The 71,818-nt window shown below is 41.2% G+C and overlaps 1 protein-coding gene, 2 long non-coding RNA genes and 1 other non-coding gene across 5 annotated transcripts; 1 reads left to right on the top strand and 3 right to left on the bottom strand.

Annotated features, from left to right (window-relative positions):
* The first annotated feature begins 3,571 nt into the window (after positions 1-3,571).
* On the top strand, positions 3,572-25,766 carry AGGF1 (angiogenic factor with G-patch and FHA domains 1). The gene is made up of 14 exons (XM_061362059.1): positions 3,572-3,808; positions 4,712-4,808; positions 5,243-5,448; positions 6,273-6,419; positions 6,877-7,065; positions 14,768-15,122; positions 16,735-16,846; positions 18,078-18,129; positions 19,843-19,944; positions 20,303-20,468; positions 21,300-21,382; positions 22,522-22,649; positions 23,535-23,634; positions 24,657-25,766. Exons 1-14 carry the CDS (start codon positions 3,638-3,640, stop codon positions 24,855-24,857), a joined length of 2,109 nt encoding a protein of 702 aa, XP_061218043.1. The 5' UTR covers positions 3,572-3,637; the 3' UTR covers positions 24,858-25,766.
* Positions 23,148-27,949, bottom strand: LOC133216958 (uncharacterized). Of its 2 annotated transcripts, none has more exons than XR_009726761.1 (3): positions 27,704-27,949; positions 24,621-24,754; positions 23,148-23,640 (listed from the first exon to the last, which is right to left on the bottom strand). It is a non-coding gene; the product is annotated as an uncharacterized LOC133216958 (long non-coding RNA). The 2 variants fall into 2 exon arrangements; XR_009726762.1 differs by lacking the exon at positions 27,704-27,949 and adding an exon at positions 27,004-27,099.
* Positions 26,890-27,018, bottom strand: LOC133216960 (small nucleolar RNA SNORA47). Its single transcript, XR_009726764.1, has one exon. It is a non-coding gene; the product is annotated as a small nucleolar RNA SNORA47 (small nucleolar RNA).
* Positions 27,950-41,724: 13,775 nt separating the features above from the next.
* On the bottom strand, positions 41,725-47,366 carry LOC133216959 (uncharacterized). The gene is made up of 2 exons (XR_009726763.1): positions 46,790-47,366; positions 41,725-42,670 (listed from the first exon to the last, which is right to left on the bottom strand). It is a non-coding gene; the product is annotated as an uncharacterized LOC133216959 (long non-coding RNA).
* Between the last annotated feature and the right edge of the window lie 24,452 nt (positions 47,367-71,818).

Genomic DNA, 71,818 nt, shown 5'->3' on the forward strand with positions numbered 1-71,818 from the left:
TTGCAAGTCCCCATCCCCAATATGCGAAAACAACACTGTTTCTCTCACATATGACACAAGCTAACAAATCCAGCATGATGATCCTACAGTGGCATCCTTCTTCAAGAAGGCTGTATCATCCCAGAGAGTGTGTTAGCTGCAATAATTTTGGCATCATTAGGGGCAGATGTTCCTGAAGCCCTGGTATTAAGCTTTGCTGTCTTCAGATAACAGCCCATATTTACTACTCTGACTCTTGCCCACATTAATCTATTTTTGCCTTTGCAACTAAGCAAAGTTGTCAGTTTATTTGCAATCACTAAGCAAAGATGCCAGACGTTTGGCAGCTTTATGCCACTGGAAAAAAAAATATAATTGAATAGCCTTTATAAAACATGGAACCAGAGTTAGCATCTAAGCCAAGGAGTTTAGGTTGGTGCTGCCCCTATAACATTCTACGGTCAGGTAGATAGTGACTCACAGCAGCAGCTCTGTAATTGCATGTGATTTTTGCGACAACCTGCTCAGGGGGTAATGAGAAAATGCAGGCAATGCTATCACTTGTACAGCAAGAAAGGGCCATCCATATTTATTTCTCTGCAGCTAACATAAATAACAAGTTCAGAGAAGAGCATTTCAACTTTGGAGCAACTTGGGCTCCTGTGTTAAGGTGTTTGTTCACTCTGTAGTACTAGAGATACAGATATCTCCCAGGGACAGCGATTCCTAAGGAGAGGGGTGCAAAGAAGCTGACTCAAAAGTAGGTGATTCACTCTCTCTCTAAGGTACCAACTACTGTAAAGGCAATACGCAAGCCTTGCTCTGTTACTGTGCTGGTGGCACTTAGATCAGATCATCTCAAGGAACAGCAACAAGCCATTTTCGGTGGCTGTCTGCAGTACAGTTAATTCAACAAGCTAAGATTTGATTATTTTTTTATTTTTATTTTTTTTTTTTGCATGTACAGGCAGGCTTCCACGGTTATTCCACGAAAATTTTAGTTCTGTTTGTGCGCCTCTGTATCGATAACTCACTTATGTGCTCAAGCCCAAACTGCATGGAGAGAGGAAGAAAATTATGTTAGAAATCCATCATTTTGCCCAGTTAGGCAGTTTTCAGGACTGTGTTTCAGGACATTAAAAAAAAAACCCAACCAATCCTTAAATGCCATCTAGTGGTAAAAGCTAGTTTGCTTTTCCATTTCTGCTTTACAGAGAAAAGGAGCACTGTACAAAGCCATGGTTAGAACTATTTGGATTTTTTTAGATTCCTTCACATTGTTATCCTTGAATGTTGTAAGGTCAAAAGCACTAGGAATGGTCGAAATATGTTCAGGAGACTTCAGCTGAAGTTCTGTGTTCTGAGACATTAGACCTGTGGCTGAACCATTCACTAAATAAGACGTCTGTCTGGAAGCTGGTTAGCTGTGGTGACAGCTGCCACCCCCTTCTTCAGACTTAATGCAACTGCATGTGGATATTAATCCCACTCTGCATACCCCATTCTTCCATCTGGACTGCTGCTTCCTGACAGCAAGGCTGTGGAACAACAGCCTGTGGTGACAACCAAGGCACCCCAGCACATTTGTCCAGCTTGCAGGGATGTACATCTCCATTTTCTTCTGCTGCAGACCTTTAGGAATATGCACTGTTTGAAGTGCTGGCATAATCCTTCATCATCTTTTCACTGCTTCAACCTCATAATCTGTTATTTTTAGACTGAAATGTATGACTTTCAGATCAAAGGCCTGAGATTAGGCAAATCTAATAATATCTTATTAGATAGCGCGATTCCCTGAAATTAATATAAAACAGTGGATGAAGTCTCTGCTCTTTCAGAAAGTATATTCATCCAGCTCAGGTCCCTCTTTACTTACACATGTTAAGTGAAACCACTATGATATAAACAAAAGCACTACCTGAAACACCTTTTGACAGAGACAATATACTAATTTTCAGATCATAAGACATAACCTTTCCAATGACAAACTATAGAAGAGAAAAACTGAGGTCTAAAACTATATTTTTTGTTTTAGCATTTCTTAAGACCTACAGTCCACACTAAGAGCTTTACCCCATTTTACACAATGCTGTAAAGAAGACAAGCTACATACATATTTTACCCATTTCCTTTCAGTTAGGATATGAATAAATACAGATTTGTCTCTTGCCTGCTTAGGTAGGCCACCCTGTGGAGTTCAGGCATTTGGTTCTGGCAGTGTCTGGTCAGTGTGGTACTTAATGAGCTGTGCATGACCTGCTTGCATTTGAGGTAGAAAGTAGTGTTCCTGCTAAAATAATACTGTGGCATACTGTGATTTTCCAGCTCACAGGTGTTTGAACTTATTATTTATTGGAAAACGGGTCATTACTTCAGCAGCTGTTGGAAGCAACTGAACAAAGGCAGTACTACCTCAACTTGTAACTCATACACCAAAAGGGTTGTATTATCTGCTGAGTGAGGTCTTTCAGAAGAGCCTTGACAGGTAGCAGTGGCAAAAATAATTACTAATTTGATGCTGATGCAAAAGTTTGACAGGTAATAAGCCAGCACCTTATATTCAGCAGCCACAGAAGTATAGCTATGACTTCGTTGCTTGCATCATGACGCACTGCAAACTTTAAAGCCCTCATCCCATTGAAAAGTCTTTCAGCTTAGTAAGAACTATCAGTCAAAGGTCAAAACCAATAAAAGTTCTATGAAATATACATATGCGCAAGACATATATGAAAATATATGAAATTTATTATACGTATATATGAAATGCATACATTACTTCAAACCATCAGATGAACACTTCCTCTAAAGGTGGTGCATTACTGAGGACATACCTGCTAGCAGGAGTATGTATGTATGCGACATATTTACTACTGACAGGTCTAAGAACTGTTAGGGTCTGACCTTCCTGGAGCAAGGCACAGAAGTAACTTAAAACTGAGCACAAATTTATACATGGTAGCCCTGGATGCTGCACAGGCAGCTACAGCTGCAGCACTCTCCAAACACTGCCGTTTGTATAGATAGGAAGTAGCGTGCCACAGTATACACTGAGAAATACCAAGAAAAAAAAAATCCCGAGCAAAACCGTGCTGCACGTCTGTAGAGCAACATACGCGCTCCTCACTCCACCGCGTGTTCCAGAGGAAACCTCACAGTATGCCAGCAGCAACACGCGCTCGAGAGCACGGCCAAGCGGCGGCGCTGGCTTAGGCCGTTCACAGACGTCTTAACACAGCAGTGCCAGCCCCAGAGAAGCCCGCGTAAGCCCCGAGCTCCGGCAGGTCAAGGCCAAGCTCAGCTCCTGCAGGACAAGCTCCCCTCAGGTGCTTCCCTCCTGCTTGGGCTGCTCCGGGCCAAACCCCCCCCTACCGCGTTGCCGTGCACCCACAATCGTCACTTCCGACTTGTCACGGCCCCTTCCGGGTCGCGCCGCCTTCCCGCCGTCGGATAGGTCCTGCCGCACGGCGGGGGAGGTTCCCGTTCGGCGGCGCCGCCCGGGGGTAGCTCTCGCGCGCGGGGGCCGCAAGCTCCGCCACCGCTGTCCTCGCGCCCAGCCGGGCATCATGGCCGGGACCTGCGCGGGAGACCGCGGCCGCCGCTTCGTCGCAGGCGCCCGGTGGCGGCCGGCGGGCGGGCGCTGAGGAGCGGGCGGTCGGGCATGGCCTCCCCGCCCGGCGGCGAGCAGCGGGCTCTGCGGGAGCGGGTGGCGGCGCTAGAGGCGGACCTGGGCGCCTGCCGCGGGCAGCTGGAGCGGGCGCAGCGGCGGCTGCGCCGCACCGAGCGCCTCTACCGTGAGGCGCGGGAGGGCAACGAGGCGCTGAGGAGACAGGTACGACCCGGCTCCCGCGGCCCGTTCGTCTCTTCGGGCCGGGCGGCAGCCGGTACCAGCCCTGCCAGGCATACGCGCTGCCGTCTTCCCCCGACCTGGTGTCCTTGGCTCCCTCCGCCTTGGCCGAGCTCATGGGGCAGGCTCTCCTAGCCTGCGGGAGGGACCTCAGCGACCAGCAAGTGTGCTGCTGCATCTTCTGGCTCCAGTTTGCTGTCCCGAGTCAACGCTCAAGGTTTGGCTCGACAGGTGGTGGTGTGGGAGTGGTAACGTCTTCTCAGCCACAAAGTTGGTTTCGCAGTCAGAAGGAAAACTGCATTTAGCAGCAGAAGAGAAGCGTAATAAACAAGGTGAGGTAAAGGAAGAATGGAAAAACTGTCCTATGGATGCTTATGAGGGTGGTGAGACACTGGCACAGGTTGCCCAGAGAAGCTGTGGCTGCCCCATCCCTGGCAGTGTTCAAGGCCAGTTTGGACAGGGCTTTGAGCAACTTGTTCTAGTGGAAGGTGTCCTTGCTTGTGGCAGGGGGGCTGGAACTGGATGATTTTTAGGGTCTCTTTCAACCCAAACTGTTCTGTTTTCATAAAATGCAAGTTTGTCACCACTGAAGAGTGTTGCTTGAAATCCAACTTTTCAGGGTGGTCATCTTAAGAATAACTTTAAGTTTTTATTTTTCCTTCTAAGTGCTTGACATTATTATACCCTTTGTGAGCAGAAGTTATGTTTTTCATTATGCCAACCATTCAAGTAGAATATTGTGTGCTGCCACTCAAAGACCAGTTGAAACACTTGTAGTGCAATTGTGTTGTGTTTGAATTATAGAATGTGGAATAGCCTGATACTCTTTTCTGATGTGGATCCCTAAAATCCAATGTTGCGTTCTGTAAGATGCTGTTCTTCTTTCAGGTTGAAGAGCTCACTAAGGAAATCCTCAGTAGGAAGAAGAAGGATACATATAGCGTAGAAGTACAGACAGAGGACTATGCTGCATGGTCACAAGCAGGTAGAAAGGGGGTGATTGCTTTAGCAGACATTATCTTATATAAAATATATTTCAACTCTGCATAAAGCTCAGTAACCTGACATTATCTCGTGGACCATTTCCTACTTATTCAAGCCTTTCCTTTTAGAACAGGATAAAACATAGCACGGACTGTAGCAGAACTCATGTCATAGTAGTCTGTTACATAGTAATCTCATGTATTACACACATACATGCTCTACCAGATTTCAGAATACGTTAAAACAAGATATAGTTTCTTCAGTAAGAATAGAATAAATTCAAAGCAGAGGCACTACCTAATAATTGATTTTTATTAGGCTACTTACAACCGTAAATTTCCAGTTTAAGATTTACGATCCTTAAATTGCATTGTGTAAGATACTGCTATGCTAATTTATGCTACTTCAACTTCCTTTCCCTTCCCACCTCAACAGATTATTACTGCTATGAAGATTACTACAATCACACCGATACTCAGGATTGTGCAGCTGAACTGCCAGTGCAGCACAATCGTGAGACTGAAGGCACTGAGCATAATTCCACAGAAGAATTGCAGACAGATGTTAATGTTTCGTTAAGGACAGATAGCACCAAAGTTGCTGAAGGTGGAGAAGAGGAAAATTTCATCCAGAATTCACAGGTTATAGAAATGTTTCAGGTTTTGCCAGTTTTGAAGTTATCACCCTATTGGTATTACATTTCAAAGATGTGCTTTGGTCTTGCTGTCACTGGGGAGGGAAGAGGGGAGCTGGGGGTTGGTTTTACGGGGATTTTTTTGCGGTTTGGGGGGGTGGTGTTTATTTGGTTTTGTTTGGTTGGCTGGGGGTTTTGTTTGTGTGTGATGGTTTGGTGCTGATAATAGCAGGCAAACATCCTTGTGCTATGTAGCTAGTTCTTTCTGTAGTATGTTCCAAGTGTAACATAATCCTAGATTTGTTTAAAAAGAAAACAAACAGAAAAAAAACATGTCCTAGGTAGGGTGGAAGCATGGGTTTAAATCAGTGGAGTATTTTCAAGATGGCCATGCTAACTATCTGAAAATGTACTTTTTCTTTTCTTCCATTGATGTAAGGAGACAACAGAGACAGAAAGGAAGTTGTTGGGGGGGGGTAATATGTCTGTTTTGTTGTGGGGTTGGGTTTTTTTGTTCTGTTATCCAGCAGCTTAGCTGATTTTGTGCCTTAGCATCTAGCAACTGAAACAGAACAAAGCAGAAATATTTTTTAGGAATGTACTGAAAGATACTTGCTGTGTATATTTTTCATCACAACTACTTCTGGATAAAGGTTGGGGAAGACACAGTAGGAGTTTATCAGTAAACTACAGCTGGATTTTTTTTCTTCTTCTTTAATAGCTATTGAAACAATCCAAGTCCATCAAACACTAATTTGTTTTATTTAAAATAGGGTATTGTAAAGTGCTCCTTTTTGGAAGAAAATATAATTTGTTACTTTCTGGTATCAGGAAGCAGAAGATACTTCATTGCCAGAGGGTTCTTTGGCAGAGAGCTTGAGAGCTGCTGCAGAAGCTGCTGTTTCACAAACTGGATTTATTTATGATGCAAATACAGGACTGTATTATGACCATAGTACTGGATTCTACTATAATTCGGTAAGGATCATTTTCAAAACCCTCAGTGTTTTTTCTCTGTTTCAAAAGTTTTAGTAGTAAGAGTAGATGTGAGCAAAGAACTAAGATAGAAACTGACTTTGATTTGAAAAACATGTTACTGAAGATGAATAGTAATGGAAATTAGTTGTTGACAATTTCAGTCAGTTTATTTTCACCAAATTGAATCTGGCTTGCCCATGATGGTGATATCCCTGTCTTTTTCTTGACCTACGAGCTTTTCATCTTGTGGTCTTCCCAGTCCTGGTGAGGAGGAGAATTGAAGAGCCTGGCTGGACAGGCCACCAGGTAGTCAGCCCTTGTCAAGCCATCACATTTGAGTTTTGTTTCGATTTGTTTTTTTTTTAAACTTAGTATATGGTTCCTAATTAACTAGGTATTTCTTTGATGAGTGTATTTATTGAAGTAGTGATAACACAGTTCTTTGCTCCTTATAAAGGAAAATCAACTGTATTATGATCCAGCAACTGGAATTTATTACTACTGTGATGTGGAAAGTGGCCGATACCAGTTTCATTCACGAGTGGATCTACAGTCTTATCAGACCTCTGGTACTCAGCACACCAGGGATAAAAAAGGGAAAAAGAAGAGAAAAGAGCCAGAGCGGATTACTGCAAATGACCATAAGGTAATGTTAGAACTGACAGACAGAAAGCACGAAACCTAAGGTTTTTTTCATGGTGCAATTTATCATGTGGGGTTTAGTTTTATGCTGAAGATGTATGCTTATTTCTGAAGGATTCAGACATCCTTAAACTGTGTACAGCAGGTTGCTAATGTGTGATTAGTGTTCAAATAATTTTCCCATTCAGTAATTAAGGATGGAACTCTAAACTTGGATCCCCTCACTTTTTCAGTGTTAGTTTCTTACAGTACAACTGTATAGATCTCTAAAATTGAATGTCAGCAACCACACCAGAATGAATTCAGGGTATTGTGGGGGCTGGATTTACATCAGAAAGTCAGTATTACCTCAATGTCTTGGTTTGGGGGCTTTGGCTTGTGGTTTTTTTTGATGGTGTTTTTTTGTTCTGGTTGGTTGGTTGGTTGTTGTGTTTTTGTTTTAAATTCATATGGTGAACCAAAAACTGACTGAAGGTTTGGAAACACATACACACACCACCCCTTCTTTGTGATTGTATTCCAAAGCTCACGCCACTGACATTTTACTGTGTCTCTAACATCATTTAAGATTGAGGAAACATCTGTGAAGTTCAAATTCTTTGCATGTTATGTTCTCCTATTGTTGTGTTATTTGTTCAGTACATTTTTCTTGTCCACAGTGCATGAATAAGCTGTACATCTTAATAAATGATCACTATAAGGGACTGAAGCCATATTATTTAATGCATAATTCCATTCTGTGGGCCTCAGTCAAGCAGATAGGTTGAAATCTGAAGTAATCGTATTAGTACACAGGTACTCTTTCTTACATAACAGTTATGTAGCACCAGTACCAAGTCTGAAAATTTCGTATCAGGACTTGAGATCTTATGAAAGGTTTGAAAATGGAAGCTGTTTACATTAAGAACCAGTGAAGGTCAGTTAAGTGGATAGTGGTAGTGGATTGACTGCAGATTTTATAAATAAATAAACAGATGCCCCATCCCTGACAATGTTTAAGGCCATGTTGAACGGGGCTTGGAACCATGTGGTCTAGTGGAAGGTGTCCCTGCCCATAGCAGGGAGTTGGAACTAGAGGATCTTTAAGGTACCTCCCAACCTCAGTCATTCTATGATTCTGTGATTATAGCTGATGTGGGAGTTTCTTCTCTAAGAAAACTTCATGTAAACCACTCTGTTCTGAAATAATGAGGTGTATACATAGCAACAGTAATTGTAATGATCATTTAAGACTTCAGAGAGGGAAGCTAACATAGTTGAAGCTAGGAGTTTTACCGGCATCGAGCTTCTGTGCAGGTTGTGTGCAACTACTGGATTAGCATTCTGTCACTCTCAAAAGGCATTGTTAATACAGAACTTCATTCATCATGCATCAGGAAAGCGTCATCAAAATAAGTAGAAATAAGGGTTTAATTGCATTATTGTATAATGCAGTTAATAAATCTCCTAAATTTAGTCTTGTGATCAACTGTTACATACTTACCAAAATACACAAGCATATTTATAAATGTTCTGTGGCACATCTGCTCTGATCTGACAAATAATGTTGACTACTTTTTGGGATCCAATCAGAGTCTGCTTCTGTAATTTGATTTTTCTAGAAATAGATGCTTGTCTTTAGCTTAATTTATGTTGATAAAATGTATAGATGGTTTGTTAGCAACTCTTGTGTGAAGTTTTCATGGTCACAAGGTAGGAAGTAAGCATCCACTTTCTGATGTGTTCTACTGATAGTAAATGAAATACTGTGATTTATTTTGAATTGATTTCTTTGACCAACAAGGTAACAGGAAAAACGTTTAAGTCATATTAATTAGTGTACAGATCTTTGTGAACAGTAAGTGAAGGTTAGTGTCATAGTAAGAATCGAAGACCTTTTCTACTTTTTTAAAACAAAAAATGGGAGCATACAAAATAAAACAAGAAAAGATTACTCTTCATTTTAAATTTCAGAAAGAAAATAATGTCTGTTGTAAATGTCATTTACATAACTTAGATTTAGACAAAACAAAGAACCTGTCATGTTTTACATAGCTCGGTTCATTCTTATGTGGTTCTTAATCATATAAGAAATTTGTTCTTAAAAAAAAAGGTTACATTAGTATAAAATATTGATCTTTTATTCTAATAGATCTTAAGTTTTTTCTGTTATAAAACTGAAAAAAAATAATTTATAGGGTGCACAGTCCAATTCAGAGATGCCTGGTATTTCTTGGCAATATTACTGTTGTTCAGTTTAGTGAGGTATTGGAAAAGTCACTAATTAGTTCATGCTAGTTACTGTGTTATTTACGTCCTGAAACAAAACCCAGGATGTCCAGTTTTAAGTAGGACATTGTGGTTGAAGAGTTGTCTATTGAAATATTTTCCTGAACACTTAACCCAGCCTTCTCCTTTTTCCTTCCATAATTTCTGGAAAGTATAGTTCACTTGACTTTCTACAGCCAGTACAAGGTGGAGAACAGTTTGATTTATTGCCTGGTCTGTGGACCAGTAACACTGGTAAATAGAGCAATACCAGAGACTAATTCTGGGAATGTGTCATGCACCCTTGAATTTCATTATGCCTAAATGAAGATAAGGTGGTTTATAAGAATATGCGTGTGAAACAAGGGAAGACAGTGAGCAGTAGTTCTAGAATCTCAAGTACACAAAACACTTGCAAAACTTGTTTTCTTTCTTTTCCAGTTAAAGAGTTAAATATAAGCAAGTTTTGATAGATATGCAGTATTACTTCGAAGTTGCCAAATAAAAGAAATACAAAATTTAGCAGCTACATGTGTATATTATCACAGCAGATATTTCTGTGTGGATGGTACTGGTAGCCATATAGTTTTTACAGAAACTGTATGTGAATTTTGAAAGATTTATTCTGTTTAAACCAAAACTAATACATTTTTTCAATCTAAAAAATGGTAACAAGGGCCAATCTGTTAACTCTGTTTCTCGTCATAGGATGATTTTCTAGTTGTGGTTTAGTTTGTAGCTATAGTGAAAAATTTGATGTAATCAGCTACATCACATACAGTACCTATTTATGAGTAGCAAGTTGGGATGCTTAGAAATACAGAAATGACAAGTGTAGTCTCCATCAATATTGCAGCATTCTTGAAAAATCAACATAAATCTGAAGATCTAAAGAATAAAACTAATATGTTAAAATATTATTGTATTTTTAACAAGCTGCACTACGAAAAAGAAAATACTAATGAGTATCTTCTAAAATGAATGTATTTCTAATTGTAAAAAACAAAAAGCAGAAAGTAACTCATGTGATTAGTATCTCCCGAGTAATGTTCCTGATTTATAAAAGTATTTTGTGTAAAGAGATTCTTTTCAGTCACCAAAGTTCTGTATTCTGTTTTCTTTTGACTTGTGAAACTAAGCATGCTGCCCACATGCTTGCTTTTAATAGATGATGAGAGATTTTATTTGCTGGCTTGAACTATCAAGTAGCCTCTCTGCAGCTCACACAAAAGGATTGGTGGAATACCTTGGAACGTTAAAGCATACAGTTCAGTTCTTATACCTGTTTGTAGTGGCAGACCAAAAAAAAGTGGGGCAAGAAATACCATGTGATCTGCTGTACAAGAAAAACCTTTACATAAGTAAATTTGTAAAAAGTTAAAGAAAAAACTACAACCATGAGGTTGCATAAATGATATTGTGATCCCTGGCCCAATATCAAGATCCAGTGCTGCTATACAGGCTGGATAATAGACTGTGTGCAGTAGCGATCATGTAGTTCTGCTTGTTGTACTGGGGACGTTAGAAATACGTAGCAAAATTTAGATGCAGGGTCTGCCATATGCCATTTTTCCCCAGAAACTGTTTTTGCAGTTTATTCTTAAAACAACTAATAAATTGTATTTCAACACGATGCTCAAAATTAACTTCTGCCATGCTCTGCTCCATTATAGATACGTCCTATCTCCTTGTGTAGGAGAGACAAGTCTTTTGTAGTAGTATTTCCCTTAGAACTCTTCAAGCAGTGATTTCTTTTTTTCTTTTTTTTTATCATGTGTAGTTTACTTGTGCTGATATTCGTCCCATCTTTAGGTACGTCAGTTGACAGAAACCATGGCTAATCTGAAGATTTCTTCTTTTGGATTGGCAGCTTCTGGTGAAGGTAGAGTTGAGACAACAGATGCATTAGTCTGTGGGTGTTTACCTTTAATCTTGATACTTGCATTAAAGGAAAACTAATATCTAAGATACCTATTTTCCTAAAGGAACTTAAGTTTTTGGAAGCTATTTGATCAAAATCAGTTCATCTACAAAGTAACTTTGAAATATATTTGAAACACTGTATAAGTAAAACATCTGAAGAAAACTTTGATTACAATTCTAGGATATTTGGCAAGAGACATAGTTAGCATTACTGTATTAATGTACAGTGTCCTAACTAAACAAACTGTGCATTCTTTAAGTAAGGCAAATTTATGTTTCCTGTCTTTTCAGAGCTGTCCTCCTGTGTTTAGAATGGCTTCTTTCTGATACAGAAAGAGCTTTGCCCTTTTTCTGGCTTTTAATCAGACTTTTTTTGCATTGGAAATTCAAGTATTGTGTAGGGTGGAAAAAAGTAACTGAAGTACTTGTGAAACAGTGCTACCAATTAAAAGATGTTGAACAAGACTGGACCCAACACCGATCCCTGGGGAACACCACTCGTTACTGGTCTCCAGCTCAACATTGAGCCATTGACCATGACTCTTTGCATGCGGCCATCCAGCCAGTTCTTTATCCGCCGAGTGGTCCACCTATCAAATTGATAATGTGGTCAGAACATTTGCCAGTGAAGACTGAGGCAAAGAAGTCATTGAGAACTTCAGCCTTCTCCAAATCCAGAGTAGCCAGTTCTCCTGATAGCTTCCAGAGAGCGCCCATGTCGTCCCTAGTCTTTTTATTTGCAGTGTACCTATAGAATCCCTTCCTGTTATCTTTGACATCCGTAGCCAAGTTTAATTCTGACTGGGCCTTAGCTTTCCTAACCCGGTCCCTAGCTTCCCGGACAACATCCTTGTATTCTTCCCAGGCCGCCTCTCCTTGCTTCCAACTTTTATAAGCCTCTTTTTGCCCTCAAATTTTTCTCAGCAGCTCCCTTTCCAACCAAGGAGGTCTCCTGGCCCTCCTGCTGCACTTCCTTCTAGTTGGGATGCAACACTCCTGAGCTTGTAGCAGGTGATCCTTGAATATCAACCAAGAGTCTTGGGCCCCCCTGCCCTCTAGGCCTATATCCCATGGAACCTCACTAAGCAGGTTCCTGAAGAGGCCAAAGTCTGCTCTCTTGAAGTCCAGGGCAGTGAGCTTGCTGCACACTCTTCCCACTGAATTTGACCATCTCGTGATCACTACAGCCAAGGCTGCCCTGGAGCATCACATTTCCAACCAGTCCTTCCCTTTTGGTGCCCATGAGGTCAAGCATGGCACCTCTCCTTGTTGGCTCTGCTATTACTTGCAGAAGGAAGTTGTCTTCAATACAATTGAGGAACCTCCTGGACTGCTTGTGCCAGGCTGTACCGTCCCTTCAACAGATGTCAGGGTGGTTGATGTCCCCCATGAGGACAAGCGCCTTCAAGCATGAGGGTGTTCCTGTCTGTCTATGGAGTGCTTCATCCACAGAGTCCTCTTGATCAGGCTGTCATAGCATCATGACATAAAATCGTAACATGGTTAAAATCCATATTCTTTAGGAATGCAATTTTTAAATCCTCAGTTTTGTACAGGGATTTCTAAATGTGAAGATTACATTTTTATCAGTATTTAACAGAGCTACTTAGTTTATTTGCTTTCTTACCAGTTGAGTGTAACAATAGCGGAAAAAATAAACTGCTGAGAACTGCTTTAATGGTCATATTGGCAGAATGTATGTACAGAATGCTTCGTCTGTCTATCAGTTTTTTTTAAATTCCTGTTTTCAACCTGGAAGAGAGAGTGTACTCTTTAGTAAGCAGGTTTTGAAACAGCAACTTTTTATTTTGTAATGTAGAATATCTGAAGTGATACCAAAAATTAGTATCACTGGATTCACTGTGGGGAAAGACATAAATGGATGGGGTATTATACTTGGGCATCAGTGCATCACAATCATCTCTTGCTCTGCCTCAGTGTTATTTGAGTAGACCATTTAGTTTCTCTGTTTTCAGAGTACATGAGTAAAACTTTGATAGATCACAGTATTATGGGAAAAAATGTATTTAGATTTATAGAGCACTTTGGTGTATTGGATATTGGTCTAATATATATATAACAAACATATAGACAAGGATAAATACACTGGAAAAGGTCATTCATAAAAGTGAAAGTCAGATTTGCCAAAAAGATTACTTTTGGCAAGATTACTCTGTATTTCATTTAAAATAAACATTATTGCCAGTGACCTTGTGATCCTTTTCCTTCCTTGTTTTGATACTTCAGAGGACTCCAGGAGGACACCTAGTACATTGTGGAGAAACCCTAACCACATCAACAGTCCTCATTTTTCTACTGAAAATGAAGTCTTTTAAAATGTGCTGGGTTTTCCTGACAATCTGCTGTCTTACTGAAAGTATTTCAAAAGTACACTGTAAAGTCCTATCCATCGTCTTGACTGGTGTGCTCAAAGGGATTCTTGTGTTTGTCTTACACCCATGCCACTGAAGATTAACATTCACATTAATGCATGTATCTTGAAATGTCAAATGTTCTGTATGAGAACTCACTGAAAAAAGTTAAAGTTTGTTGGTTTTTTTTGACTGATGTGCTGCAGCATTTGGCACAGTTCAGGGCAACTGAATGCGTTTGTTTTGAATTTAAGATGGTAAATAACTGAAAATATGAGTGGTTTTTAATTTATCCTTTCAAGCCAAGCCATTCGTGTTCATTTTTCTTTTCCCTTTTCTTCTTTTTTTTTTTTTTCCCCTGAGATGATCATCAGGGTTAATAGAGATCTAAATTTTCAAGGTAAAAATTAATCTTGCGAAATTAATACGACATTTTGATGTTTTAGATTTCTCACTTTAAAAAACGTTGTTCTTTTTTCTGCTGATGAAATGAAGTGGTAAGGATCTTAATCTGTCTTTTATTCAGTGAAGAAATTTGTTGCAGTACAAAATGGATTCTCAGTAGAACTGTTTCATGTAGCATAAATTAAACTTCTCTCTAGTATCTTGATGAAAGGCTTTTTTAAAGTTGAAATTCTGAAAGGAGGAAGAACAGGTGATTAGGCAAGCATGGGTGGGCATTCCAGATATTTTGGGCCACTGTGGGGAAAATGTGAGAAGAAGACAAAACCAGGAGGAAGATATGATGAAGATCAGTTAAAGAACTTTTAAACAAGTCGCAACAGTTGAGTGAGAGAGGGACAGAAGTAAGTGTCATAAAGTCGAAATGGAAAAATATTCAAGATGCTGTTGTACCAGTTTGAAAGTGAGGACGAGGATCTTGAGTTTTGTGTTGAGAAAAGAGGAGGCAGTAAGTGAAGTTTAGAAGAAGAGTGCAGTCTCCCAGATAGAAGACGGTCTCTCTTGGTCATGCCTAACAGGACATGAAAATGTTTCTACCGAAATGCTCTGTTGACTGCATATGCAAAGCTTCCTGGAAATCTAACTGTTTCTTAATAGTTGTAAAAATAATTCTTCCTAGTGAAGAATTTACTTCCAGGCTGATAGCAGACTTCAGAATAACTCGATCTGTAAAGAATGTAACACTCTGTAACTCCCCTCCAGGATTTGGACACAGAAGAGCAGAAATCATCTAGCAGTCTGAATTGCTTTTCCACTACTGAGCAGCTAAGTTCTACTGAAGAAGAAGAGTCTCCAGGCATAAGAAAGAAGACTAAAATGGACACAGAACCACAAAACAGTCTAACAGCCAAAGAATCGATTTCTACAGACAATATAAATTCACATTCTTGCAAAAGTACACCAGATGCTGCAGCACATACAGATGAAAGTAGAACAGCAGAAACAGAGAGTGAGCCAGAAGAAGGTGAAATTACAGATTCTGAGTGTGAAACATACAGCAGTGAGGATGAAGTAACAAGTGAAGAAACTGCTTATTCAGAAGACTCAGTAAATGAAGGTGAATTATTATGGCTTTTATGTATGATGTTACAGTATTTTTACAGGAGTCCATTAAGAACTAACTACAAGAAAACAGTTTGGATAATTAAAAAAAAACGATACATAAAAGCACGTGTCTTAAGATACTTTGAATTAAGAAGTTATATATATGTTACTAGCATTTGTTTCTTTTTACTTGCACGGAAGTAAGTAGTGGTGTATCTGTAAAAGCTCTTTCAGGGTATAGCGTCCTGTGCTTGTGTAGAAACCTCACTGGTGATATAAGATCTGTTTAGATTAGCACAGGGACAGGAGAAGAGAAAGTCTGTTGTGAAATAGAGGTTCTAGTACAGAACTCACAGTAATTTCATATATTAACTCCAACAAATATATAATATTTTTGATACTGTACATAAACAGTCATGTATTGTTCAATGTGAGTGCGCTGTGGTGAAAAGGATGTTCATGGAGTACTCAGTACTAGTTGAAATCCCAGTTTGTCCGTATTCCAGCGGCAAATTGCACGAAATGAGTATAGAGAGGAAACCTGTATACAGTTTTGTACCAGAGGTGTTCTAGAATTGAACTGTCTTTTGGAAAAAAAAACCACAACAAAACCAAACCAAACCCCAACAAACAAACAAAAAAACCCAAACAAACCAAACCCCCAAAACCCTGTGAAAACTGTAATGCAGGAAATTGTACCTATGTATATGCAAAGGATACAGGTAAGCAAATGCACAGAACGAAATACAACCTCTAGATGTCTGTACTGCAGCCTGTGCCCTACTCACAGTTAGTTTTTCTCTTCCTGTTTTCATTACTTTACTTACTCAATTACTTAGATTCTGAGTGATCAATGCCATTCAAAATGTGAATCAGGCTTTCAGATGTCCTGCCCTTACTGTTTTCTAATAAATTCTGCAATAATGCTGGAGTAATAAAAACTGGAGACAGTTTCTCACCTCTTTGTACCTTGTGAGCTAGTGTCTTCCCATCTTACCATGTCTGTTCCTAACTGAGATCACTGGAGACTGTTTTTGCAAATGTACTTCCCAATAACAGAATTTATAGAACTGTTGGAATATAATTACTTAACTGGGGCAAAAAAGCATAGGTATCTTTAGGCTCATCTATTATTTTTTTACTTTTTATATTGGTACATAGTTCTAATATGAGTAAAAACTAGTAAAAATACATTTGACATCTAAATTATCAAATACAAAGTTCTGTATGCATTTGGTTTGAGATGTGGTGAACAAATAGGTGCTGCCTTTTCTCAAACTAAAATTGTATTCTAATCTGTTATCACTAATGATCCATAAACTTACAGTATGAAATTTTATTAATGTATTTATATTTTATTGTTTTCACTAAATGGTTGTGCAGATGTAAATAACCAGAATTAGGAGAACCTTTTTAATACTTCAGTATGCAGTCAGAAAGCCTTTGAAGCAGTAGTCTCATCAAAGTTTTCTCAGATGTGCTTATACATTTCTTTTTCTGAAAGTTGCATAGGATTCAGCCAGATCATGGCTGCATGTTTATCAGTTGTTTGAAAGCTATGGGCTATAGGGATAAAACTGTAATTTGTTGCTAGTAACAGTATTGGGTTTTTTATATAATTACAGATGAAGAAAAGATCTGGCCTCCTTGTATCAGAGTGATTGTAATAAGATCACCAGTTCTGCAGACTGGATCACTTTATATTATCACAGCTGTGAAGCCTGCTACAATTGGAAGGTAAAATTGAGTGGAATTTGTTATATATATATGTATATATATATGTATGTATATATATATATATATCTGAAATTGTACCTCGCTTTGAAAGCTGTGAAAGCCGGTCTGGATTGCTTGTCCCTACTCTTCATGCTTGTCCTCCTAGCATGCAGAGGTTGTGAGGTACTCTGGAGTTAGGTTAGCCCACATTTAGGTCATGTCACTTAACATCATGCCAGCCGTGATAATAGCATACACAGTTAATTTTAGCTGAGCAGTCAGTGATTGTTAGTGATAACTTGATCTCGTGTCTGAGCCCTAATGGCAGCATAACTGCAAGTCATTCTTTGAAAACTGTTGTTTTCTAGAAAGTAAGGACCACTAATAACTTTTTCAGAAATGGAAGAACACACTTTAGAAATGCAGGATCATGAGGAAACATATTCTAGAGTTCCTTAACACACTCAAATTCCAGTAGGGTTGGTTCATCATTTTTAAATAGTAAAATGGGGTTTGTGCTAGTTCGTATGTATTTTTTAAGTTCTACTAAAAAAAAAAAAAAAAAGCTTGTTCATTGTGGGTGATGAATTTAGTGATGAATCAATGCTTTTTTCCATGTTTATTGAAAACCTCACTCCTTTTCAATAACGCTGAAGTGTTTTGATTCATTCTTACATCTTGAGTGTTCTAGGTACATTTATGTGAAGATTAACAAATGATAATTCTTGTGTTTTGCATGTAGGTCCTTTGCTAGCTGTGTTGCTTCTTCATCCCTAGTATAAGGAACTAATACACAAATTCTTGCTCCTACTGCAGTATCTTTGATTAAAAAAAATAAATTATACAGGTTACTCTTTCATTGCTTGTATTACCTGCTTAACACGGCCAAGAAGTCAACTTCTGCATTGAGTATTGAATACCAATGCCAGGCTTCACTGAAAAGCCTAAAAGAGGCAGTGTTTGGACTGTTATTTACAGGCATTGTATGAGTATAAACGTTCAGATAGAAATGACAAATTTATAGACAAAAATTTAACAGTACAGCTTGATCATATGTTTATTGTCTACTGTGTATAGTTTATAGATGGAAGAAGGGACCTGAAGCAAGTACTCACATGGTCTGTATAGCAACACAGTGGTTTATATCTGTAAAGCTCCCCAGTAGCTCAGAAGGAAAACATAGTATTAAAGTTCTAGTGAAATGCATGTATTTCTAATTTGTTGTGATTTATCTATCAACTTGCCTTTTCAGAGAAAAAGGTGTTGGACACACACTTGAGATTCCTGAAGTTGGAGTCAGTAAGGTAACTCTTGTTTCTGTCTTCTGAAAGATAGATGAATGAAGCTTTTTATTTTATGTTTTTAATTTCTTCAAAACCTTACATTAATTTTCTTAAGAACTTTGAGAATGAGATATCTGAAGTTAGAAAAAGGAAAACATACAGTATTTTCCTGAACAGGAATTTAACATGAACAGCAGTTTGATTTCAAAGTCTAGAAAATCTAAATTTTTATTTATATTTTTCTATTGAACTTTTACTAGTCCACAGTGTAATTAATGCGCAGTAAAATCTTGCATTTTCTAGTTGTTGAACTGGAAGAAACTTACTGTTCTGTTAGTTACTAATGGTATGTAGAATATTGATGTACCTAGTTAGACCTTCGTCATAAAGTAGTCAAATCCTTGCAGTTGAGGTAGACCAACAGGTTTTTTATTTATGTTTCTTAAAGGCAACTGTATAAATACGTAAGTGATGTACAGAGAGTTTGAAGATTTATCATTTCTTTCAGTAACAAGTTTTAATGGATTAAAAATAAATTAATGGCTCTTGCAGACCAAAAATACAGCACTCATAATAAAAGAAAATCTAGATTGATGGACACATGTCATCCAAACAAACAAACAAACAAAAAAAAGATAAAACTGTCTGCAAATGCAGTATCTGAAATACACTTTACTGTTTCACTATGTCTGTTTCAGATGATAGTTCTAATTAATCAGCCATGTATCATATTTCATATTGAATAATTTCCAGAACAAATCTTTTCCTGCTATTAATGACTTTTTTTGAGGCATTTATTTGAAATCGGGTGCATGGAGAAGCCAAGTCTTTTTCTGTGATGCAACCATTTTAGTACCTGTCTGTTTATATGAGAAGTTACTTCACTTTGCAGATAAGGACTCAAAGGCAGGAAAATAAATTACAGATCTGTAGAACCAAAAAGCTGACTAATAGTTTGTTTACCTTGCTATTCATAGTTAGTAGCTGTGTAACACTTTGTCATTTTCTTGATTGTAAAGTGAGATTAAAAAAAAAAAACACTGCACCCTGTAGATCTTCAAACATCTTCAGAAGAAGTTTGGGTTCATCCTAATCAATAAAACAGAGCTAGGAATTAAATTATTTATTGAATGAGCTAGTCATTTTCCACTGTTAGGGGAGTATTCCTGTTGTAAATGCTAGCCTATCTACAAAATGCTACTTTGATTTCTTTTTTTATTATTTTTTTTTTATTACTGAATGTAGCAACTCCATTATTGCTCAAAGATAAGAAGAGATTTGGTTTTAAATGAACATTTTCTTCCCAGATTGATTCTTGTTTTTTTTCTCAACTGTAACAAAAGGGAACTTTCTTGTCAAATTTGAAGCAGTCACAGGTTTTTTTAGATTTCTGGTTTTTACTGAGACCCTTAGAAGGCTGCAGAAATTGATGTTTTAGTTTGGTCAGTGGCCATTTTTGGAGGTAGAGTATATCTTTGAGTTTGGAATTGTGTTTTCGCTGTTCAGTGTCTATGTAAAATTGAAACAGCAGAACAAAAAAATTAGGTTGTTAGTCTCAGTATCCGAAAGGATATAAAAGAAACAGCAAATGATGGTTAGTCACTGTGTTATGGGTTATTAAGAGTACCAGAGACACTCATTTAAAATGTATTCTGAAATCTTACTTTAAAATAGCATATACATTGTTAAGTATTTCCTTGGTAAGAACACTTCACTTAGGCTTCTATTTATCAGTTCCATGCAGAAGTGTATTTTGACCACGATTTGCAAAACTATGTTCTTGTGGATCAAGGCAGTCAGAATGGAACAGTTGTTAATGGAAATCACATTCTTCAGGTGAGTATTTGTTGTTTATAATGCTACATTGAAGAAAACTTTAGTCATGGGGGCTTCTTAAACATATTATGGCAAATCACTAACAACATCATTGTATGTTCTTTCAGACATTTGTCTTTTCATTGTTTCCCTCCTCATTTTAGGGCTACTTACAATATTTTTATGTTTTCTTTATATTAGGTTGCAACAGTTGCAGTTGCGAGTGTGAAATACCCACTGCAGTTGAATACTTACCTGTATTTGTCAGACTAAGTTGAATTAATGTATTATGAGAAGTATTCATGAAATAGAATACCTTTAGAAGTACCCTTCATTAGCAACTGATTAACATGGCTTTCAAAACTTTCTTTTGCTGTAGCCTAAAGCAAAATGTGATCCCTACATCTTGGAGCATGGAGATGAAGTGAAGATTGGTGAAACTGTGCTTTCTTTTCACATACATCCTGGTAGTGATACTTGTGATGGATGTGAACCAGGACAAGTCAGAGCGCATCTTCGCCTTGACAGGAAAAAGGAATCTTCTGGTTAGTCGTGTTATTGAAGATCTGTTTGTTGGCTTGTGGGTTTTTGTTTTTTTTTTTCATTTTGGCTCTTTATTTTTATAGCTATTTATTTTATAAACATAATAATTACTTCAGTTTTCTTACAGTTTTTTTCTGACCTGGGAATAGTAAACAATACGTGTGTCGTGGTTTAAGTCCAATCAGTAACACAGAACCAGTCACTCTTTCCCTCCTGGAGGGATGGGGAGGAGAATTGAAAGAATGTAACTCCCACGGGTTGAGATAAGAACAGCCCAGTAACTCAGGTATAACACAAACCACTGCTGCTACCACCATTAATAATAATGATAAGGGAAATAGCAAGGGAAGAGAATACAACTGCTCGCCACCCGCCAAGCAATACCCAGCCCGACCAAGCAGTGATCTAGCCCTTCCAGGTAACTGCCCCCAGTTTATATAGTGGGCAGGCATGACGTGCTGTGGTATGGAATACTTCTTTGGCTAGTTTGGGTCAGGTGTCCTGTCTCTGCTTCCTCCTGGCTTCCCCTCCTCCCTGGCAGGGCATGAGACTCAGAAAGTCTTTGGTCAGACTAAACATTACTGAGCAGCAACTAAAAACATCAGTGTTATCAGCGCTGTTCCCAGGCTGAAAGTCAAAAACACAGCACTGCACCAGCTACTAAGAAGGAGAAAAATGACTGCTACTGCTGAACCCAAGACAACATGATGATGTATTTTTTTCTGTGCGTCCATGTGTAGTAATATTAGAATAAAAATTCTCACAGTTGTCTTAAGTTTCAAAATATTGTTACATTATTAATTAGAAAATCAATCCTGTATTCTTCCTTTTAGTTTGCCCAGCACTGAGCAAAGAAGAGCGAGAGTTAGTCAGAAGAAAAGCATTAAAAAAAATACGGGAAAAATATGGTTTACAGGTGAGTTTACAATATAAGTTGATTAAGGGTTTGATGTCTACATCTATTTTGTGATTCCTATGTTAAGCCGTAGAATTCAGTGGATAAGGGGAACTTTAAAATTCATTCAAACTTGGGCCTGGTGATGATGGCAATAACATCACACACATACCTTACAAAGTATGGCTGTAAGGTAAGAAACCATTAAATGAGAACTACGTTTTTTTTTGTTATAAGATGGACCTGGTAGTAAGTTTGTTTTTTGTACACTAAATAATAATTATTTACAAACATTTACAGAAAGCAATTATAGTAACAGGTGATAAAAGTTCTGTTAAAAGTTTAGGAAAAGAAGATTCATTCCATTGTGTGCAAGATTCTTCATCCTTTTGAGCTTAAGATTTTTATTAAGTAATTTCAAATTTTATTTCTGCAAATTAAGTTTGCACTGAATTGCAGTGCTGTTTTTTATTTAGAAAGGAAAAAATAATGAGCAACTGAAAAACTGATGGAAGGAAGAGGGAAATTTTTAAAGTTTTTATTTTAAGTCTGCTTTGCTATAGAAGAAAGCCAACATGAATGTACAGGCAATATAGTATGTAAGTATTCTAGTTACTTCTGTTTTGGAGATTATTTTTATGGGGTTACCTCTAGCACTTGTCCTAAGTATTTGTGTAGAAATCAGAATGACATCATTTCTCTCAAATTCTTGAGGTACCAAAATAATACCAGTATGGCATCTATACACATGCTTAGTTCTGTCACCTATTCTGAAGAAATAATTGCTGAGGAACAGGCAAATGTTTAAACAGAAAGCATGTCTGTATAGTTTTCTGCTTAATATGGAGAGATTGGTTCTTCATACCAAGTGAAGATTCAGGAGAGCCTGTTAATTTATTTACAGCCTCTGTGAAATTAATGAATTTGGCAAAATTAAATTATTATGTGATGATGGCAATAACATCACACACATACCTTACAAAGTATGGCTGTAAGGTAAGAAACCACTGAATGAGAATTATGGGGTTTTGTTATCAGATGTAGAATTAATGAAATAGACTGAAAATGCCTTACTTTTGGCAGCAGCAGTGAAGTTACAAAAAATAAAGAATGTAAAGTCCACTTTATTTCTCCTGATGGTATTTAACCTGCTTATAAAGAATACAGAGTATGAAGACAATAAAGCACTGAAGAATCCAAAGTACAAAGACAGAGCGGGAAAACGCAGAGAGACCATTGGAAGTGAAGGAACCTTCCAGAGAGATGATAGTCCAGCGTCTGTTCATATGTAAGTTTGATGGGGGATGGGGAGACTGGTGTGAGTGGAAGGGAGGCATCCTCTGTGTCTTCAGTGAATCTTAAAAAATTACGATAAAGAAGTACTGATTTGTTACTAGGATACAGTTTGTTAAGTATTCATTACCTATATATAATGTGTTAAGAGATCTAGCAAATAGTATTCTCACTTAGTAGTTCATATGCTCTTTTCCACCTTCCACATAGAATTGTTTGGCTGTAAGAACAGTTAGATCACTTCCTTACCAACTCAAAACCAGAAAGAACTCCCCAGCTGCACTACTGACACTTTCAATATTACCTGTTTTTCAAGTGCCTTGGCTTCTGTTTTTCTTAGCCAGCCCCACTAATGGTACACATACAGATTTTTCACCTGCAGTTTCTTTTGCTGTCAATACCCAGCCTATCTTAGGACATAATGACACTTGCTTTAGTCTTCCTCTTTGATCATTCCTTTGTTTCTGTAGTTGTAGTGGGGTTTTCTTAAAAAAAAAACATGAACTTGTAGGTTAGTAAAAGGATGCATGAGACTGAAATGTGTGTTAGGATGATTTGGTGGTGAGGCAGTGATACTGTCTTTTACCTAGTGCAGTCAGTTCCCACCCAGAAGTTAATTCCAGAAATAATTTAAGTAGTTCAGAAGGACTTCTATGTTGATATTGACCAGAGGCTTGAAATAGCTTTGGTAATATTCATGAAAGAACTTGCAAAATGTAGCACTAGTGTATCCTGCGTAGCTCTTTGTGGAAGTAGGAACAGTATCATACTTGAGTCCTGGTTTCTAGAGCATGCACATTTCTGTCCTTTGGTATTTGTGTAGAGAGCATATTCTTCCTATTAACTCTTGCTTATCAGTTATCTTAAAATTTCTTCAAAGTGAAATCAGCAACAGCAATAAAGGACATAAAATGTTGGAGAAGATGGGATGGAAGAAGGGGGAAGGCCTGGGCAAGGATGGTGGCGGTATCAAGGATCCGGTAGGTCTGTCTGGTTTTTACTTGGAGCAAAAAGGAATAGAAGTGTAATTGCAGTGGAAAACATGCAATCGTAAGCCACTATTCACTTAAAACGTTTTAAAGTCCTGGTTAGGAAGGAATATTCTCAGTAGGGCTAATCTCAAATCACTGGATTAATGAAGTATTTTGAAATTTTTCAGTGATTTTGTTCCTTAAGTAAAAATGCCAGTAATATCAGGGTTTGGTAGAAAACGGGAGTACAGGCAGCTTCTAGCAATTAAAAAATCTCATAACTGAATATAAAGTCTGGAGGAAGACTGAAATAATTTTACGTTATAAGAATTCAAGATGGACTTGGTGGAATTCTTCACTTTCTCTGAGGCTGATGTGGCACAAAATCAAGCTAGGTGAATGGACCATGAGGAAGAAACAACTGGATAAAGTCACTGTAGCCATCAAGTTCTGGGCCTCTGTGGCAGCCCCATTTTTGTTCACCAGGGATGTGCTGTCTTGGCACTAGGGCAGCTCAGAGCCATGCTGTACCTTTTGTTGTCAGACTACCCAGCACAGGGATTATACACTATTGACTCAGTGAGGAATACTTCACAGTTAGTGGCAAGTTACATCATTCAGCACTCCAGTTCATAGTTCCAGAACCGGTGATTTGACACATCTTTTAAATAGTACTTTAGATGTCTGCATATGATCTAGGTATATTCTTCACTATGAGGGTGGTGTGCCAGTGAGGCACTGGCACAGGTTGCCCAGAGAAGTTGTGGATGCCGCATCCCCAGCAGTGTTCAAGGCCAGGTCTGATGGGGCTTTGAGCAACCTGGTTTAGTGGAAAGTGTCCCTGCCTGTGGGAGGGGTTCCAAGTAGATGAGCTTTAAGGTCCCTTCCAACCAAAACTGTTCTGATTCTACATTATTAGAGAGTTAAAGAAAAGCGCTTGGGGATGGGGGTTGGAATTCGTATTGTAAAACATGATTTTGAAGTATACAGAATACCTAACTTGCAGTTACCATATTTGATGTATTTGACAGATCCACCTTCAGTTACATAAGATGCATGCAGGTTTGGGTACCAGTAGACCAGCCTCAGCTGAAGATGTTCAGATCGTCCAGAGCAAGAATAAAAAGAACTGGGATAAAGCAAGAGAAAGGTTTGCTGAAAACTTCCAAGAACCAAAATCACAAAAAGATACACCTAAGATTATACCTTGGGTTAGAGGGACTGTAGAGTAAAGTCCCACGGCAGGGTAATTCCTGTGTGTAAATAGCTGGGAGAGAATTTATTTTTATTCTTTGTTTCTTTTGCTAAAGCAGAAGTTTTGCAATATGTAAAATACAGTTGTGAAAAAAAATATACAAGACTAAACTCTTATTAATTGGTTTTCTGTAGTTTTCATGCTTTCATAAAAACACATTTAAAAAAAAAAACGAATGGAATTTAGGGGCATATTCAAATGAAATACTTGAAAGTGATTATCATCACAAGCAGGGCATTTCCTCAGTTACGTTTAACACAGTTATTCATGGAAAGTCAATACATCTGTCAAAATATTATATACCTTTAACATTTGAACAGTGGTTAAAAAGAAATAAACCAACAAAAAAATCCCCAGGGCCCTACTAACAGGCAGTTATATTGCCCTTTTCCTTTTCTCTATTTTGTGCTTATTCACGATTGCCATGAAATCCTCAGCAAAAGAGGTACACCACTCTTAAGTTCATACAGTTTTTGTACTAGTTACATGTCTCAGCTAAACAGGGGGAATAAAAACTTGTTTTTAAACAATTCATCCCTACTGTTCAAAAATAAATACTCCAGAAACAAACTACCAGGTAGCATTAATGAAGAAAATACTTTTCAAGAGACTGTTCGTAGCCAAGTTTTCTTCTGTGAAGAACTTCCTTGAGATTTGCTCAGTAAATCTCATGCCTTTAAAACAGGAGGTATGTTTAGAATACAGCAATATTTTCTGGGTGTGTGTATTATTTATTAACTTCTTGTTCTAATACATCGGCAATGGAGTTTATGCCAGAAAAATAAACCAGCTAACAGATTTTTGATGGGGAAAGACTGCCAAACTGAAGCTAAGAGGTTGGTATTTTTTGAATCTTCCTTATCATAATAAATCACTGTCAATTTAAGCACTGTGCTTCTTGCTAGGAGTGCTCTTCTAAAATGAGAAAAACTTAATCCCAGCTTAGTCAAGTTAAACCTCTGGTACTTGTCCAAGTACTGGAAATTTGGTAGTCTCAGCATCATATTGCAACATACACGCAACTGTAAAGCACTGTTGAATAAAATCGGGACAGGTTGCTACTTATCTTGATGTATGTTTAGACACATGCAGTGTAAAGCCAAATATCTGATACAGTATTTAAATCATTAAAGCACACAAGTTTAACAACCTGAAGCATGCTTTCAGCAGCAGACAGCTGAACATAGTTATAAGTACTGGATGCCTGCAGCAGTATTACTTAATTTAAATCAGTTCACTGCCTGCCTTTGTACACAGTTGGGATTTTTTTAGTGACAGGTATAAATTTTTGGCTTACTTTGCTGTTGCATTCCTTTATATTGACAGCTTCATGTTTTCAGAGGTTACCTATTTATTTCTAGCTGCAAAAAGCTTTTTGCCCCATCCACCACTTTTTTTTAAGTTTATCTCTGTACTCTTCAGAGTAGATCAAAGAACAAATCTTGGTTTCAAGGGAGAGCAGGACAGACATCCTGAACAGGCATTAGTAGGAACCTTAGTTTTCCCTCTCCTCAGTTATTCAAATAACAGCTCTAAGGAAAGTCCATCATTCTTTCATTGTTGCCCTGCAAAGAAGAAACTCGACGGGATGTAATGGAGTTTACATTTCATAGAGCTTTTGAAATAAGACATCATTTGCCTTCTGCGAGAGGCATGGTCTCGTGCAGTCAAGCACTGACTGCTTTCAGTACTGTCGCTTCCTCACAGTTCCGCTTCAAGTACAGTGCCACTTCAAGGGTTGATCCTTAGTCTCAGTTTACCACTGGTGTGATATACCCCATTATCTCTTGAAGCTGCCTAGGAAAGTGGAAAAAGTGGTGCAATTAATACACACAGCATTGTTAACAACTGAATATACTGTCTGACTAATCAAGCAGCTGTGTACCTTTTATTGAGTAGGAAGACTTCACTTGAGTTAAATAGAGCTGTTAATCCCCTGCCTTAGTGACCTCTTAAAATGTTTTAAGTAAGTTAGGTGAAAGACACCAATGGTGTGCAAGCCTTATGTGCAAATGCAGTACTGCCTTCCCTCACATCAGGAGGGGAACATGAGTTGCCATTGCACTATTATACTGTTGGAGGCTATAACCAGTAAAGTACAGTATGAAGTCTAACTGTCTTACCTTCTCAGTCCTCCAGCCATCTTGCTGTCTTTTCCAACTTATGATACTTAATATTGATCACTTAAGACAAAGTTGCTTTTCTATACATCCAAAGTTGTTTTAGTAACTGATTCTGTGTACCTAAATACTGCTAGCGAATACATATAATCTGGAAGCTGTTAACATTACATTCATCAGTTTACATAAACAATTTATTTTCTGTAGTCCCAACAGTGAATGTTGCAAAGCACTGACATTGCTGAAATTTAAACTAAACTAAAAAGAGTAGGTACGTTCATATCTTCAGTGCTTACTAACCCAGCTGGCAAGTAAAAACAGGGAGAGCATTCACCACTGTGAAAACAACCAGACTAAACACCTTGTGGCTTTGAACCATTGTATATATATGAAATATTTTTACAAAACATACAACAGATGGAGTTTCCTTTCCTGCTGTAAGTGGCTGTATGAAGTGTACCTGACTGGGCCTTTCTGCCAGTACATAACAAACTCAAAACAGCCAGAAGAGATGTCAAAAATGGCATCTGGATATGATACCAATGAATTGTACTTACCAGTGGGCTTTGTTCTATCTGGAGTTTATACAAGTGCTGCATATCTTTGTGACCACTAAATGCAGCATTTTAATGTCACCCAGTTGCTGCCTTCTACATGTTTCAGCTGCATCTTAATCTCACAGTGCCACTGCTGATGAATATACCTGCATACCAGTTTTCATGGCCCAGCCAGCACTTGGTGCAGCCCTCCAGTGCAGCAGGGTACCATCCGCTCTCATCCATTTGTGCCGAAGGGTCTCGGTGTCACTGAAGTGCTACTACAAACAGGGCACATGCCGCTTCGCCTGCTGCTACTGAGCCTCCTTGGTTAAGACAAGGGAAAAACCGAGGTTACGGCCTGGCCTCCCGGCCGCCGCGACGCTTCCAGCGCGCACCCGCGGCTCTATGCCGGAAAGGCCCGGTAGCATTTCCCGCCGCTCCGCCCCCCCCCCATTCCCCGAGCCAGCCGCCCGCCTCAGCACCCGGCTGGCAGCCCGGAGAGCCGCGCGACCTTCCCGCCGGCCTGGCCCGCTACGGCCAGCCTTTACCTCCCCGCCGGGACCGCCGCCATCTTGCCTCGCCTCGCCGCGATCCGTCCGATCCCGCCCTACAGCAGTGGGGGCGGCACCGGCACCGCGCGGGGGTGGCCGAGGGAGGAGCGGAGGCCGCACATGCCGGTACCGCCGCGGAGTTTGGTTTGAGCACCGCGTTTCAGTTTAGAACTGCCCCTCTTGCACCTCCTCTTCTCGTCCTGCCCCGCCGACAGAGAACTGCGGCGCTGCTCCCTCGGCCTGGCTTCTTATGTGGGACCCTGCAGCCCCGGAGGAGAAGGAGAACGGCATCCATCACAGAACAACGTGACCACAGACTAAACAGAAGATGAGGTCCATACATACTAGTGCTAAAATATATTACTTTTTTCTTTTTTCTTTTTTCTTTTTTCTTTTTTTTTTTTTTTTTAATATTTAGGATCAAGAGTGATCCTAAGAATGAGTAAGTGGAATCTCAGGTGTGATCCTGAGAAGTAAAGGACAGGAGGAGCCAGTACAGCAGGAGCCTCTGCCAGTTCTTGGGCCAGCAGAGCACCTCATCCAACAAAGAGCCGACTTCATCGCCCATTCCCTGACCTTCGGTTGTAAATGCCTTGCAGGCCCCATTCCTCAGCCTCCCTGTGCTCTCTGTCTTCCCTCCCTCCCTTTTCTAACCACGGACAATGGTGGACTGACTTTGTCTTAGTAGTCTTACTTAGGTCAAGCCTTATTGCTGCTGCAGACTATGCTTTGGCCAAACCTCAGCTGTTGGGCTTTGTGAGACAAGTGAGCAAAAGGTAGTCAGGCTAGACTTAGTAGCATCTTGTATCTTGCACTAATATTGTTCACCTCTGTAGGGACACTCAAAAACTGTCTAGACAAAGTCCTGTGAAGCTGGCTCTAGGTTGCCCTGTTCGGTCAGAGGATTGGACAAGATGAGCTCTAGAAGGCCCTTTGAACCTCAGCTTCTCTGCAGTTCTGTGATTACTACAGAAGATGTGGTGAAGAGCTGACTGGCAGCTGGATACAACTGGGGTGGAGGCCACAAATGCCTCTAGGAAGGCAGAAAGAAGTCCTGAAGTAACAATAGCAAGTAAACAAACAAAAAGCCCAAGGAGCATGGGCAGTTTGAGACTAATTGGCAAGAAAAATTTGCTGTTCAGCCTCTCCTTTCCCAGCCATCCTTGGGGGTCCGGATTCATGACCCAAAAGAGGTGAAGCTGCAAGAAGAAAAAGCAAATGTGATGACTGAATGGTAAATTTTAAACAGGAATTTTGGAAAGTACACAACCGGCTTTTCTTTGGTGTGAATGCCAGCCTATGGAGTGGAAAGGCTGGAACAAAACTCCAACAAACCTGCCAAAGCAGTTGGTGCTGCAGTGGTGGCAGGCACTGTAGGCCAGCACCCTTCTCCAGCTTGGCAGGCCTAGCATTGCTCTAAGCAGTATAACAAAGAAACAATAGATTAAAAAACAAAGTGATACAGTGCACAAATAAGTGGCACAGTGCTGGACCTTTTCAGCCTTGTAAAATGTCATATGCTTTATAAAGAGCAGTTCTCCATTGCATGACATTGTGCAAGGTCCTAGTCTTCTGAACCTTTGCTCAGAGGCAGGTCTGACGGTTCATAGACGATTGGTCAGTGTGATGTAGGTACATTGATCTTCCACAAGTGCAGTGGCAGGGAAAACAAACACTGCTGAGTTGTTTCTGAGGTGTGTTTTCTGTCTGGAGATTTTCTGAGGGGAGATTTTCTGATCCATGTTTATCTAGAATTTGGGGTAGGTTTTTTAGTTGTGATTCATGTGGGGAGAGCAGAGCTTCTGGCTGGGTGGGTTATTTGACCATGAGCAGTCATTAAACTTTTTACCAAGGAGGTCAGTGTGATCTGAAAATGATAACCAGGAAGCACCGAAGATGGGCTTTTGTGTTTGTTCTGGTTCAGTGGACAAGCAGCCATCCAGCTGTTTTGAGCTTGTTTTAAGAATTTACAGGATTGGGAATGTAGTTGGGAAGTTCTTGACAAGTGTGATTTGTGTGAGACTGTAGTTCCATTTTTCATTTTGTCATATAAATGCTTCATTTTAGACATGTCTTTAGACAGCAGACTCAACTTAGAAATTGGACACAGTACACACCAGGAGGAAAATTGCAAGTTCTTTATCCACGGCATGTCTTCAGTGTCAAATGTTGCAGATATTCAAAGAAGGATAGCTCTTCTGGTTAATTTGCAATATTTGGGATTTATTGTGCATTGAGGTATTTTTTGCATGTTTTAACTTGATGGAGAGATATTTGTGAAAGATGACCACAAGTTTCAGCTTTGTTTTCCCACGTCTGTAAATGTTGCACCCTGAACAGACCCTGCCCCTGGACTGACACTTGAAATCTGCACCTTGCTTGTTCAAATGCTGGTTTAAGTTGAATTTTGCCAGAGGCAGAGTTGAGTGAAAATTTAATGTGGATTTAAGCTTGTAACCATTCTCACTTTGTGTAGCCACTTCTTGTTCTTCCTCAGACCTCCTGGAAATAAATGAGGTTAGCTGGTTCTTCCAAGGCTGTATCTTTGGAGTTATCCAAGGTATGGTGGAACACAGCAAAAATGTTGAAACAGCTGTTTCCAAAATGTGACGTGAGCCTCACCTGTTTCCTCACTGTCCTGAGACCTGCGTTCAGGGAAGTGTTTCCTTTCCCCTAGCCGCTACTGACACCTGGCTGTGGTGATATTCCAGTTACCAATATTGACCATTAAAACTAATGAACTGCTGAGGCCTGAATAAATCCTTAAGTCATTGCAAATAAAGATTAAGCAGGCTTATCTGAGTAAGGCTCATTTTTAAAATGCTGCAGTGGATGCATTGTGAGGAAACCTTTAAGTTGAGACCTCAGTACACCTGAAGAGGCCTCCTGTACCAGCTGGCAGGAATATTAATAGCTGCCACAACTGATTTAGGTAAAGAATGTGTTTTCTTGGAGGATTTTAACTAATGAGACATGTCACTTTGTTCACCTTAGTTTTTCCTTGTTTTGCTTTAAAAAGAAGTTTTTGTTAAGCAGACATGAATAGAGTGTGCCTGGGTTTGAAAGCTTAGAAGAGCAGCCTACAAATTCTGGAACATAAGGGCAGGAGTCTCAACTGGGATGTCACCATGATTTCAGTGGGTGTGTGCTAACCTCGAGCAGTGAACAATCTGGACCCAAATGCTCATGGGCCAGTGTTAGTAAATAGATAATAGTGTGGGTGTTGGTACAGCAGTCTACACACATATATACATGCCCTAACTCTGCAAGGTGGAGGAGAAATGAAAGTATTTATGTCAGACATTGAAGGAATAACATAAGCCCAAACTGAGAAATGTGTTCTTCTTTCACAGCACCATCCTTCTGCCAAACTGTGCCTGTGGCACCATGGCAATTAGCCAAGGAAGATCTTTCTACTGTAATTCATTTAGAAGCCCTGGTATGTTTGCTCACCTAAATGAAGCATTTAGCCCCTGCTACTATTAAGCATTTTGGGTGACAGCGCACTAATAGTTGGCATAATCACAGTGCCAGCCAAATTGCAGCAATGTTACAGGTGTCAGGATGCTTGCTTATTTTCAAAACACTGCACATTTCAGATTGTGCATTTCTCATTTGAATAATTACATGTTTTATATTCTTTTGCATGCTGTTAAAAATAGTCTAGAGCCTTAAAATCCATAACTCTTGACAGCTGCAGTGGCATGATTTTTTTACTGGCTTCAGTTAGAGTGACTCAATCATCTGACAATTAGCAATGATTTTACAAAGCATATTTTGGAATCTACAAGGCTCATTTAGAGTAAAATCCCATTTTCTGCAAAATAAAGATTGCACTCTTCACTTTAGGATTTTACAGTGGTATTTTTTTGCCAGCTACTTGCCACTTTAAGTTTCTGTTGATTAAGTAAGAATAGGCTATCATTTCATTTCTACTTTCATCTGGGTTTTTTTTTTTTTTTTTTAATGACGTTGTCTCTTTGAATTCAGTGCAGTTGACTTGGAATTTACACGAGTATTAATATGAAAAGAAACAGGTCCCACGTCCTGGATCCTTAGAATGGGAAGTAATAACCAAAACATAGCTGAGAACGCTGATGTATCAACACACAAAGTCAACATGAAGAGTATGCTGTTAACGTTGTAGTCAGGCTCTCAAGTGTTGCAGAAATGCAAAAATCACAGTTGCCTGAAGATTTATCAGAATTTCCAGCCGTTGAATGCTTAACTGCATGGTGCTAATGGTGTTGTTTCAATGTAGTTTTTTTGCTTCACGATTTAATGTATAGTTACATTATCATGCCCTCTTTACTTCCAAAGTCCCTCTATGGCTTTTATTGCACAGCAGGGAATGTGCTTAGCAACTGTGTCAGATATTTTCTCTTAACTTCCTCTTTCCTTATTCATGACTCCTCTTCCTGTCTTCTGGCCTGCACCAAAAATCTCATGTGCTTCCTTGGCCTATCCTTTCTTTTCATCATTAAGATTCACATTCTGCCTGCACTGCACCATCTGTGCTACAGCAGCTCAGTTACAACTAGTACATGAACATGAGGCCGAAGAAACTGCAGCCTGAGGTGCCATCAGTTGAATAAATGACTTTTTTTATGATTTCAAATATAAGCACATCAGTCACCTACTTTTCAAGTCACAGAATCATAGAACATATTGGGTTAGGAAGGACCATAAAGATCATCTTATTCTATCCCTGCTGCTGTCAGCAGGAACACCTTCCACTACACCAGGTTGATCAAAGCTCCATTCAACCTGACCTTGACCACTTAGAGGGATAGGTCAGCCACAACTTCTCTAGGCAGTCTTTTCCAGGGTCTCGCCACCCTCATGCTCAAGAATTTCTTCCTAATCTAAATCTACCCTTTTCCAATTTAAAGCTATTCCCCCTTGTCATATCCCTACATGCCCTTGTAAAAGGTCCGTCTCCAGCTTTCTTGTAGGCCCCTTTAAGTACTGGAAAGCTGCTCTAAGGTCTCCGCAGAGCCTTCTTCAGGCTGAATAAGTCCAACTCTGTGTGTTTTCCTTCATAGGGAAGTGCTCCAGTTCCATGATCATCCTTATGGCCCTCCTCTAGACCTATTCAAGGAGGTCCATGTTTTTCTTACACTGGTGATCCCAAAGCTGGATGCAGTACTCCACATGGGGTCTCACCAGAACAGAGGGACAGAATTGCCTCCCTCGACCCACTGGCCACACTTCTTTCGGTGCAGCCCAGGATAAAATTGGGCTGTGATCACACATGACTGGCTCATTCAGTTTTTCAGCCACCAGTCCCCAAAGTCCTTCACCTTTGGGCTGCCTGCAATCTACCCATTACTGTTATTGTTTCCATGTTTGGGATTGCTTCAATATAGGGGCAGTCCTGAAATCCAGGTTCAGGACCTTGCACTTGGCTTTGTTGAACTTCATGAGGTTCACATGGTCCACCTCTCAAACCTGTTAGGTTTGTGCTTTTGTGAGCTGCAGGGAAAGTGTAGAGGAGCAATCTAGCAATGTTGTTGGATCACTCAGGTAGGGATCAGTTTGTGTGTCAGGTAGGCATCAGACCAGTTCACCTTTTGAAATGCTCTCTGCCCTCAACTGTAAATTTTAGAACACTTGTGTTTGGGGTTTTTTTTAACTCCACACTTTATCCTGTTGTCGGTACATCTCTCGAGCTCAGCCACTACAACCATTTGCTAAAGCAAAGCAGCTTTTACTTTTCTAAAGACTTTTTCCAAAGTTAAAGGAATTCATATGATTTCACCGGCTTTCATACAGTGCAACCATTGCAACTTGATGAATTCAGACTTCCTGTTTTGCATTTCATTTCAGTGCATTCTGTGAGACTAACTAGAATTTACTGGAAATTGAGTTTTTCTAAATTATTTTTCTAATTTATCCTCCTTGATCATGTTTTCTGTTTCTTTTAAAAGAATTTGCAAAGGGACAAAAAAAGGGATTTGAGACAAGGAGGCACAAAATGGAATACAGACCTTTGTAAAAAGAAGTAGATAGAATCAGTTCTAAGTAACTTTAAGTTTGATGGCTTTGTAACAGTAGCAATGGAAAATGACTGAGGTACATGTTTCACAGAAAAAAAAAATGGAGTGCAGCTAGAGAACATAATGAGAATTCTTGTATAAGATAAACCATTGTAGTTGGTGTAGTTTTAGGTCCCTATGACCTTAGTGCAAAAATAAGTGTAAGAAAAACAGGACAGAAAAACAGGACATGTGGATAGAGTATCTGAAACTAGCAGATGTCCAGGATGGACTGCAGCTAAGCTAACTGATAAGTAGGACAGGATGATTATGTCTGCAGTCTTATCCAATCAGTTAAGCTGGTGTAAGCATTACCTACTGCATGTGCTTCAAAGACTGCCAGAAGTGATGAAGATTGTTGAAAGAAGTAAACGACCCCCAAAGACCACCACCACATTTCTGTACACCTGCGGGGAAACTTTCTAGAAGAATGATGTGATACAGAAGTAGCCTCATGAATATGCTTGTATGTACATAATGAATATGTATGCTTAGTGACTATAGAAGGATGGCTTGTTTAGCAATTCGGGAGACGCACTAGGAGATGCTATCCCCCCGTGTCTCCCAGCGCCACCATAAAGAATACCTGCTTGTCAACTTAAACTTTATTGGCGAGTTCCTGGAGATTTCTCTGAATCAGTAGAAACAGAACTAAATGGCAAACGTTTCTCTTCAGTCTCATCTTAGCATTTAGAAAAAAAAACACCCAAGAACAAAATAAATTCTATCTTCATATTAACCAGGAAAGTGTCCTCATCAGCCTCTCTTCAATCTGAAGCTCATGTGGAAGTTGATATAACAACTTTCAGTGATGATTTAAGTGTCACATCTGTTACTGAAAAATAAAAACCTAGTAGGTGAGTATTCCTCCATGAAATGTTAACCTTTTGTAAAGACCTATTTACACATCAAAAAAGCCAAAAGGCATTTTTAGCTGATGTAAATCAGCATAGGCCCAGCTCTGCAGTTTTATCCACCTGTTTTACACCACTCTCCATATTGGCAATCTTGCTTCTGGCTATGTAGAACTATAATCTGTAGATCTTTAGATTGGCACCTGTGGATGTGGCCAAGCAATCCTTAGCAGGTTAAAAGCTGTGGAGCAGGATTTTCTTTCTAAGCAGGCATCTTTCTGCAGACGTACCCTTTAACATTGCTCAGTTTTGATGATTAGCTTCCTAAGATTGCTCAGGATGAATGAATTGAACAAATTTATCTTCTAATAAAGCTGCCAGGACTCATGTTGCTGAGGTCCTCCTAGAACCTAACTTCTCTTCAGAATCTTCACAGAAAATGGGAAGTGAATTGCAAGCAGGGGTTATGGTAGTCTGAAGTCCATTGCCTCTGCAAGACACAGGAGCAGGTCCTGTCTGCACATAATTGAGTGGGTTAGTTAGAGTACTGTAAGCCTATATGCAGACCTTATTTTGGGGTGAATGGCATATTTCAGCATAAGTCCATGCTTGTCTGACCTAAACTGAATGAAAATAAGCTGAGTTTAAACTAAGGGATGACTGATTTTTCTGGCTTTTGCACTGAATCAGCTATGTTAGGTTTGAAAACACTTTGAAAGACGACCCTACAACTCTGCATGCAGGCAAGCCTTTAAGCTTCAATTTGTTTGTGTGATACACAGACCAGAGTGTACAAAGGGCATTTTTGTTCTCCTCCCAGCTCTGATCCACACGTCTCTTTCTTCACTGTTATTTTCTGCTGGACCCATGAGGTCATCTCAGTTTGACTATTCATTTGTGACTGCAATAATAATTTTTTAGAAGATGTCACATGTGGTGAAAATTCGTGTCCGAACACTGTTAACAGCATGGTGAAAGACAGGCTGATCTTCACCTGGCCAGAGCTGGAAGCATATTCTGGAGATGCGGTTTTACTCATCTGGGACTGATTTCAGTTTGTAGCCTATTTGCCAGCATGACATACCATCAGATTTCCAGAATACTCGATGGGAGGATTTGCGCTTTCAGCTGCACACTGATGAGTGCCCCTCTGGTTCCCCTCCCCCAGCTCATTAGCATGCATGTCTTCCCTTATTAGTGTTCGTCATTATGTGAACAGCTGGTAACTGTTCTGTTTTCCTTCTCCTCAGAAAGAGGGCTTCACAGCCATGAGGAAAATTAGTATTAGGTACAAGCAATTTTTAATACTGACTCCAGGTCCATTAATTTTTTCATTATTGTTATCACCATCACCATGGCAAGGGTGGGCAGGTAGGCTGCAGGCCTGATTCCCATCTCACTGGAGAGTATAGAGGGAGTAAAACTCTTCCAAAGGCAGCAGGGTTACACCAATGCAAGCTGGGGTAAGTGCAGATCAGGGTCTGACTCATTACATTTTTTTTTTTCATGCCTGCCTTTAAAATATGAATAGTTTCTCTTCCAAATCCATTTAACTGTAATTAACTGTAATGAAGTTGTGGGGGCTTTTGGGGTTGTTTTTTTTTTCTGCTTGTATTTCTCAAATATATGCTCCACCAAAGATTTTAAATAACCCCTCTGGCTGCATATCTTACAATCAATGTAGAAATTATTTCTCTCACGTATGTAAGGAGAAAATGAAAAAGAGATAATTGGAAACTAGACATATTTGCTGGGGTCCTCACTTTGATTTTTTTCCTTCAATAAATGACTGGTTAAGATGGAACATGCATTTTTAGTGGACCATGGGTATATTCAGTACTTTCAGCCAGGTCGCAAGGCTTCATGAACTGTCTGAAATATTCCAGAATTTAGACCTCCCATCTTCCTTCTGTATTGTTATACTGGTTTATTATTTTTCATTTTATTCTAATCTCACATTCCAAAGAAAATGATTTTAAAACAAATCAATAGAACATTTCTAAATGAACAGAAGCGTTTAACCAGTCAGATGATGTGAAAATTAAGGACATGCTGCGAACAAAATGCCAGGAGATAGATATCAAAACTGGTTTTGAATGTTGAGTTACTTCCCTGTCTTTGAAATGGAAACACACATAGAATGATTAATTGCCTGAACAAAGTCAATGAAATACTACATCTTCTGCTTATTTGTAACCTGTGGGATCACATTTTCACTTCTCGATCTATTAGTCTCAACCGTGTACCACTAGAGGGTGCTCAGATAGCAGTATTTCTGGGAATTTATAAATCATTATTTCTGGAATTTTTTGCTCATATAAAGCTAGGTGTGGCTTTAATTCTCATCTTCTTACTGGATCTGGCTGGTTTGTTTCCTTGTTTTTTTTTCCCTCTGTCTCTATTTAGAGCTTCTGCAAGCTGAGAGACCCTTGAATGAGTTTGTAGTTCATCATCTTGATGCTATTTTAATAGCATTCATCAGCACACATAGTCTCACTGCGTCGCTCCTCACATCATGGCCAAACACGAATTATTGTGCCACAGACATGAAAACAGAATTAAACCTCAGCTTCTAAGTATTTAAATTGGATGTGGTAGAATCTGGAGATCCAGAACCATTTCAGGGTAAGCAAATCTGTGGTACTTGCCTCACTGCCTATTCTACCCCATCCCAAAACTAAGCATATTTATCTTCTCTGGATTTACCAACTTCCATTTCCCACGCAAGGAGACATTCAATGTCTAAAATTACTCACTTCGTCACCCATACTAAAAAGTCTAAGCAAATCCACACCATTTGCATAAGCCTCATGCATGATGTGTGTTGCATCTCTTCCAGTAAGTACATTTCACTGTGCTGTGTAATATCACTGTCCTGTGTCAAAAAACCTCCACTAGGTGAGAGCCTTTGTTGTGAATCTAGAAACCTCGAATGTAGGCTGTTTATACATTCTCCAAGAACAAGGAGAGGATGTTTTTCACAATCACAAGAGATGAATAACAACCAGCCTTGTAGCTGAACTAGGCTTTAGCACCATTTAACTAATCTGTGAAATACCACATACTGAGAAAGTGCCAGCAAAACCCAACCAATGTTAGATTTTTCCATTTCTGTTCCAGTCTATAAGATAGGTCAAGACCTTCTCAAGAACAGTTATTTAATTAAATGCAGGTATGAGATATTCTAGCTTCAAAAAACCCAGACTCACCTTTTAGGGGATTCCTGGAATGAATAGGTTGGAAGGAAAGAGAGAACCAGTCGGACAAGAAATAAAACGTGACCATTCACTATATTCACCATGACAAGTGCAAGGTCCTACACCTGGGTTGGAGCAATCCCAGGCACATCTACAGGCTGGGCAGAGAAGAGATTCAGAGCAGGCCTGCAGAGAAGGACTTGGGGGTATTGGTTGATGAGAAACTGAACATGAGCCAGCTGCAGTGTGCGCTTGCAGCCCAGAAAGCCAACCGTATCCTGGGCTGCATTAAAAGGAGTGTGACCAGCAGGTCGAAGGAGGTGATCCTGCCCCTCTGCTCTGCTCCTGTGAGACCTCACTTGGAGTATTGTGTGCAGTTCTGGTGTCCTCAACATAAAAAGGACATGGAACTGTTGGAACAAGTCCATAGGAGGGTCACGAGGATCATCAGGGGACTGGAGCACCTCCCGTATGAAGAGAGGCTGAGAACGTTGGGGCTGTTCAGCCTGGAGAAGAGAAGGCTGCGTGGAGATCTCATAGCAGCCTTCCAGTGTCTGAAGGGGGGTATAGGGATGCTGGGGATGGACTCTTCATTAGGGATTGCAGTGACAGGACAAGGAGTAACGGATTAAAACTTAAACAGGGGAAGTATAGATTGGATATAAGGAAGAAGTTCTTTCCTGTGAGGGTAGTGAGGCACTGGAATGGATTCCCAGGGAAGCTGTGAATGCTCCATCCCTGGCGGTGTTTACGGCCAGGTTGGACAGAGCCTTGTGTGACATGGTTTAGTATGAGGTGTCCCTGCCCATGGCATGGGGGTTGGAACTAGATGATCTTAAGGTCCTTTCCAATCCTGATTATTCTATGATACTATGATTCAGAGATGGGTGGGAAAAAAAAGAGATGGCCTCTGAAAAAAGAAGTCAGGAAAAGTGCCTGACCAGCCTGTGGATGCATCTCTGAGTGCCTTTCCTGTTTACAGCTCTGCAGGCATGATGTGGATGAAATTGGTCCAGATTAAGCCAGAGTTTTTACATAGCTGGGCTAAGAATGTAATCTTTCAGGGATTTTCTCAGTGTTTCAGTCACTCCCTTTGATTCTGGACTGTACCTCTGATCCTTTTCTCTATTGCCCCTCTGTAGAATAGGTATCACATTTCTTCAAGGAAGTTTGTTAACCTTTGGCTGAAGCAAGTGTATCTGTGTAATGATAGTCTTATTAACTGTTGGCAAATGCTAAACTCCTTTTACAAAAAATGATGAGAAGGCAATCCATCTGCCTTCAGTATTTCCTGTCAGTCTCATTTCAGAGCCATGTGAGTAAAAGAGCAAAAGTAGCTGCAGATGGTGACCTTCTTGCAGTGAACAGTAACATCATGTGAATGCTGTTAGACTAATTTCAGTTTGAACATCTGGTTACTTTTGGCCATGAGGTAGGATAAGCATGTGATGATGGTCATAGATAGGAAGAGGCAGAACTGCTTTGAGATAGTTTTGCTCCCTTGGTTGTATTTGATCATTCCTTGTTTCCAGTTGATGTCTCCTGTATGTAGAATCATACCTCTGGTTATGCTTAGATGACCAAGCGATCCCAATTGTCCTTTGAATGAATGGTCACTGTCACTATTTACTCTTCCAAGGACTCCACATTATCAACCTTTGAAAGAACAATTTGATGGAACAGGGAGAGAGCATAAGCCAGAGACATGATGTAAGGGGTCACCATTTAATTGCAAGACAATTAAGTACAGAAAACAAGCAGCATAGTCCACAATCTTGAAGGCAAAAGGAGGATGGTGAGAGAAGGCAGTAGTTTGAAAAACAGTTACTGCCGAAAGGAAAACACGGCAAACTGTTTTTTTTTAAATAGAAACAGGGTGTATCCCTGTAGGCAGGTGAGGGAAAAGGGCAAAAGCTGTGAGAAAGAAACTCCCTAAAGAGAGAAGAGGAAAAAGATACAAGGGAGAAGTAATGGGATTAATTTTGATGTTTGAAGGGAAACTGAGGCAGTATAGTCTCTGCAAAAGCACATCTCTCTTTTGATTAAAATTAACTGGTACTGTCTTAAGTCTGAGGCAGAGTCATGTTTTCCTGGAGTTTGTTTCCTTCTTTAGCTGCAGTTGTGGTATCTCTTATTATCTGAAATTACCTACTATGGAAAAATAATAACTCTCAAACAGTACATTGAAAAGCCCATTATATCATTTTAAAGGTCAGATTTTAAAATTGATTTGAACTTGATTTATTGGTATAAGCCTGGAAACATAGCACACAGTGATTTCTGACTGCAAATAAAGAATATTTTACCTGCCTGACTTGTGGGTGAAAATGGTCTGGATCAGCAAACGAGTTACACATATCTGTATATGGTTGCAAATGGTCTGCATTTTAAATTGCAATGCAGAATGCAAAAGCCTGGGTATTTTTGCATTTGGAGTTCATTGCATTCTCTAGAAAGTGTTTTCAGGAGTTGGTAGGACTGCTCTCTGACATGAGATTTCACGTGCTCATTCTGTTACCAGAAAAATGTTGGAGAGGACTAGTAACTTTCATACCCTTTGTCCTTCACATCAGAAGCCTTCACTCAGCTGAGTGGTGGCTTTACCTTTGTCTGTGACTTTTGCCAGAAGTGCTTTGCTTTGAAGATCTCATGGTCTGTGTGTTACGACAAGCATATTACCTTTCCAACCTAAGGGGCCTAGAGAAGATTGGTCAGTCTGCCTCTTCTAAAGGAGGACATGCAACAGCTGTGACCACAGCACCTGATTGAGCCTAGGGTGCTCTGCCGTGTTCCCAGGAAAGAAGCCCATATATAGCTCTACAACATAGCCATGTAGAGCACATACAACAATCCAGCATGATGGCAAAGATGGAAGCAAGGTGGGTAGGAGCTGGTTTCCACCCCTCCAGCAATTCATCCACACCTCTATACAGTCTAATGGCTGGATGAGCTGCAGCCTGCAGCCAGGCTGGGAGCCCTAGGCTTGGCAGATGTCATGTTGCGTTTCCTGACTAAACTGTTCATATGCAGCCATTCACTGATCCACACCCCACAGGTTCGTGAACTTCAGGCTACCTTCAGGACACTGCGCCTCTTCATTGCTTCACTTCCAGCACTGGGCCTTGAACCAGTCAAAGCCTTACATAGTCTCATTTGCTCTGTATGAAAGACTTCTCTGCCCTTTTTGAAGACGTAATTTTAACACCCCTATGAAGACCTGATTTTGCCACAGCTGGGAAGAGAAACTAAACTATGGTGAAGACTCTTGGATGCTTTCAAGTCATATTCATTGCTTGTGGAAATGAGCAGATTTCAGCAATTTACCTCAAGCAGAATTGTGCAGTTATGAGAAAAATGTGTAGTTTTGCCACCATATTCCTTCATGAACTGGTATGTGTTATTATGGTTTGGGTTTTGGTTTTGTTCTTGCTTTGTTTTGTTTTTAAATTGTTGTTGAGCCTTCCTATTCATGCTCTGGAAATTGTTTTTCTCCAAGCCTTCCACGACTACAGCTAACTTTGTAGACACCATGAGACGAGCGTAGGCATTTTAATGACGGATACACAATTTTATTGTGACACAAAGTAGAACAGTTCAGTGATTTTTTTCTCTGGCAATTGCTGTATCAAGTGGACCTTCACAACAAGGTTTTCTAAAATTAAATCTCTCTAGTCATTCCTAGGTAATGTAATGTTACTCTTTCTTGTATGTGCTTACATTAATTCAGCAATGCATATAATAGAAAGTAGAAAGGCCAAGAAGAGGGCTGAACTTTCTAAACTGAGGATATTTGTAGATAGGCATGACTTGCAGATCTGAATGTTGACATTCTGATGCAATGGCTCCGAGTTAGACACTGTGGCATGCAAATACAAGAATTCTTCTGCTGCATTTGTCTCCTTAGTTGTTAAGTAGTGATTGTGTTTGTGCAGATTCATAGTATTACTGCAAAGAGATGAACAAATCAGATTATTTCTATACAATGAGCTGGGTAGTGTTTTCTCAGTGCTATAACACTGGAGAGATTTAAAATGTACCTGTTAAAATACTTGTATTCTAGCAGGTGCAGAAACATTAATTTGTAGACATCATATTAACACATATTTTGCACAGGCATATTGTCTTTTGTCCCATAACCCCGATGACTTTTAAAAACGTTAAGGACTCATGAGAAGTTTTTATTCATCAGCTGCCTTGGCATGAGCCCTAGGCCTGTCCACCCATGCACGGGTGTTGCAGTCTGTGATGTGATCATCATCTTTGACAAAGAATTGCTTACAGCATAGTCCTGCTATGGAGTGCTCTAAAAGAGTGGAATTCATGTTTTTGTGTCTGAAGCATTACACTGAGGTTTTACAGGCACAAACCAATTTATGTCACTTCTTTCTTTTGTGCCCATGGCAAGTAGCTGACTTCTGCAAAGTGCTGTAGCTCTTGAAAGTCATGCTCATGTCTCTCCAGGAGGGAAGATACCTTCAGCAAGAACACAACCTGCCAAAATGAAACGAGAAGAATTTCCCTTTAATGGCTAAGATGAATACTATTTTATAGCAAAACACATGTCAATGAATACTCAACAGCAAATTCCCAGTGCTCTCAGTGTTTGCTTGTGGGAAACAGTAAAAATGGTAGTGAACTTTGCTTGAGCTAGAGAAGAATTTTTATTTCGCACAGCTTTCAATACAAGTTTGGTCTGCAACACCTAATTTTTGGAAGACACAGCAGTACAAGTCAGAAATTACTGGGTTCCATAAAGCTGTTTTTCAATTAGACGATGCCTCTTTCATCTGATTTTATTAGCGGCACTGTGTTGTGGTTTAAGCTCAGCCTGTCACTCAGAAATCATGCAGCCGCTCGCTCACTCCCTGCCACTTCCTCCCCCTGCTCCCAGAGGGATGGAGAGGAGAATCGAAATAATGTAACTCCCACGGGTTGAAATAAGAACAGTCCAGTAACTAAGGTATAACACAAACCACTGCAATGCCACCAATAATAATAATGATAAGGGAAATAACAAGGGAAGAGAATACAACTGCTTACCATCCGCCGACCAATACCCAGCCTGACCAAGCAGTGATCTAGCCCTTTCAGGTAACTGCCCCCAGTTTATATAGTGGGCGTGATGTGCTGTGGCAGGGAATACCTCTTTGGCTAGTCTGTGTCAGGTGTCCTGTCTCTGCTTCCTCCCCGCTTCCCCTCCTCCCTGGCAGAGCATGAGACTCAGAAAGTCCTTGCTCAGAGTAAACATTACTGAGCAACAACTAAAAACATCAGTGTTATCAGCACTGGTCCCAGGATGAAAGTCAAAAACACAGCAGTGCACCAGCTACTAAGAAGGAGAAAAATGACTGCTACTGCTAACCCAGGACACACTGTTTATTTCAGAGTCATGAGACAACCATGGGAAAGCCTTGTGTGCATAATAACAAGAGAGCAAAATAAAATGTCTTCATGTGAACTTCCCTGACAAAAATACCTGCCCTTAGGTGTCCTAAATATATTAAGGAAGATAAAATCTTGTCTGAAATATGTGATGAGGTGTATGTTCCATGTTTTAGGTGCAAATGGCTTAGTGCTGCTTAATTCTGCCAGACTGGCTCCTTGAGTTGAGTGTTTAGCTATCTTTAGATCTTCTTCAAAATGTGACATAGTGTTCTGTTCTGATTTATGGTAAGTCTAGCGGAAAGTGATACCCCTCATGAGTGTTTGCTTTGTGTGATGTTTGTGGCCTTCTGGCTTGTAGTTTACAAATTCTCCTGTGCTATTTTTATACTGTTTTTATAGTTCATTTTATTCACTTCATAAGAACAAAAAAGAGCCCAATCAAACTATCAGTTGAGGACAGATAAACTGGTTAAAAAAAAAAAAACAACCTAAACAGTAAATTGATTGTCTGCCAACCAAATGAACCACTTCAAGGCAAGAAAAGGAGCTACTGTACGTATCTGATGCAGTTTATAGGATCAGCTGATATGCACTTAAAATGTTACGGCATTGACTATATACAAAGATTACACTATAAAAGTTTAACTAGGGCAAATCAAATAATTCATACACTCTGACACCTATAGATAACACCAGAATTAATTAAGGATCCTGCAGACCTTTACTCATGCTAGTAGTCCCAGCAAAGTCAAAGGCTTTCAGGACTACCTAAAGCCTTCTGAAAACTCTTGACCTCCCTCAAGTGGCAGTGACTCTTTTCACGCCATGACACAACTCCTCTGTGCTTTTTGGTTTTTGTCAGAAAAGTCCTTGGAGATGTGCAGCAGTGTGGGACAGAATTAGCCCTTCATTTCATCTGAAGGCCTTTGAAGCAGAGGAAGATCTTGGAAAGCATCCTTCCAATATCTGAAAAGGGCCTACAAGGGTGCCCTTCATCAAGTACTGTAGCTGGACTTAGGCTTAAGGACAAGGCTTAATGGGTTTAAACTTAAACAGGGGAACTTCAGGTTAGATGGAAGGCAGAAGCTCTTTACTATGAGGGTGGTGAGGCACTGGAACAGGCTGCCCAGAGAAGCTGTGAATGCTCCATCCCTGGCAGTATTCAAGGCCAGGCTGGACAGAGCCTTGGGAGGCATGGTCTAGTGTGAAGTGTCCCTGCCCATGGCAGGGGGGTTGGAACTAGATGATCTTAGGTCCTTTCCAACTCTAACTATTCTATGATTCTATGATTCCGTGATTCTACGATTCTATGAAATAAGATGTGTATATAGAACCAGGCACCTAAAATGCAACATAAAACCCAAAATAAGTAAAATTTATCATTATTAATACTATTACTACTACTATTGTTAAATGACACTTCCATTCTGAAGAGTGGTTCTTTCTTAGCCAGTGACAAAAGCTATGAATTTCTAAGTACACATCACAGGACAACTCTCCATCAGGCAGTGTCCTATTCACCCAGCTGTGAATACACAGCCAGAGGATATTGTTAGATATCTATTTGCCTCAGCTTCTAATGTCAACCTTTAATGTTTGTTGGGTTGGTTTTTTGCTGTTTGTCCTTGCGATAACCTGGAAACCTAAGGAGAGATTAAACCCAAGACAGTGTATAAGGACTGGCTTAAAAAAAAAAGAGTGAAACTGTGTTCTATGCTCCAATTTGGCTTGCAGTCTGGCAAATTGTGGCCTCTTCAGGATTAATGTTCTAACCTATATGTGAGTTATGTGTGTTCAGGGATAAGAATTATTTATTCATTTTAAGCAATGCTAATTTTAGATTACTTCTTCTCTGTTAAGATCTAGCATCATTTTTAATGCTGGCCAAATATAAATGAAAAAAATAAAGAAAAACTTTTTGTCTAAGTGGCAAAAACATCCTACTCCTGCCTACTGTGAGATCAGTTGAGGAAATTCTGATGTGACTGAGTATGCCATTCATGGGACCAGATCTGTCTGCAGGACCAGAAACATTTTATTGTGAGCTTTGCTCATGCCAAACGAATGGTCAAGTGCAAATTTAATCTGAGCTCTGGAGTCTGCTTGAGCCTAGGAAGACCAAGCTCTGGTCCTTGCAACTAAGTCAGGAAGGAGTGTCTGGGCAAGGACACCTCAGCTTGACCACCAGCACATACCTAGAGCTTGTCTCTTCACAAACTACATGTGGATTCTTTGAGCGGAAGCTACAGCCAGGCTGCAGCCAGCTAAAGAGGCAGAAACAGATTTTGGACCTTGCTGTACCTAGACCTACTCGTCTGCTGCTGGAGTTTGACGTTTGATTCCGTTGACTGGGGAATTCACCAAATAAAAGCAGTATTCTGGATCTTATCTGTGGCAAGTCTTGGATACCTCTTGCAAGAGTTCCCAAATCCACAGAGCAGCCATTTCTCTTGCCTGAGAAACATGATCTCTACTGCTGTCACAGTACAATTCAGGCACAGAATATGTACTCAGGCAAGTCCACTCAGGCTGGTATGCAAACACCTCTTTTTCTTACTCTTTGTGTGATCGCAATAATATCTCAGAAACGGGCTCCTCACAAACAGGTTTGTGGATGATGGGAATTTTAATGACAGATTTATGCACAGCAAAGGAAATTGCAAAGGCCAAATGTTCAGAACCTAACAGGCTACGTGCAAGAAAGAGCAAAGCAGGCAGCATAGGAAAGAAATGGGGGACTTCAAGAACAATGAAAATATTGACAATCACAGAAGAAAGTTCCAGGAAATTAGCATGAAAATGCAACCTGAAGGAGAGTTGAAGCTTGTATATGTTACCCACTAGGAGGCACAATGTTTTCATACTAGAATTAAAGATGCTATTCAAGAGGCTGGAATGTACTTACAATGTTATCAGAACACAGCAAAAGCAAATTAAGAATGATGAAACAGATTAATAAAAAAAAGGAATAAAAATCCATAAAGTTCAAATGAAGGACCTAATTCCATCCCTATCAAAATATAAACAGCCACATTCCCATTAAGTTCAGTGGGAGTATTATAATAAGCCTGAAGTAAGGTCCTTAGTAAATGCTAAAACCTACATACATGCAAAATGCACTTAAAAAAAAAAAAACAAACTTTTTTGTTTTACTTCTAAAAGAAAAGTAGGCAGAAATAATCCCCTATATTTGGGTTGTTTTCCCAGAAACAAAGACTGAGTTACTTTTTACCTCCTAAAGCACTGCAATTAGTGTCAGCAGTCTGGTCCCAAGTCACAGGTGAATAAAAAGTTGAGAGGACCTGTGTCTGTGCTCTTTGCTGACAGCATGGTTGTTGCAGGATGGTGTCCTCCTTTCAGGGTGCACACAAAATGACAATTGTCTGCCACATACTAAGTTGTTAGTAATGGAGCGGAGCCTTCTGTGTTTCTCATGTCAGCTTCTCGGGGCTTGCAAAGAACTGATGCTTTGGCTGGCCTCAGCATTCCTCTAATGAGTCTTCAAAAGCCATATCAGCTTGAAGGGGATGGTACAAGGAGAAATACAGAGAAAGGCCTGCATGGGAACTGCAAAAAGTCTATGTGGCTGTATTCAAAACTCAGCACTGGGACACATTTGAGCCCTTGTGTCCATATGAATACCTCACCTGGATCATGATGCCATGTATGGGTGAGATCCTTCCTCTTTTTCCTGGGTCTTTATTGGGAAGGCAGCCTAGCTGAACAAAATTGCAGGAGTAAGAGGCATGCTTTAATTAGTCCCTAATTTGTCCCGCTGGGGAAAGCAGGGTCCCAGGGCAGGCTGTGACAGACCCTTGAAATAACTGGGCAAAGCCAATTCTGAGGCTTGCAGCTGGCTGGTTGACACCTGGCACTTTTGCAGAGGTGCTGAAGAGGAAAGGTTATACCTCCTCTAAGACTGTACCAGGGCCGCAGTTCCAGGTATACGAGAATGTGACTGTGTGCAGCTGAGGCTGTAGCAAACCTCCCATCCACCTCCTCCATGCAGGACAAAGACCTTTGGGAGACTACCAAGGACATGAGCTCCCAGACAACTGTTCTTGCAGATGTGTGGCCACAAAGGGGGGGAGTTGAGGACATCTCCATATGTGCACTATCTAGGATTTCTGGGGAGCTCAAGGACTGTTTGCTGACTGTGTGTCTTCACCCCTAGAAATAGGGCAGCTCTTCACAATCCTTAGCCTCAATCTGACAAAACTTGCTGACCCACGCTGGTTCTGCTTCTCCTCTCTATAAATGATTTTTTTGCACAGGTTCAGCACTTTGGTTATATTTTGTATTGTGGTCTGTGGTTTTGTGGGGGCAGCTACTGTAACTTGATCATTACTTGTCCCACAGCTCCCAGTCATCTTTAATATTGCTCTGCTTTTGTGACATTCAAGTGCTGTCCACTACCTTGCCTGCAAGCCTTTGACCTTTCTGGGTAAGGATCGTTTCTTATTGCATGCTTAGTGTCATGTAGAACTCCCTCATTGAGGCCTTGCATACCACTACAGAGCAATGAAAGTAATGATGATGTTAATAAACTCCCAAGAAATAGCAGTACTCCATAAGGAAAACCAGCAACAAGCTGTTCTTAAAGCACGAAGAGGAAAAAAGTGAATCTTGTCCAGTCAAGCCCAAAGATGTCATTCCCAAGTTGATGTGTTCCACCTACCCAGTACTTGCTGCAAACTAAAACATCCCAAAGATGAAAGTAGGCTGTTTGACGTATGCCTCTGGTCCAACCTCTAGCAGTTGGGATTCGATACAAATCAGGGCCGTGCTGCCTTCTCTCAATCCAGGGCAGTTTGTCTCCCTTCTCCTAAACTGTTAGGCTAGATTTTGCCCAAGGATCCTGAAAACCATCAGCAAACAGCTATCTGCTTAGGGATGGGTTTATCGCTCTCTAAGTGGTTTGCCTCTCTCCGAAGGCTGTGTAACTATTAGCATACTGAACCAAGCCAGGCTCAGAGAACACGGTTCATCTTACTTTCCCCGAGCGCTTTTCCCCGTTACTGAATGTTCCTGATCGGGGCAGAAAACGATCTGTTCGGGGCACTGGCACGAGGAGAGGCCGGGGCGGGGGGACAACTCTGTGAAGCCGGTTTGTCCTCCTTCCCCAGCGGAGCCCCGGAGCAAGGACTCATTTTCCTGGAGCGCTTCCAGCCCGGCGGGGTGGCCGGGGAGCTCCAGGGGGGAGGCCCGGCCCCGGGGGAGGTGCCGTCTTCAGCGGCGGGTCCCGCCCCACTCACCTGGGCAGCCGCACCGTAGCGCCGGTCCCGCTCCCTTTCGCTCCTTGGAGGATGAACGGGCCGGGGACGAAGGTAAAGGGTAGCCGGGAGGGTCGAGGGGCAGCGGGGCGATGGCGAGGGATCCCCCGGGGCGCCCAGAACCGCGGCACAGCGGCGGCCGGTGCTGGCAGTGTGCGGGTGGCCTCCCGCTGCGGGCGGCACCCCGGGGCCCCTTTGCAGAAGTGTCCGAGTGCTGGTGCTGCCGCAGCGCCTGCTGACCCCGCTCAACACGGCTTGTTTCGCCCGGAGCTGCGCTCAGCTGTGCCGGTGCGCAGCACCAGAGGCTCTCTGCGCATGCAGGGACCACTCGAGCGCGGTTTGCTGCCCAGATATTCCCGCACAAGAATAAATCAAGAGAGTTGTGTTACTAAAGTAACAGCGAGCAAAGAACAAGCTATCTGTGAAGAAACAAAGTCTTGATGGAAGACTTTTCAATGCCGGTAGGAGAGCCGCTGTTGCTTTTCTTAACTTTTGAGTGGTGTGAATTACTTGATCCAGTTTTCTGTCCACCAAAGCAAAGGGTTTGGTGAAGAGCAGGTATCTAAGCCTTTTAAATGTGACTGGATCTTGTTGTAGAAAATCTGCTTGTAAGGACAAGTATCTGTCCACTGTCCTGCAAAAAAGTTGAGCTCCTCAAAGGGAATAATGTTAACACGTAGGGCTACTGCTGTTGGCTGAAGCCTGCAGTTACCGTGCTATATGTTACTCTTCCTCTTCACAGCAGAGTAGTAAAGGCTTGCTGTGTGAGCATATGCTGATATTGATGACAGTGGCCCATTTTAGGGAAAAGTCCTGCAGGTGTCTGTCCCCAGGAGGGAATCTGCATCCCTGGGGTAGCTCATCACCTATTAGCACTGAGGAGCAAACGCCCAGGACTGCATATTCTCCTGCCCCTGGAGAGAAAGAAGCAGCAGCAGACAGGGGAGGACAGAACCTGTAGCTCTTCCCTGCTCATATACAAAGGGATGGAGAGGCAGAGTGCAGGAAGGTGCATGCCCCTCCATGCACTCTCCACAGAATCTGTGCCTCACTGCCTTTTCGGTGACACAGACTGCTGATGGAAGGGTAGCCAGACTGAGTTCCCTTTTCAGCTCTTCTTCTTTGAGTGAGCTTGCAAAATTTCAATAGAATCATAGAATGGTTTGGGTTGGAAGGGGCATTAAAGTTCATCTAGTTCCAACCCCCGATACAGTTAGGAGCACAGTCTAGAGTGCAAAGTATTCCACAAACTTCTGGGGAAAACTGGGACAGCTGGCACTGTCCAAGCCAGTCAAAATCTGACTGTAAGAGAAGGCCAAAGATGGGGTTTATGGTGTGATTAGGAAGCAATGCCAGCAAAACCTTTCTGTCTGAGCAATACCTACCTAGGGGAATTTTGTTGCAGGATGTTGCTATCAGGAGGCTGTTATTCACAGCACTCACAGAATATAGCATGCAAATGCAGTCTAACCAACCCATGGTAAATTAAAACACAGCTTTGCTGCAGTGACTGATTTTTCAAAGTTATGAAGTGAAAGGAGTTTGGGGAAGGAAAACAAAAAGGTTTTGATTTTGCTTTTTAGTTGATTTGGAGAAAGGTTGTTTTCAGTGAAGTTACTCTTGATCATAAAGGTGAGATAGTCACTGGATTTGTGGGCTGAAAAATACATCCTGCTTTTCCTTAGGCAAAAGAAATAACATTCTCCTCTTGTATTTAATATCTGTCTGTTTTCCAGGCACTGCTATTTCTTGTATTGATGAGTAAAAGCACAAGGTTAACATTTGATTATCTATTACCAAAATATCGTAGAGGTGGGTTTGGTTGTTGTTTTGTTTGGGTTTTTTTTTTAACAAAATAGAGGTATACAGAAAAGAGTTCTATTCTAGCTGCCATGATTATTATTTTCCTCATATATATTTTAAGTTAAAAACATAGCATGTAATCTTGATAATTTAAACAATTTCTAGGTATTTACTTTGCTTTAATCTGGGAGTGCAGCATGTTAGATTTGTAGTGTAGTTTAGAAATCTTTCGGACCAGTATGAAAGGACACAGAAACTGTTGAGCTTCCTAAGAGTCTAGTATTTTTTCTTTTTTCTTTTTTTTTTTTTTTACAGGCTTATTTATACATTCTTAAACTGGTTTTACAGTAAATGAACCATGAATAGAGGTAGCTGTCTTCAGTAGCTGGTTGTCAAGTACCAGATTTTTAAGCCTCTGTAAAATGTGACCTCTGAAGTAGTGTATTCTTACTGCAATGAACTGGGATTTACAGATATTGCTTCAAATAATGCCAACATAAACTTACCAGTCTACTCGTAGCATAGAGTGTTAATATTGAGGTCAGAGTGAAGCCTATGACTGGCTTTGGAAGGGATATAAAGTTTGGAGGAGTATATTTTCTTCATTGTGGAGGGATTTGCAGGTGTAAACACCATAAAGAATGTATATCCACTGGTTTTACTGGGGAAAAAAAAAAAAAAAGATGAGACACTTCAGGATTCCACTGACGGCTTCCAGAATCTCTCATGCACTTCAATTCATCATGGTAAAATGAGTAACATGTAAGGAATTGGTTAAATTGGTTAAATAAATTCTTAGGATTTATACAGTTGCAACTAAAGGCAGTGAAAGCTCTTTAGTAGTGGAAAAAACTGGTACATGTGAATATCTTCCAGAGAATTGGCTTAATTCTTGGGCCATGCTAAATAATGTGTTTCTGAGGGCAGACTCTGCTTCAGTACATTAACTGTCCCTCCCGGAAGTCCCTGTTTGAATTAGTATGTGCTGCTCACAGTAAAGCCTTCTGCTTTAGTGGGCATCAGTCAGGGAAGGTTGCAGCAACATTCCTGCAGGAGTATGACTTAAGCATGCCATAAAAGGTGGTGTAAGCATGCATGCATGTGTTGTAAATATACCCTCTTCCCTCCCTGTCCAGTAAATCCATGATTGTCCTCTTACAGGCAAGGTGCAAGACAAATACCAATGTTAGGAAAATGAATCTTTATTTTTCTTTACTTCCTACTCCAGCAGCAGACAGACATCCCTCTCCTTTGACCCACTCACTCTGCCCCATTCCAGTCTCCACTCATGCTATTACCACTTGCTTGTTCCATCTCTCTAAGCTCCTTCTGAGCACCACATACATGAGGAGAAGCTGAGACAGCTGGGACTGTTCAGGCTGGGAAAGAGAAATCTTGGGGGCATCTCATTGATGGATGTAAATGCCTGAAGGGATGGTGCAAAGAAACAGAGCCAGGTCCTTTTCAGGGGTGCCCAGTGACACGACCAGAGGCAGTGGGCACAAACTGAAACACGGGAGGTTCCCTCTGAACATCAGGAGAGAACTGTGAGGGTGACCGAGCACTGGAAAAGGGTGCCCAAAGGGGTGATGGAGTCTCCATCCTTGGACATACTAAAATACCACCCAGATAGGCCCTTCCTGAGCAACAAGGGGGTTGGACCAGATGACTGTTTCAGCCTCAGCCATCCTACAGTTCTGTGATTCTGCTGTCAGACAAAGCATGAAGTTATTCTCCCCACTTCTCTGTTGCTTTTCAGCGGTCCACGTAGTTTCCCATCCTGCAGCTTTCACTTCTCTCAAACACTCTGGCACTGTGCACAGGCAGGATTATCCTCTTCAGTGGTGATCCTTCCCTATTACCCTAAAACAGCCAAGAGCTGCATTTAGCAGACATTCTCCAGAGCTGTGGCTTTTTGTTCCTAAAACTTGTTCTCTGACATCAACTCAACCTAAGCAATGGAAATCCATGTAAGGATGGGTAAGTGCCTACAACACTGTCTTGACAGCGTAACAGTGTTGTCAAAGTATTCAGTAGGGGAAAAAAAACCACAACAAAACAACACCTGAGTGCTGGGATTTTAAGGAAACTTAGATATTGATGGGTGAAATAACTTATCCTTGATATCTGCTCAGAAAAATGGACCTTGAATAGCTAGTAACACAGTTAGGATGTGACATGACATTTTCACCAAGCTCAGTCTACAAAGTCAAAATACTCCTTCCTTTATTAAAATGTTGGGTGCTGTTGATACCTGGGGTGGGTAAATTCCTATGAGCAAAGTCTCAAACTAGATAGTCAACAACCCCTAGAGGTCTTCTGGGGCAATGTCGTTTACACCAATGTACATGTCCCGAGTGCCATTCCTGAACTCTTGGCTCTGCTGCACATCTAAGGTGTGGTCTAGGGCAGGTAACTCAAATCCCCAACTTCAGTTTCCAAACTTTTAACAGAAACTAAATGGGACTTGAAAATATAGCAAGCAATACATACAACTTCTTGCTTTTTTTTTTTTGTTATTAAATGCAGTTTTAGGGTACATTAATATGCAACTTAATGTGTTATGCTCTGGGAGACTGGGAGTTCTCATCCAGAACTGCAGCCTGAGGAGCAAGAAGGGCTGCATGGTTGGGTGATGAAGTGCAGTCTGCCTCATTTCACTGGTATTACGCCTGTCTCCAAGGTAGTCCTCAAAGACAGCCACCAGCAAAGCATTATGTTAGGATTTGAGTCATGACTTGGGTTGTGAATATCAACAACTAAAAGGAAAACTAGGGAGGTTTTCTCTGGTAACTGGAAAACCATAGTTTGTCAAACAGATTGGTCTCAGTCCAGCTGTTAATGGATGAGTGAGTGCCCATATCGCCATAATTAGAATAAGCCATGGTCTGGATCAGCAGAGGCTAAAGGCTCAAACAGTCCTCTAAACTGAGGTGTTTTAGCTGTGAAGCCTCCACTTCTGAATAAACCGGTCTCTAATCCATGAAAGCAATGCAGGAGCCTTAGGAACCAAAATAACACTTTCAAAGAACTTTGTCATTCAGCATCACAATCCTTGCACTAACTGTGCTTCACATTTGTAGTATTTTTACATCACTTCCTAAAAACTAGGTGGAGAAACAGTGATCAAACATCAGGTAGTGCTCCAAGGAGAAGAACTGGGTGTCAGATAAATGCTTTATTAGGCAGGCAGCATGCTGCTTGGATGACAAGACCAATACTTGAAAGATTTACAATGTGCCATTGAAAACAGGGGTATTTAAACTAGAATCTTGCAAAGACTTAAACCCCACATGTTTAGCTTTACACCTCATAGGTAGTGTTGCTTAGGTCAATGGAACTATTCACTGTGGAAAGCTAAGAAGGTGTGTAAATCTCTGCAGCATTAAACATTTTGCTTGATTGTCTCCCCAGGGAGTGGAAAGAGGGATTGGCAGCTATCAGACATATAGGCTGAAACAGCAGCTCGTGCCTTTGAATTTTGGCCTGATTGAAAAACAGCATTAAAAATTGTGGAACAATCCTGGCCTTTTTCCTAACTTGCAGTGGGTGCTCTGTGGCTCTGAACTCGCCCCAGACAATTGAGATTTGCTCACCCACGGCTAAGAAAAGTAGGTGCATTTTGACTGACAAAATAAGTATTTTTAACTGCTTTTAGGAAAAGAAAGGAAAAGGTACTTGTCACAGTGGGGAGGCGGATGGTGTGATGTTGTGTGTACGGAACGCTTGCAAGCAGACCCTCTGCCAGGGTCGGGAGGGGGCTGCGCCACTGGTGACGCTTCTCCTCCTTCGCCCCTGCCCCCGCGGCTCAAGGACCCTGTGGTCGCAGGCGCTTCGTAAGAGGCTGCCGAGAAGGGGAAGGGTCTGGGGTCCCTGGGGGCGGCGCGGGGGGACGGGCGGGGGTGCCGGGGAGGCGCCGCAGGGGCGGGAGCGGCCGGGGCAGCGCCAGCGGTGGGGGGTGGTGCCGGTGCCGCCGCGGGGTGGGCGGCGCAGGGGCGGTGGCCCCGCAGCCCGCTCGGGCGGCAGGTGGGAGCGGAGCGGAGCGGGCCGGTCTGCCGGCGGTGCAGCGGGGCGGGGAGGGGAAGGGAAGGGATGGGCTGCGCCCCCAGCATCCACGTCTCTCAGAGCGGCGTGATTTACTGCCGGGACTCGGACGAGTCCAATTCCTCCCACCAGACCACCACCATCTCGCAGGGTACCACCACCCTGCACGGCCTCTTCATTAAGACAGACGCGGCCGACTCCATCCCCTCCGTCCTCGCCTACCAGAGCCGGCAGCAGCCGCCACCCTCCGCCGGCCCCCGCCGCAAAGAGCGCAGGGAGCCCGGAGCCTCCGCCCGGTCCAGGGCCACCCGCTGCTGCGGCGTCGAGGCGGAGACCCAGACCAGCAACGCCAGCGTCAAGGTACACCGCTGCCGCTCAGGGAGGAGGGGACCCCGGTAGGGCCGGTGTGGGTCCTCCCTGCCGGCCGCGGTAGAGGGAGGACGGAGCCGGAGCATCCCTCGCCTGCGCCAGGGCGGGAGGTGATGCTTCCTCGGACGGGATGCAGCTGCGGAGAGCGGCTATTCTGGTGCCCACTGACTCACCGCAGCTGCGGCGGCCGGGCCGGGCTGACACTGCTGCGGGGGGGCCGCGCCGGGGCGCGCCTGGCCCAGAGCAGCCCGGGAGGCAGTGCCGGGCCCCTCGGGCTGACCCTCTTCTCCAGAACTGGGTTGGCTCCGGGGATCCCCTGTGCTGCTACCGCTCCCGGAGTTACAGCGGGGGGGCGGAGGGGAGGGTTCGTTTCCAGGTTTGTGGCTGGTGACAGGGGTTGGGCGTCTGGGAGAGGTGTTAATGTGGCGGAATGAAATCTCCCCCTGCTAAGTTCTCAACAGCATGAATCCCGTAGTACTTGCTGTTGGGTTTTCTTCATCCCCCTTTTCCCTTCTTCCTCCCCCGTTTCTGGTGAAAATGAACTGTTGCTGCGAGGCGTGGAACCGAACCACTATGATCTGCGTACAGGCAAATACGCCTCGCTGGTGTACGGCTAGGAGATGCTCCCGGGAGGGGCAGGCAGGGGCTGTGCCTGTAGGGCCGTCTCATCCACATCTGGAAGGCTGAGTACTCCTCTCAGTGAATAAGGCAGCGCTGCTGTAACTGCGGGTCAACTTCCTCGCTGAAGTTTACTAGTAAAAAGAGATGACAGCTCTGGAGGGTTTGGGAGGTGGGGGGGTGGGTGGAAGGTGGTGTATTTATTTATTTTTCTTAGTATCAGGGCAGATTTCATTAATTCCCTGAAAATTTACAGATCAGAATCAAATTTTACTTTGTTGCCATATTCTAGATCTTATTATGAAAACAAATGGTGCCTTGTGATCCCACTGCGCCTTGGGTTACTCTTCTGTTGTACTAATAAAGCAGGATATCATGTCACACAGTAATTCCAGGGGATTACATACATCCTGGTATTTTCTTAGACTATAATTAAGAAATTAAAAGGTTATATAACCACACATAATTAAAAAAAACCCAATAACAACAAAAAACCCCAACAGAAACAAACAAAAACATCTCCAGACATCATCTAAGGAAAACACAAGTGACAGACATCATAGAGAAAGTAAACCCACTTTTTCGGATTTAGGGATTTATTGGTTTTTTTTTCCAGAGTAGAATACTTTGATGAAATACATTGTGGTTGGTTTGTTTGTTAATGTAGAGAAGAGCAAAATAGAAATTCTTGCACAATTCATTAAGTTGAGATATGGAAAAAAGATTTTTTTTAAGTGGTAATGCCCCTTTCTGTTCTTATGAATTGTTTATTATCTGGGATTGCATCATGTGCTCTTATAAACAAACACATTTGTTAGTTTTCTGGTTATCAAAAGTAGACATATTTTAGATATTTTTTTAGGTTCATAATTGGCACTGTAATATTACTTTCAATAATTTCAGTTCTTTTTACAATTTTAGAGTCCCAAGCACCTAAGGGGAATTATGTGCGTTGGGTTATTATTTATTTATTTATCTATTTATTTAACAACTGCTTCAGTGATACAGTAGAAATGTTTCCATTCTCATGAGATTTAAGGTCTGTAAAATATTTTATGTATTTTTTTTAAACTAAGCTGTTGCCTCCATTCTTGCTGGTATTTCTGACACAATTTCCTACAGGTTAATATCGTGTTTGTCTAGCCAAAGCAAGGCTGGGGTATTGCAGAGCTATCAGGGAGGGATAATAGTACTTGGTACCTGGTGGGCTATGAGAAATTGAAAATAATGGATATATGTTCTCTGGTATTACATGATAACAATCTGTATTTCCATTGAAGTTCAAAATGAAAAAAAATACTAGTTATTTTGGTACAGAAAAAGTGTCTAGTAATACCACATGGTTTTAATGGATGTAGTGCTTGGTTGCATGCATATGCTGTGTTGAAATCTCGTGTAACTGTATTTAGGGGACAAAACAAATAAACGGACAAACCAAGTTTTAAGGCTCTTGTTGCTAACATATAGCCTGGTGGGGAAAAAAAAACCCAACCCTTTTCAGACCTCTGTTGATTACTTTATCGTATTTTTCTCCTTGAAATGACAAGTGCAGCTAGTGTAATGGTTTGGTTCTTCATATGCTGTGTTCTTCGTGGAAGAGAAAAACCTGTCCATAAAACTCTCTCAAAAGCCAGTCATACTAGGAACAGGTTTTGACAGTTTTTAGTTTCTTCTATAGCAAAATAAAATTTCAAAATAAAGCTGATAAATAAGAAATACAGTGAGACAGTATCTTTTACCAATGTTGGTATGTCTTAAGTTCCAAGGTGGAAGCATTGAGAGAAGAATGCACCCCAATGTATGAAGCACCTAGCTTTTATGGGGGTTTTAGATCTAGGGGAAGAGGGAAAAGGATGCAGCTGCCAAATACAAATTGCTATTGAGAGTACTGAGAAATCCAGAGTTGCATCAGGTTTATGGATTCTGGAGAAATGCAACCCTAAACATTGCCTTGATTTCAAATACAATTCTTCTCTTTAAAGCAGTATTATGTTTAGGAAAAGTCACTGTACTTCTCACTTCATGATTTGTTTGAAGTGTATTGCTGTTCAGCTGGCTGCTAGTATGTTCTGCAGAACATGGACAGTACCAGATGTAGGGTAAACTTGGAAAATAAACCTCCCAACTCTGTAACTTAGTATGACCAGGGTCCATTTCACAGCTCAATAGGACACCTACCTAAGACATCAAGGTCCTCTTGAGCATACTCTGGGGTTCAGAAGATTTCAGCAGATGAAATAGAGTTGAACTATGATACAGTGCAAAGCATTTTTAATTTAGGTTAGCTATTCTCTGAGAGATGGTGGCCTGAGTAACTCTTACCATAAAGAAAATTTTTAGCAGAGGGATGCTTTACTTGGACAAAGCCCAGACTTCCTGTATTTTAATGAATACACTAAAAGGGCTTTGGCAAAGGATTTGTGGCCCTGTATCAGAGCTTTCAGTTTCTTCTTCAAATGGTGTAGGTAACTTCAGCAAGCACTGTAAACGTGCTTTTAGATAATGCTGGACAGGAGAAGTGTTATTGAATGGAGAAAGCTACTTCTTCAGAAAATAATATATCAACTGGCAAAGGAAACCCAGCATCCTGGTAGATTAAACTTATTTGGTGTTGAGTCACACAACATTCTGGACTTCCACAACTGTTCTGAGTGATAGGCATTTATATCATAAAATATAAAACGCTTGCTTCTTTTTTTCCCCTGCCTTCGCTTGGTAATAGGAAAAGAGGAGTGTTGAAAGCTTTTCAGAGAACAGTGAACCTCAGCCATTTCAGCGCAGAGAGTCAAGACGTGCCTCAAGGACCCATGCACCAGTAAAAAGTTATTTTCGAACATTTGCTTTCAGTGCCCAAAACACCAAATATTTGTAGGTAAACTGAGCATTGATAGTATCAGTTTTCTACTTTTGCTATGTGCAAAATAAGACTCTGAGGTTTTATTGTCTGAGGAGCTCGATGTAAATTTTTTAACAATTTCTAATACTCCATGATCATACTGAATGCAGAGCAGAGAGATTTCAAATAAAACTGACCTGAAAGACATAATGAAACCTAAGAAGCTGTGTCATATACCATGGGGATGAGCATATGCTCTTGGGATGAAGGGGTACGTTTGAATTCTGGCAGCTGAGAATGCTTAATGATTGTTAGGGTGTGATACAGAAAATGGGCACATAGTTTCTCATTTCTCTCCTTCAGCTGAGGAATAATCCAGTCATCTATCATCCTTTAAGTAGTGGTTTAGACAGCATAGTAATTGAGCCGATTAAGGTTGTGAAATTAAGCATCACGCTTGCCTTGCAGGTAGTCTGAGAGAGACAAGGATACCAAACATCTCTTGCACGCGTTTCCTTTCACATGGCTTTACTGTCCCCTCCGTGCCTTAGACATCTATCACATTAAGAGAGTGAGCTTGCTCTATTTGCTGTAATGAACATTTGAGCACCTGACTCATAAAAATTTCCCTGTTGCTGATGGGGTCCTTCAGCTTCTCCAGGAGTTTCTTATTTCAGACAGGTTGCTGTACCTCTTCTACAACTATGGTTTCCTAGATGAGGTATTTGTACCAGGCTGGATTATACAGCCTAGGCATTCCTGAAGTAAGGAGTAATGCAAGCACATATTTTTAATAACTTGGTAATTTTCTGCGAAGCAGTCCATAATTTTGTGTAATGATACTTAAAGCCTGCAGAAATTAAAAAGAGTATTATTTATACTCTAAAAGAGATCATAGTAATTTCTGAAATGCTGGGTGCTCATAGAAAGCTTGTCAGATTAATGCAAGCAGAGCTGGGGACATTCATAAGCCTCCGTCCTATGTGCAAAGAAAAAGCAGGAGAGCTGAGGGCTCTGGTTCGGTTTTGTGTTGGCTTTTTTGTTTGGGCTTTTGTTTAGTTTGTTTGTTTGGAGGTAGGGTTTTTTTTGTTTGTTTCTTTTATGTGTGTGTGTGTGTGTTTTGGGGGATTTTGTGTTTGTTTTCTTAATCAAAATCTTCATAGCACAAGGCAGACATGCTATTTGCATGAACACTGTAGTCCCTTTTTTAATTATCTGCGTACTCCCTCAAAAGTATTGCTGCTTGAAAACTCAAGGCCAGAAGAATAAACTTTGGTGAAAATGTAAGTAGGGGTGTGAAGGGGAATGAGAGATGGAAAAGAAACCATGCTTTGGGTTAAATTCTCCTCTTACACCACCTCCACTGCTGTTAGATCTAAGTGTGCTTTAGTTTTCATATTGATCATGCTCTGCTTTTATTTCCTGTCTGCCTGTTGGTCACACCTCTTATTTTTAAAAAGATTCTGGTCTGTCTCTGTTAGAGGTTCTTTCTAGTGTAGCCCAAAGTGAAAGATGCACTGTGTATGTGAAGCCTGTAGAGTTATCTTTAATGTAACTTCCCTAAAATTGCCTTCAGTGAAGGCTGTATGTACCTATGTGGTTGCTAGGAGATAGCATGTGAAACGTTTTATGGTGTAGCAGAGTTTAACTCTTTAGGGGGAGTATTGTCATGGTAACCAAGCCCAGTATTTTCAGGACTTCAAAGTAAGTCAATAGCAGTGGGATTATGGCTTCAGAAAATCAGCAGTTGCCTTTACCAGTGTAAAGATAAATATGCCATTATCCCATTGTGGAACACAGCCTGTGTGTTTGAAGGGCATAAGCTTACAGTAATGACTGACACCTGATGATCTCTTGTGTAGTACTGTCTCCCTCTGGCCTAGTTTAGTAGGTGCATTTCTAGCCCAGTAAGTGACCAGGCTTACCAGGCAGCAACAGCTGATTGGCCCCTTGCTTCTCTGAGAGTATCTTTTTGGGGACAATTCTCACAGGCCATAAGGTATGTTGAGCTCATTCTATAGGAGCTCGCACAACTCCCACAAAACACTGGTGCTTTTGGCTTGTGCAGCTTGAACCAGCTTTCGTTTTGTGTGAGAAAGAACTGCTGTCAGAGATAAGTTATGAGTTCCAAGAAAGATGGCAAGCTGCACAGCCTTCTGGAGATAGTGTCTAGTGCAGACAACTTTTTTCACTTGAGAACACCATTAGTCCATTTGCTCATGAGCTTTATTTTTCCCTTGCAAGTCAACCAGTTTTGTCACTGCCCCAGCCTTCAGCATGCAATTACTTACAAATGTCTTTCTCTCACCTGTTAAAAGAGCAAAACATGGTAGAGAGATTCTGTTCCTTTGGGTTACCTGTGACACTGCAAACAGAGAGCTACTGTGGAGAGTGTTTATGGAAAAAAAAAAAAAAAAGAAAGAAAAAAACCCCTGTGTATCTCTACCCACCGATTCGGCCATCCAGTGCCAAATAATTAATATATTGAATATCATAGAATCATAGAATAGTTAGGGTTGGAAAGGACCTGCCATGGGCAGAGACTCCTCACACTAAACCATGTCATCCATGGCTCTGTCCAGCCTGGCCCTGAACACTACCAGGGATGGAGCATTCACAACTTCCTTAGCCAACCTGTTCCAGTGCCTCACCACCCTCACAGTAAAGAACTTCTTCTTTATATCCAATCTAAACTTCCCCTGTTGAAATTTTAACCCTTTACCCCTTGTCCTGATACTACAGTCCCTAAGAAGGGTCCCCCTCCAACATCCCTATAGATCCCCTTCAGATACTGGAAGGCTGCTATGAGGTCTCCACGCAGCCTTCTCTTCTCCAGGCTGAACAGCCCCAACTTCCTCAGCCTCTCTTCATACAGGAGGTGCTCCAGTCCCCTGATCATCCTCATGGCCCTCCTCTGCACTTGTTCCAACAGTTCCATGTCCTCTTTATGCTGAGGACACCAGAACTGCACACAATACTCCAAGTGAGGTCTCACGAGAGCAAAGCAGAGGGGCAGGATCACCTCCTTTGACCTGCTGGTCACGCTCCTTTTGATGCAGCCCAGGATACAGTTGGCTTTCTGGGCTGCAAGCACACACTGCAGCTGGCTCATGTTCATTTTCTCATCAACCAGCACCCCCAAGTCCTTCTCCTTGGGCTGCTCTGAATCTCTTCTCTGCACAACCTGTAGCTGAGCCTCGGATTGCTCTGACGCAGGTGTAGGACCTTGCACTTGTCATGGGTGAACTTCATAAGGTTGGCATTGGCCCACATCTCAGGTGTGTCAAATGTAGAATATAGAAAGGCTAGAGCTTAGATTTATGCTGAGAAACCCCACAGGTAAACGTTGCTACTTTAAAATCAGTCTCAATTTTAGACTCTTAATAATGTTGAGTTATTCACTTTGAAAATACAGAACAAAGTTTGGTGTACATTTTCAATTAATTGATCTCTTGTCCTGGATTCATACTGTATCTGGTGAGGCAGCTTTCATTCTAAAAGGGTGTAAAAACTGGAGCACTGTCAGTTGGTTGTATAGCATGGAACAATGGAGCAGGAATTGCAAAGATTTGGGACGCCTGGACTCCGGCACACAGAAATCACAGAGAATGCAATCAAGTGTGAGCATGTGTATAGGCATTATGATACTGTTTTTTGATAAGAAATCCAAAGAAACAACAGTTGGCTGAGACAGTCTGCATTAGTAGGATCAGTAACACCCACTATAAGGAGGTAAGGCAATGAGCTGAAATGGGCAGAATGGAGTTTTGAAGCAGTGTAGCTATTGGAAAACAGCTATTCAACAGCTATTTATAAGCCTAGGACAAACTGTGCTCTCAGACAGTTTGCATGTAGAGCTGTAACCTGTTAGATTTAATTACAATATATTTATTTATATTTGAAGGGGTGGGCTCCTATTCCTTTCCAGTTTTATGCATGTTTTAATCAACATAGATATATACTTACCAGCTGTATATGTTTTAGGGCTGTACAAAATCAGCTTAATCAAATATGGAATTAGGCATGAGGTCTCTGAAGTTTGCTCTGGAGCTGCTTCCAGCCCTGTCTTTTCCCTTTGTTTTCAGGTCAGCCATTTTGCCACAGGGACAGAAGAAGAGACTTTCTTCTTCCCACATTGCAGATTTGGAAGACTGTCTAAAGACACTGTGAATGCCAGTATTGCCAATGGTTATCCTTCTCCTGCAGTTACATTTAATGATCGTTGCATACATTTATGAAATGCAACTGATCAAACCATTGTATTAGCCAGAAAACCAAGGAATCCCTTTTAGAAAGGAGGGTGAAAAGGAGGCTTTAAGTTTTCTGTGTGTTTTTTTCCAAAGTGAATCAAATCTCTTTTGAAACTCAGAGCCTCCAGGGTAGCAGGTAGCATGGTGGCTAGGGTGATTTTTGGAGTTGAAACACCCACATTCAATTCTCTGTTTTGAAGAGGTTCCCCCAAGCGAGTCCCCTGCCTCCTGAACAGTTGGCTATTGTGGGTTTCTCTTCCTCTTGATTCTGAGACCTCCTCTCTGAAACCCATCCTTTCCAGAGTCCCATCCTGATGAATCAGTACTTCCTCCTGTCACAAAGGAAGCCTTTCCCTAAGCATCTGCTTAATTATGTTGGGAAATACGACAACGTTTCAGGAAAAGGTGGTATGTTCTATTTCAGAATACAGTGATTAACACGTGCTAAATGGTGAGGGCTGTGTAACTGCCACGTTGAACCTCTTGTTGTGGCCTCATTTCAGGCTGCTTCCCTTTCAGTCAGACTGCAAAGTGAGGGAGCCCAGGATAGCAAGACACCTCAGAAGTCTGACTTCCTACTTTCTCATGAACCTTGAACATGGTGCAGTGGGCTACATCTCCTGAACAGTGCTCCTGGCCCCATGGAGCTCTGGGTGGAGGCTGGAGTACACTGGTGAAACCTGGGAAGTCTTTCACTAGCTTTGTTCTGGAGGTTTTTGAATACATAAAGAAAGGTCAGCTAGAGGACTGTGAGTTGATGATGGATGAGGTGAAGACCTGAGATGAGCAAAGCAGAGAAAAACAACGTTGTTCAAGTGAAAAGTAATCAATCTAAACTATGTTGGGATGGTTGTGGAAGGATATGGTTGGCTTTCTGGGCTGTGAGCGCACACTGCAGCCGGCTCATCCTCATTTTCTCATCAACCAACAGCCCCAAGTCCTTCTCTGCAGGGCTCCTCTGAATCTCTTCTCTGCCCAGCCTGTAGCTGTGCCTGGGATTGCTCCAGCCCAGGTGTAGGACCTTGCACTTGGAATGGTTAAACTTCATGAGGTTGGCATCAGCCCACCTCACAAGCATGTCAAGGTCCCTCTGGATGGCATTCCTTCCCTCAAGCGTATCAACCGAACCACACAGCTTGGTGTCATCGGCAAGCTTGCTGAGGGCGCACTCAATCCCACTGTCCATGTCAGCAACAAAGATGTTGAACAAGACCGGTCCCAACACCGATCCCTGAGGGACACCACTCGTTACTGGTCTCCAGCTGGACATTGAGCCATTGACCACAACTCTTTGTGTACAGCCATCCAGCCAGTTCTTTATCCACTGGGTGGTCCATCCATCAAATTGATGTCTCTCCAATTTAGAGACAAGGATGTCGTGTGGGACAGTGTCAAACACTTTACACAAATCCAGGTAGATGACATCAACTGCTCTGTCCCTGTCCATCAGTTCTGTGGCCCCATCATAGAAGGCCACCAAATTGGTCAGGCAGGATTTCCCCTTAGTGAAGCCATGCTGGCTGTCACCAAGCACCTTGTTGATTTTCATGTGCCTTAGCATGCCTTCCAGGAGAATCTGCTCCAAGATTTTGCCAGGCACAGAGGTGAGACTGACTGGTCTGTAATTCCCTGGGTCACCCATTTTCTCCTTCTTGAAAATGGGGGTTATATTTCCCCTTTTCCAGTCATTGGGAACTTCACCTGACTGCCATGATTTTTCAAATATGATGGCCAGTGGCTTAGCAACTTCATTTGCCAGCTCCTTCAGGATCTGCAGATGCATTTCATCAGGTCCCATGGACTTGTGCACATTCAGGTTCTTAAGATGATCTCAAACCAGATCCTCTCCTACAGTGGGCCTAAGGTCCTCATTCTCACAGTCCCTGCATCTGCCTTCCAAAAGCAGAAGTAGAGTAGAAGTGTTTGGAATGAAAGAAAGATTTGTTTTGGTGTCAGAGGATCCCAGTGACACTTGGAAGTCTTGAGGATATGTGATTGTCTGAATCTAGTGATTTCTCTCCAGATCTTATAGCTACACAACCAAAAATACACCTTGCAACTCAGTGCTAAGAAATTTTGTGGATTGTAGCAATTGTCTGGAATATGCTATTTCTGGATTTTATTTGAGGTAGTTTTCATGAGCTTCTAAAACAATTCAGTCATATGTTGGTTTCACTGCAACAGGAAATGCCTACATGGCATTCGGTGCATAGAGTTGTAGTAATGTATCCACTGCTGCCTAAAGTCACCTAATAGTCTGTTGTTTTGTTTCCCACCCCATCGCAACAGCAGAAAATGCCTATGCAATTTAATACTTGAGAGCAAGAAAGAAGTAGCTAAAATTTGTCTGAACAAATTGATGCCTGCCAGCCACTTTGTTTGCTAGTGCAAACTCTATACACTTGGAAGGAAGAAAATTCTTGGCTTCACATGTTTTTTCTCCTGCTCCAGACAAAGCATGCCAGTTTGTTGTGGTGTCATGATAGCAGAGGGAAGAATGCTGGTAGCTAAATCAGTGCTTTTACTATAAGACAGGAAAGGGAGCTTGCTGGGAGAGTCTTGTCCTGAAGATAGCTTTGGCTGAAGGGGGTGGGGGGGGTGGGGGGAGAGGGGAAGAAACTCCAACCCCTCCCTCCGCCCTAGAACAAAGCAAAAAATCCCCAAACAAACAAAAATCCCTGCCAAAATGAAACAACAACAAACCACCACCAAGCAGGGTGTAACAATCAATCAAAATTATTATAATATGGAGATATACTTCTGGTACAACTTTGTGAAATAACGGAATGCACGCCTATATTCCAAGCTCAGATAGGATGTTGAGAGGGGTGGATTCAATCTATAGTCCATTAGAGCACAGTCTTATCAGCTCTGTGCATCAATGAATGGAAGTGAATTTAATCTTAATGGCACTTTTTTTCCTTTCTAAAGTGACTTTACATAAATGTCACTTTATTTGGCACAAGTTTCCTTGGTGCATTTTAGCATTTTGGTAATTTCAGTGTATAATCTGGTCGTTCAGGTGGGCTTGGAGTAAGCAACAGAGCTTGTTTGTTTCTCATACCATTAGTAGATTGAAAACTCTGAATTTGATGCTAATAAAGACTCAAGCTCAAGATGAGTTGTGACAGTCTTAAAAATAGTATATTTAAAATTTCATAATTTTAAATTAGACTGTGCATTCTAGTGCTAGAGATATCGGGCTTTTTCTTTCAGGTATGAAGCCACGTGTTTAAAAAAAGTGAATTACCAGAAAATTTATAGCATAAAAACTAGTGGGACTGATCTGTGTTGCACTCAACCAGAAAGCATTAGGATAACCATAGCATAGTTTGGGTTGGAAGGGACCTCTGGAGGTCACCTAATCCAACCCCTCTGCAGCGATCAGGGACACCTTTGAACTAGATCAGGTTGCCCAGAACTGCGTCCATCTGATCTTGAATGCCTCCAGGGATGATGCAGCCACCACCTCTCTGGGTAAAATACTGTGCTGGTGTTTTGCCACCCTTGCTGTAAAGAATTTCTTCCTCACATCCAGCCTGAATCTCCTCTCTTGTAGTTTAAAACCTTCACTCCTCAGTCCTATCACAAGTCCTGCTAAAAAGTCTCTCCCCATCTTTCTCATAGGCCCCTTTTAAAAACTGAAAAGCCATGATAAGACCCACCTGTATCTTCTTCCTGCTGAACATCCCCAACTCTCTCAGCCTTTCCACACAGGAGAGGTGCTCCAGCCCTCTCATCATTTCTGTGGCCCTCCTCTGGACCCTCTCCACCAGGTCCATGCCTGTCCTGTGCTGAGGACTCCAGAGCTGGCTGCAGTATCCAGGTGGGGTCTCACCAGAGCAGAGAGTCAGAATCACCTCCCTCCCTGCTGGCCATGCTCCTTTGGATGCAGCCCAAGATACAATTGGTCTTCTGGGCTGCAGGTGCACACTGCAGGCTTGTGCTCATCCACCAGTACCCCCAACTGCTTTTCCTGTGAGGTACTCTCAATCTCTTCATCCCTCAGCCTGTATTGATATTGAGCATTGCCCCGACTCAGGTGCAGGACCCTGCACTTGCCCCGTTGAACCTCACGAGGTTTGCGTGGGCCCATCTCTCAAGCCTGTCCAAGTCCCACTGGATAGCTTCCCATCCCTCAGTTTGGTATCAACTTGCTGACAGCACATTCAGTCCTATTGTCCATGCCATTGATGAAGATGTTAAACAGCACTGGTCGCTGTACAGACCCCTGAGGGTGCCAATTGTCAGTGGTGCTCATCCAGATATTGAGCCATAGATCATAAGTCTCTGGACGTGACCTTCCAGCCAATTTCTGATCCACCCATCAAACCCATATCTCTCCAGTTTAGAGAGAAGGATGTTGTGGGGGACTCTGTCAAAGGCTTTACACGAGTCCAGAAAGATATCACCTGTATCCCTGTTAAGATCCTGCAGTGAATTAGATCTATATACTGCTTTGGGGGTTTTAGATCTACATACTGCTTTTGGGGTTTGGGCCCTCACAAATGTATGTGGAAAAATCTTGTATGCTCAGTGTGCTCTTAATACCTACTATTTTTTCCCAACACATGGTTCTAGAGTTTGGGAAGAAAAGCTAGCAGGTGGTGAGAAACTCTTTTTAAAATTAGTCTGCACCACCAGCTGTAGACTTTTGACTTACATTTGTTTGGGTTTTTTCCTACCTTACCAGCTCAGAAGGTTCTTTTTTGTCAGTTTGCAGGTATGTGCTAACTGGAACAGCCAATGCCCATGTAGATCCTTCTTGGCCCTCTGGCATTTTAGTGGCTTAGAAACTATCCATACAGTTCAAAGAGTTCAGTAATGAATCATCTTCAAAGAAGGGAATCGTTTTCATGAGTTCCACCAGATTTATACAAACGGCTATTTTTAGATCAAGGATTTCCCCCTCTTCTCCCCCCCCACCCCTTATTGCTATGAGACATCTGTGGCCTCACCTTAGATTTGAAAAATCTGTGCTGGAAGCAACTCCTTTAAGGCCATCTTTTCATGTTCACTTTGTTGTTATTTTTTATCTGATCGCAAATTATCTGCCGATCGCTTAAAATTGAAAAGGGCTCTATAGTTATGTAGCTCACATGTCAAGTCTTTCCAGAGAACACTGTTTTCCTGCACCATTAATGGGGATGGTTGCCTGTGAAAGGATGACCCTTCATTGCAATGCTCATGCTTACTCTTGAGTGTCAGTACATAATGCAGTTAAACTATGCAAGTCTGAGATATGTGTATGTTTACAAATTAGTGTTTTATGATAGACATACAGTTTTGGCATATAGCATGTTAAACAGCTGTTGAATAAAGAATGCCTTCAACATACCCTTGTTTTATTTGGGAACTCAAGTAGGACAGCTGCACAGGATCCACTAAAACAAAATTAACAAAATGAAAGAAAATGGAGGCAACTTGCTCACAGTTGCAAAGTGTTTTAGTTTCTGTTCTGTAAAATGGATACGAGATAGGTACGATCTTCTTTGCGTTAGAGAGCTACTCCTACAAGACGCTGTCATTGGGCAGATTTAGGAATATCTGGGTGGTAAAGAGCAGCTATAAACTTTTGTGCACTTCAGAAAATTTTAGGAGAGAGATCAGGTCAACTCTGAGAGCAGTAGCTTTCTAATGAACATCAGAACATGGAAGTGCGATTTTCTTCTAAGGTACTCTTAAGGTACAAGGAGTACTCAGGATTTTTTGTGTAACACCACTGAAGGAAGAACAGCATTTTATTTCAAAATCTAATGGAGGAGCTTAAAATACAAAACACTCTCTCTCTTACAGAACTCTAATTTTTCACTCATTCTTTCAGCAGAGCATCACTGAAGAGGATAGTCTGCCTTCTTGGGATAATAGGTGATCCTTTTGTATGTTTGTATGCACACTTGGCGTAAGATTGCCTCCAGATTAGATGAGCCATATTCTGACCTCTCCCCTCCTGTTTTGGTTGGTTGAGTGGGTTTTCTTCTCCCCATTTGACAAGTTGCAGAGGTGTTGCCATTGCTGAGAATGGGATCAAAGTAGGATACATTTAAAAATATGGACTTCCTGCATCTTTTTAGTCATAGTTCACATTCTGCATCTACCAGCCACCAAGTCTCTTCATTAGTGCTTTGATGAACATTCTCACTCTGGAGGAGAGCAGTTCTATCTGCCTGTTCCAAGTACTATCACAACTGGCAAGTATCTGATGACAGTAGGCCTATCTTCTTTTCTGCTACTAGCATGTATGCCATGGACAGGAAAGATGTGACTTAAAATAGTACTTTCATTGCTGCCTATCATAGGATTAAGCATAAAACAGGAAAGATAGTCTGCTGTGTACCCTCTTTAAACTCCTTCCAAACTTCTGCTGCTTATCTGCTCATAAATTTGCTTAGCAAACTGGCCTGCATACTGATGGAAAACTAGTGGGAGTTGGATTTGCTGCTTATTTGGAAATGTCACTTCAACAAGAACAGTATTTCAAAGATAGCATTCTGGAAAAATGTTTCAATGTCAATCAGAACTTACTGTAGTCAATCTCAGATCCTGTTTATATTTTAATAAAAATGTCCACCTGATTTACTGCTTCTTCATAAAGCTTTACTTCTAATAAATTAAAATAGTCTGGTGTCTTGAAGGATCCGCTGGAAAATTTATAACTGTCAGGCAATGGTAACTTTGATCACTTCATGTTGCAGCTGGGAGGTCCAAAGATGGATTGCCATAGAGATACCCACATAGAGATAACCAGTTTTAAATTACTATAGCTCAAGGTCTAAAGATTACAGCAATATCAGCTGTAAAACACACACTGGGAAGCTGGCTATTTTCAACAGCTGGCTGCTCTGGTTATACCTAACTACAGCCCAATGATGTATGCTTTTGAGGCTAGAATTATAGGACTGAGATCTTGTAGTCCTTGCTGAGACACAACCAGCTTTGTATTAAGGGGCCTGACCAGGTACCTAAACACCTTAGGTGTGCCACTGTTGTAGGTGACAAATAACTGGCCTTGGACAACTGGGTCAGATCTGTAAAGGCTCAGTGGCCCCACAGATGAGATTGCAGTGCTTGTTGCTGCTCTTCCTTCTCATTGGTAACTTACGTGATTTTTTTTTTTTTACCTTTACGTCATTATATGATGTATTTTGCGTCTTTGTTAGAGGTTGCACTGTTAGATCAAAATTCAGGGTGAAAAATAAAATGATTATTTACTCTTCTAACCATCAGCCATAAAACATCATTTGTGTTGTCACAGATTGGTCTTTGCTGTCTGTGCTTAGTGCTTGCAGATGTATTCAGTGAGCACATGTGGAATAGGGAAATCATTCCCTTTGAAGGAAAAGATGAAGTGGAGCACTAAGGTGAAGAATTTAGCAAGCTATCTTTAAATAAATATGGTTTCTGACTTGGTCTGCATCTGAGTCCAAATCAGTCAAAAGAATCCAAGCAAGGTTTTAAATTAGACTAGTAGGCTGTTACTCAATCCATTGTCATTATGTTTCTTTTCATGGAGAACCTAGTCATATGAGGAAGCATATGAGTTAAATGCTTACTTGATATTACTGTCAGCAACAGAAAAGTAAAGTGAATGGCAGTCAATTGTGTATGTTCTGTTGTACATAAAAATTCATGGAGACTTCTGTACTACTTCATGCTGTACACATTTCAGTGATAAGTAATCATCTCAGACAGATATGTCTGCAGTCTACCTTCCAACAGTAGCATAAGACAATCATTAAACCAAGCCATATTAAATAAGATAGATGCTGTTGCAGTTGTTTCATTTTCTGAGAGTTAGTCTTTTCAGTAGATCTCACTTTTAAATCCTTCCCAAGTACAGTGTATCTATTCTATTTCTGAACACCAGTGGCAGCATCTTCACTAGTCTTCCAAGGATAATAAAATAACTTATGGTGGGTACAAGTGAAATTACTGTGTTCATACTATAGTTACTTGAACCTGTGTAAAATTTCATTATAGCAAGTGTCTTATGCAACAAGGAAAAACTCAAAGTAACAGGCATGCATGAGAAATTGGGGAATAGTTCTGACTTGCTGTGAACACAGGTAAGGTTTCTAGTCCAACCTCATATATTCACTTTTGTAATCTTGTAACATGATCAATAACTACAAAATTGTACATTTTATTGCATGTAGAAATAGGGTGAACTTTTTTCAAATCTGATAGAAGCAAAGTCAGTTTGAAAGTTGTATGTCCCAAGTTCTGAAAATGCCTGGTGTCTTTAATGCTGTGGCTTTTGCCTTCCCTGAGATTGCTGGATGCAGAGAGAATTCCTGCTTTGCAATGAGGATTCCTGTGCCAACACAGAGGTTGGTTCAGTGTCGACAAGTGGAAGCAAGCTCCTAGCTGTCTCTCCTGGGCTGGATGGGTAGTTCCCAATCTAGAGATGAAGATCCCATTCTGGAGAAAAATGAGAAGTGTGCACAGAGTTGCTTTTAGTTACCCTTTGAAAACTTCCAAATGTACATTCCTTAGCTGGCTCATGGTAAGTGTTTTGGAGCAATCATATTTTAAATGTGGTACAAGTGACTGAATAATGTTAAAATATTTCTGCATACATCATGATTGAAATTAACAGATGAGAGAATGACTTTTTTGAGGTTTTTATTCTAAATGGCAAAGGAAATATTTTTGGGCTATTTTCATAAAGTGAAATATAAAAATGCCAGTTAATGCAAACATGTTGCATTAGAACTTTTACGGGAAGAACTGTATCTGCAAATGTATGTACCTCTTTACTGAAAGCAAAGAGGAATTAAAACACAAGACATTTCTGTAACATGAAACATGAAGCATAAGCCAGCACTCAGACTTTTATGGAAGAATTTCACTTTTTCAGCATTTTGTATGTATTCATTACATATTAAAAAAAAAAACAATTTGATGCTCAAATGGGTCAACAGTGCACGCTTCTCTAAATTCCATACATTTCTCATAACTAACAAAATTATTTCTCACCATCTTTCTCATCTTATTGCTAACTTTGAGGAGGGGGTGGTGGGTGTTTTCCTAAAGTCTCCCTAAAATCAAGTTATCCTAA

The sequence above is a fragment of the Neopsephotus bourkii genome, unplaced genomic scaffold, assembly GCF_033783945.1.
Source record: "Neopsephotus bourkii isolate Nb327-2 ecotype Australia unplaced genomic scaffold, CSIRO-AGI_Nbou_v1 NB_1076, whole genome shotgun sequence".
NCBI classification, from domain to species: domain Eukaryota; kingdom Metazoa; phylum Chordata; class Aves; order Psittaciformes; family Psittacidae; genus Neopsephotus; species Neopsephotus bourkii.

Bases quoted from the DNA above. Each gene is read 5' to 3' on its own strand.
- AGGF1 (XM_061362059.1), top strand. From the start codon at position 3,638: ATGGCCTCCCCGCCCGGCGGCGAGCAGCGGGCTCTGCGGGAGCGGGTG. The intron at 5,449-6,272 runs GTTATAGAAATG...TTCTGGTATCAG, and splicing joins ATTTCATCCAGAATTCACAG to GAAGCAGAAGATACTTCATT. The intron at 6,420-6,876 runs GTAAGGATCATT...CTCCTTATAAAG, and splicing joins CTGGATTCTACTATAATTCG to GAAAATCAACTGTATTATGA.